The sequence below is a fragment of the Cebus imitator genome, unplaced genomic scaffold (assembly GCF_001604975.1).
Source record: "Cebus imitator isolate Cc_AM_T3 unplaced genomic scaffold, Cebus_imitator-1.0 Scaffold436, whole genome shotgun sequence".
NCBI lineage: Eukaryota > Metazoa > Chordata > Mammalia > Primates > Cebidae > Cebus > Cebus imitator.
Genome location: NW_016107751.1, coordinates 7771 through 79859, shown reverse-complemented (window position 1 = coordinate 79859; position 72089 = coordinate 7771).

The following is a 72089-nucleotide window of genomic DNA, read 5'->3' as shown; positions in this document are numbered from 1 at the left end:
TAAAGTGGTATCTTTGTAGTATAATACAATTTATAGCTAGTCTGTACTTAAAACTTGACAATTTCATTTACATTAATGTAAAAACCCAAATCCTTCAAGTATCTACATAATCTGCCACCTGCACACATCTTAGCACCTCTCTATCGTCACCTCTTTGTCTCTTCCCTTCCCCATCACTCACTCTGCTCTAGACACAGTGGGATTCTTGCTATTCTCTGATTGTATCAGGCATGCTTTACTTTTATCTTAAGCTGTTACTTCTTTCTAGAACATCCTTCTCCAAATAGCCATGGCTAATTTCCTCATCAAGTTAACTGCTCCAGTATCAACTTTCCAGTGAGGTCTATTTGATTATGTTACTTAAAATTCACCCTATTGCTAATCTCAATCACAATGGCTAATAATTAAATATTTAATGTCAGCAATTATATATAAAACTTTTTGATGAAATGAATTGATAGACAATGGCAACATGACAAAACATTAAATTGAAAAAGTTACTTTATCTCAGTTAACTATCTGAGTTATTTAGGACACATATAACACTACATTATATTGTCTGTAGAAGATAAAGGATGGCAAAAGGCTTTATGAACTTACTCTGGGTACAGACACTTGAACCAAACTGACTTAGATGCAGAATTCATGGGTGACAGAAGGGAGTGAGGACAACAAGCCTGGTCACCCACAGGAGGTATAAACTCAAATGCCAGTAGGAACCAGGCTGACAATCTAAATGTGTGTGCTAGCCTGTGGCAAAGAAGAAAGTATGTAACCAGTAAAGAAAATCAAACACATGACCCCTGAGCTACACTTCCTCATGGAATGTGATTCCTGACTTACTTCCATCAGAAAATAGTAGGACAACTGACCTACTGTTTGTTTATGATGTAGTTTTATTATTTGGTAAGATAGTTTTGAAGAGGGAGAGCACTTAGACATCCTTTAATACATCGTTTCCAAAAGAGTTAGTGGTCCTGCTTCTGTGTTTAATGTTTTAACTGAGTCACTTTTAAAATTAGGCTCTACACTTTTATTCTAAAAATAAATTGAAGGCTTGGACTTCATCAGGCATTGCATTTGTGATTCCAAGTCTTTGAGGGCTACAACTGTGATTTTGCTTATGTGCAACCCAGACCCCCTTGCAGAAAAAGATTCTTGGAAGTGACATGGAACTCTTGCCATATGGTTTGCACATGCATTTTCTGCATACATGGCTAATTCAAGGGCATGAGAAAACATACGCAAATGCTATTGGGCATGGAAATTTAGACATTTCTTTGAAATGTTTACCTTTAAATGTTTACCACCTGTAGTATACAGGATTTGATAACATCTCCCAAAACTACAAATCTTCATTGTAACTATGACTGGAAATGATCATCCTCTAAAAAGAGAAAAATCCTCATCCTCTGTACACAGAGTTTATCTCTACTAGGCCACTTTGAATGGGAATATTTGTTCATCCCAATGTTGTTACTATTGTTTGATAGTTGACTTAAACCACCATCAGAAATAAAAATGTCCATCATCCTACAACTCTCAAAGATAACTATAAACAGATAAAATGTTCAAGATAAAGTCTTGTGCAACAAAGATTAAATAAATTCTGTCAATTCTTAGTTTTCTGTGCTAAGCTAATGAATAATCAAAATGTACACATTATTCTGATTTTAGAAATGTAATGCTTTGGTATGCACTTAATCTGAAACAGCACCATCTAAGGAAAACATCTAGCTGTGGAGATTTAAAAAATCCATGACACTGCAGCTATGAATTTAGTAACTTTCATTAAAATTAGCTGATCCAGGTGGGTTAAATAATTTTTTTTCCTCTGTGCCTCTGTTTATACATCTGTGAAATGAGCTTAATAATGCTAACCTTAGAGGCTGTTATATGTATCAAATGAGATAATGTAAATCAACAGGTTTTTAAAACTATGATACATCATCTATTGGCTGGTTTAAAGTGGAGGTAGGTCAACTTGAGGCTGAATCTTGATTCTTCCACTTGCATGCTCTATGAACATGAATAATTTATGCAGTAATTCTGGTGGTGGCGGGAGTGGAGTTATTTCTATAGCATATTACAATCCTATCTCTCACTTCCCAGAATGTTTTCTGTACATTAGATGATTGCTTAATGGTCACTAAAGAGTATGGTGGACAATGGCACATAGTTGAACTGAACTGGCAAGTATCTATGGATAATGAGATTATCCATATGCCAATAATAATTACTAAAATTAGTTTGTATTTTCTGAGGAATTATTCTGTACAAAGAATCTCATAAGTATACAATATAGATCATATGATTTTCATGGTATTCTCACAACCTTTATGAAGTACATAACACTGTGACCTCCACTACAGAATAAAACTGACAATCAGGCAGATTAAGTGACTATAAGACAACACAGAGTAAGTTGAACTAGTAGAGCTAGAAATACAAGGAAGATTTTTTTTTCTCCTCACTTCTCAGTTCATAAAATTTGACTATTAATATATATTGGCAATTGTCACAGCAAAAAAATGATTCACTATATTTTCTTACTATGTGAGATGACTCTGATGACTACTACACTACAGAATCCCTCTACATTTTTTTTCTATGGCCATAATAAATGCTCAGTGACTTTGGCAATATGTGAAGCACGTGTATATATCTCATCTGCCGTGTGTGTGTGTGTGTGTGTGTGTGTGTGTGTGTGTGTGTTTAGTATTTAATTTTAGAATCCACTCTTTACTAAAACTACTAACAAAATTTAAATGAAATTAAATTTTTCAGTATTATGATGTATGCATCGTGGGCCTTACAATATTAATGGAGACCACAGAAATAGAGAATGAGCTCAATGCTTATGAGGGAAAAAATTTAAAGTCAGGACATGGTGAGTGATGGCAAGAACCTGACAGCTGAGCCACTACTACAGACATCATGAATGCATCATAATGCTCTTACCTTGATTCCATACATGACTATAGTATCGTTCTTAACACAGTGTTGTTGCATAAAATGAAAACGTATTTGTCATCCATAGCCTTGACCAGTAATTCTCAACTGTAATTGTGCATTAGAGTGACTTGGAGAATTTCTAAGAAATATCAATGCCCTGGCCTTGCCAGCAGTTCTGATTCATTTGGTCTGAGTGAAATCCAGGAATCTATACATGTTTTAAAATTTGCTGGTGTTCTACTATGCAATCAAATTAAGAAACACTGACTAACGTTGTAGATAGATGCAGTTATCAATATGTTAAAAGGACAGCAAAGATAGGCAAAGTATGAATTGACACAGACCTTTCAGAAAAGAGGACTATTAAAAAATGATTAACCATGAAATTTGAACTCTAAATATTTTAAAATTTGAATATGAAACATCGCTAAAGAATGGAATGGCAGTTAAAATATTTAATGTGCTTAATGGAGGATATGAAGTGGAACCAAAGGCAAGTCTGTCTTTCCAACGAACATTTAGCAATCTGCCAAAGGGGCTGGTGGAGCATTAAGGAGAGGGAGAATAAAGCAGGGTGAGGCCTGCAAGCCAGAGAGACAGAGAGGCCCATGTCAGAGCCATATTTTACTACAAAATACACGTTCTTTTCTTTCCAGCTCATATTCACTTCGTGTAAATGGTAATTACTCTTTTAAAAATTGTATTTTTTATGTTCTATAAAATTCTTCTTAATATTCACAGTCATTTTAGCTTATGTAAAATACAGCAGAATTTTGAACTAACTTAGTTAAATTTTTTTCCTTGACGAGTACCAGCAGAAATAGATAGGACCTGTAGTACATATTTACCCACTGTGATCTGAAACAAGCGATACTTAACATTCCATTCTTATCCCTCATCTATTAAAAGTAAAATTATTGGGCTAGACATTGGTGCCAGTGACAAATTACAAGAGAATCTTCAGGACACTCAATGGTCTTTTGCAGAAACTATAGTCAAACTGCCAGTTTCCACTGACATTCTCCAACAACTTGGCCCTTAAAGACTTGGAGTTGCAAATCAGCAGGTTTCATCTGGAACATCTGTGGACATTTAAGTTCACTGGAAAATTGGCAAAATTATGCTAAGGAATAAAAGACACTTAACAGTGATATCAGTCATCCATCATCTCTCACAATCATTCATTCCAGCAGAGCAACAGATTTAGAAAATTGGCGTTGGGCTCACTCTCTTGTCTCCTTATTCCTGCCAGACTCGCCTTTCCTCTCTTACTCTCAAGTGCCATACAAGGTGTTTTCATGGCATAAATTGCTCACATGAACACTTATCACAACTGATTGATAATGAATGCAAAGCATTGAAAAATGCCTCCAAGTGACCCCTCATCAAACATGCCCCAATGCTGCCCTAAACCAAACTGAGAATGTGAGAGTAAAGCAAATTATATGAGGCAATTAGGAAAAAAGGAAATGGAGAAGGCTTAAGAGAGGCAATTATTTAACTGTACTTGATTTGCCTGAGTTTACCCTGACAGTACATCCAACATTGTACCACTAAACATGCAGGGTTTATGCTAACCCTCTCTCTCTAAATGAAGTAAGTGNAAAAAAAAAAAAAAAAAAAAAAAAAAAAAAAAAAAAAAAAAAAAAAAAAAAAAAAAAAAAGTCATCCTGTGAAAAATCTCACAGATTAAATAAATTGGCTGTGAATAAGCAATTGTAAAAGTCTGAATCTGTAGATTATTTTATTTTTGCTTTTGAAACAGCCTATTTAAGACCAACAGCTCTCAAAGTGTGGCCTGAGACCATTGTAAGCTCCTGAGACTTTTCGGGGAGTGCACAAGGTCAAAATGATATTCATAATAATACTCAGATATTATTTTTCTATCTCACTCTCAGTTTTTCATAAATATATTGTAGATTTTTCCACAGGCTATACCATGTATCCAAATTCATCTGAAAAGGCTACTCAAATAGTTCTCCCACTTTTAATTGCATATTTATGTGAGGCCAGATTTTCTTGGTATACTTTAACCTAAACAATAAATCGCAGCAGATGAAGGCAAAAGCATAATTAAAACTGTAGTTATTTTATATTAGACTAGACATTTTAAAAAATTGCAAAACTCTAAAGCAATGACACTATCCTTGAAATATTTTTATTTTTAAATGTAAATATTTTTTATTGAAATGTTAATATATCAATAAATATTAGGCTTATTATTTTACTCAAACTGATTATTAATTATATGTTTAAAATGTCTCAATTTTAGTTTTTAATTCAGCAAATATAAATTGATATAATCCATATAAACAAGAGTTTTTGAGGCCTTCAAAATAATTTTTAAGGCATCTTGAGAAAAAAAGGTTTAATATTTTCTGTTTAGACTATTCTTATCATCAATTAATCTTATTACATTTTGCATCATTTCTAATTATTTTTTCTTACAAAGATAATTGTGCACCTAGCACCCATATCTTGGTTTCTTATACCACTATTCAATTAAAACAACCAGGATTTGTTGGAGAAATGGCTGGTTCTAGGACTTGTGCTGGAAATACACAAGATAAACCAGGAACATATTGTAGTGCTAAAAAGTAAGGAAGTGCTAAAACAAACAAACAGCAAAAGAAAAAAAAAATCCAAAACCAATCCAATACATGTGGTATGTCAAAAAGATACTAGAGTCAACTGAAAGAGCCTCCAATGGTCATATCTGAAACAATTTGAGCAGCAAAGTAAAAAAAAAAATAATCTTGGATTATGACCCAAGGCATAAAACAAATATCCATGATTCTACATTGGTATAAATATATACTTGACTAAATAAATGGAGAAGAAAAGACAAATTTCCTGTGCAGAATGCAAATAATTTATCTAGACATGCATCTTTCAAGGAGCTAAAACATAACTCCCCATATCTTAAGTGTGAACTTTCCTCCTATGAGTTTGGAAAGGCAGTTGGGGGAAAAGAATCGCTTTACATCAGAGAAACCTGCCTAAGACTACCTCAGCCAATTGACCAGTGTGAACATCAACAATGACAAGTCATGTTCATAGTCTGTACCCTTTATATGATGTGAGGAAAATGACATTTTACCTTTGTCATCTTCCTCCTAAAAACCCGTAACCTCAGATTAATCATAAGAAAAACATCAGACAAATTTCAGCAAAGGGGCATTCTACAAGACATCTAACTAGTACTCTTCAAACTCTCAAGGTCACCAAAAACAAAGTCTGAGAAACTCTCACTCCCAAGAGGAGCCTAAGGAAACATGACAACTGTAATGTGGTATGCTGGATAAGATGCTGAAACGAAAATAGAACATTAGGCCAAAAAAAAAAAAGGAAATCTGAATAAAATACAGCTTTCATTAATAATAAAATATCCATATTGGTTCATTAGTTATGACATATGTACTATATGAATGCGTAAATAATAGGGGATACGGGGTGCAAGGTTTATGGGAACTCTATACTATATGCTTGATTTTATCTTTTAAATATAAAACTGTCTGAAAAAAATATTTATTTTTAAAAATTTAATTATAAATATATTACATTTTGTACAAGTTCTAAGGTTGTAAACAGAAGAAGGAAAATAATAATTGAGGGGACTCTACATCAGTGTTTCTCAAAGTGTTGTCCTAGGAACACCTGCATGAAAATCTTCTGAAGGAGCGCAATAAATCAGATTTCTAGAACCTCTCCTGTCAAGTCCTGCAGAAATAGAACCTGTGGGAAGGAGAGTCCAGGAATCTTCATCTGAAAAAATCTGAATGCCATTGGTTAATGAAGTATTCTACATTGGTCTTAAAATTTGTTTTGACATCTTTATTTACTTCAATAAAAGCAGCCAAAATAATCTGACCAAACAACAAAGAAACAGTAGGTCAAACAAGCAAAAGCCTTCTGAAATAAGTTTAATAAATACATAAGGCTTTATGTATTTTATTTTTAATCAAATCAATCATGATTATTTCCAATAGCATGTCCCAGGGATTGTGAAAATAAATCTCTCAGTACTAACTCAGTAAATAACTGATGCACTGTATAAGTTAGGGGAGTAGAAAGTTACTTGTTACTCATGTACCTGAATAGAATGTCACCCAAAATTGAGTTATATTAATCTTCTTATGCCTAAGAATACACAGTGAATGAGTGTTAATTTCACCTAAATTTGATACAACTTGAAATATATAATGCAGGTAGAGAGCTCTTCATCAAACTTTTAAGAGTCAAGTTAATTTGCCTTCAGCATAGTAGTTGCTTCCTTCTGAAATAAATGAAAATTTAAGAGTAAATAAGATTTCATTGTGCTGAAATGATCAAGGGAATAAAGGAATTACCAGAGTGACTGAGGGAAATAATCAACAGAGAGCCTGACCCTTTCCTTCAACATCATTTGTAGTTATTCTTAGAATTTCAGATAGCATCAATTCTACCATAGAGTGTTTCCCAAGAAAAGTTATGTGTTTAAAAGACAATATCAAGATTGTTTTTCTGGTGCAGTCTGATTCATAGAAATGAGACTACAAGGTTGTGTTTTTATTTTCTATGCTCTGCTCATCTTTGAGAATCTAGAAACCACAAAAAGGAAAGATAAATAAGTTATTCCATTGTCCTTTTTTTGCTTCCTAGAAAATTGTGTTTATTTCTCCTTTTACAGGAATGAAAATAAAGTCTTAAATATTTAAGTAATTTTGATAAAAGTCTAAGGCAATTGTGAGAAGATTAAAATGGCTGAAAATCTCACTCAGAGTTTCAGTTACAATTCTATAACATTTGAATTTTTGATATCTGGAATTCTGATGGACATTAAATAGGAGGAAATGATGTTGAAACTACTATGGCTGCCAAGAATTATGGTGACTTCCATCACTATCCACAGTGAAAAGGGGCAACATGAAACGTGTGTGTGTGTCTGTGTGTCTGTGTGTCTGTGTGTCTGTGTGTGTGAAAATTACAGCTTTATAACTGTTAGATATTGTAAATATTTAGAACAATGTGTTATAAGAGCTAAAAATACCAATGACGTATACGAAATAAGACATATATGAAAATATACATGGTCAATGCCAATCTCATTCTACTACATAAGATATTCATGAAATTTAGCCTTTTTGTAACTAAATTTAATTTGTATTCTAATCACTAACTGGCAGTAACTTAATCAGTCATTTTGGTATCTCTTTTCATATTTTCCCTGAGTTGGCAGCTACATTCTTTGGGACTTATATAGTGACAGATTATGGAGGATTTTAAAAATAATCTCTGTAATATTATGTTGAAATCATCTAGGATGTTTGTGTTCCCAGATAGCCTTCTGTCTGGGCTTCATGCACATCCACCTTGCCTTGAAAACAAGGCATTTGCAGCTTCACTGGCTCTTTGTGCCATGCCACACTGCTCTCTGCCACTCAGAAAAGTATTTTTGCTGCTCCCTGAGCACTGCACGAAACACGGAGATTCTGGAGGAATGCTGCAGGCCTATTTTCCTAGATCCCCACAGTCATTTTTGTATGTGTTATATGCTGGGGTGCAGAGAAATTGAGAAGCCTGTTATTTACTAAGATCTCCTTGAAAAAGAAGGCACAGATCATTCCACTCTCATAGTTCACCAAACCCATTTAGGGATGGAGGATGTTTTACCTCCCCTGGACTTGGTAGTTAATAGCGGAGAAAAGAAGAAGAGACTAATAACTCTTTTTCCCCTTCTCTCGTCTCCCTGCTACTCCTCAATCTGGAATATTCTTTGTATCATCTATGGTAAAGGGAAAAATCTGGCTCTTATTTATCTTGTATTTTTCTAAATATTTTATAGTGTATTTGGACCATGATGTTTGTAACTCAAACATTTTTTTAAAAATTGATTGTTTTCTGCTGAACAAAAACAGCCTTGATCCATTGGCTGCCTCGTGGTCTAACTGCTAGAAATAAAGGCAGATCACAGGGCAATTTGGAAGCACTGGAGGAGAGAGAGGAATGCATAATTTAATATTACAAATATCATTCTGCTATATGTGTGTATATCACAGTAAACAATCATCCATCCTTCTGTACTTGTGGTTCTTACTAGAAACATAACTGATATTCTTGGAAACGTTATAAAATTGAGAGGAAATATTATTAGAGTAGAAAGTTTTTACACAAATACAGATTATCTTTTCATTCAGGCCAGCTTAGTTATGCAACACAGGTATACTCATGCTGGGTAAGACTGAATTGACTGAACAGACACCACTACAAAAACATAGATTGGAATGAAGACATCAGCTTATGCCTATTTTATTTATCAGCTAATATGATCTTGATAAATATGAGAGAACAACTCATATATATTCTATGGGTACTCAAAAATTCTTAGGATGGGTAAAGAATCAGTATAAGGAGACATTTACATGTATATTTTCATTAATAAGTACATAAAATTTAAATCTTATTTTTAAAAATCTACCTTTTTACTAAGAAGCCAGACAATATTCCTTCCCTATCTCCAATTTTATTTCCAATTTTGAATGACACACACATTCCTTCCAGGAAGAAATACACTAAAGCAAGTGATTTTAAGTTATTTATGGTCAGTTGCTCTAAATTATATTTTATGTATACCCATAAAGGGTATCCACAGTGAGCACTCAACCTATATGAAATGGAGCAAAAAATATAGAGCTATGATAAAAAAAGGTAGAGAATCCATGTGTTGTTTGAAATTAATGAGAATTTTATAAAAACATTAAGAACACTCTTTAGATGGGTATAACATCCTACACTATTCTAGCTCTAACATGATAAGTCTCAAACTTCATCAAACTTATAAGAATCATCTATCTCTAACTCTATTTAGCAAAGAAGAGCAATAAATTGAGGAAACCTCTCATCTGGAAGTGTCAAGGTAAGTCAAAATCAAAATAAAGAGAGGTGTGTAGAGATGAAAACCTCTTAGAAAATACTCAGACAAATCCCAAAGACAAAACAAAAAAACAAACAAACAAACAAAACTTATATTCCAGAACACTGTCTCAAGGAAGATTGATATCTTTTTTGTGAAACTAATATTATTCAAAAAATACAAAGCAGTGATTCTTTTTACCCTCTCATATATAGCTTTGTATGTATAAATCTATTGTTTCATAACCTGACTGCTCTCAGTGATTCTCAATGGATGTGTGTGTGCATGTTTGTGAGCATGTACACAGCAAGTGACTCTAGGAACTCTCCTACCTAATTCTGGCCCACCAGGTTGTTCAGTAAGTTTTTTTAAATTTGCTTTAAGAGGCAAAATGATAATTATCTAAGAAATGAAACATTATGAGTCCTATATATTAACCAGTATGAAAAACAAAAAATTTTAAGTGTCCTAAGCCTTATTTTTTAAAGAAAAACCCAACCCTAAATTGTGCATAAGGCAAAAATTAGTCACATGTTTTTCTTCTCATCAAAGAGGGTATTAGGCTCAATGTGCATACTCGAAACATTTTTACAGAAACTCTATAATACCACATTACCCTTTCAAAGCATCAAAGGGAATTTTCACTGATTAACACTCATGAGTTAATGATATTTTGCATGCTACAGTTATTAAATTGCATTTTAGGTAGCCTGTACCAGAGAGGTCCTACTTGTTCACTCTTCACATTCAACCCCCTCATCTAATTGGCCCACTGAGAAAACGCTTCTTTTAACCCTTATCTTTTTTTGCCATTCCCTGCATAATGCTAATGGATATAAATCTGCCTGACAGCAGTTCTGTAAAAGTGTACAACTTGGCCCTAAAGTGTATAGCCTTTTATTGGTTGTCTCCCTTTGTGCTGGAATGACACAAATTGCCTTCTGACAAAAGCAGGATCAATTATTAAACTGCAAACAGTAGACTTATGTGAGAACAATGAGATGTATCTTCACCATAATGCTAGAGTTTATTATACACATCCTGTGACTCCACATATGAACAAAACCCCATATCCCTATTAAAAGCACTTGCCGCTTGTAGTTGGCTATGTAGAGACAGGACTTAGGGGAATGCACCATATATTCTCTTTGAAAGCAAAAGCGCTGACACCTCATTGAGCTGAGGCCAATGAAAGCAGCCTGAGTAAGGACAGACAGAAGGCAGAATAATAAAGAATCCAGAGAGACAGTCAAAATATATTCTGGCCTATAAGCAGCTCTGAAACCTGTAGTAAAATACCTTTTAATTTTATAGAAAAAGTATATATTATTTTTATCAGGTCTGCTTCTGAATTTTGAAGTTGATCAAAGATTCATTAGCTGTCATTGATGAGAAAATGCAAAAGATTCCCAGGCTTTATCCACAATTAAAGCAAAACCAAAAAAATCAACTTTTATTAGAAAACCTGTGAATGTGATTTGATATGTCACTATAGCTACATCTTGGTTATTAAGAATATTTATTTCATACATTTAAAAAATTATACAAATTGAGACATGACTGTATGACCCTAAATGAAAGGGAGATTGATTTACTATGTGGAAAAAAATGCCTAAAGTATGGTACAATTTATTATTTAAAAACAGGTTTGGCATTCCCAGTTAACTTTCTTTGCAGAACTTCTCAAGTCTGTCATAAATGGTCATTCCCTGGAGTCTCGTGTTTATTTATAGGGATTGGCTCTGTGTCCCTACACGAATCTCATTTTGAATTGTAGCACCCCAAATTTCCACATGTTGTGGGAGGGACCTGGTGGGAGATAACTGAATCACAGGGGCCATTTCCCTCATACTGTTCTCATGGTAGTAAGGGGAAACCCCTTTCACTTGTCTCTCATTCTCTCTTGCCTATGGCCATGTAAGATGTACTTTCACCTTACGCCATGATTGTGAGGCCTCCCCAGCCACGTGAAACTGTGAGTTCATTAAACCTCTTTTTCTTTATAAATTACCCAGTCTCGGGTATGTCTTTATCAGCAGAGTGAAAATGGACTACTACATCTACTTACTAACACATTTTGATTTCTTCTTTCTAGTACAGGCTGAAAGAGCTACTCCTCCTGTAAATACTAGAACTATGAACAAAATTGTCATTTTGAGTTAAATCATCAATAAAATCACAATGCTTGCTAATTGGCTTTCATATTTTATAACTGATAATATTATTTTGTGAAAAAAACTATTCAATGTAACTCATTTGAAACTTTTTTTACATCCTGCAAATGAGAATTTTTCTAAAGAAAATAAACTATAGTTGAATAGCCACTCAAGAGTAAAATACGGAAAAGATAACCAATATTTCTCATATAAGATTTTATCCATAAAATTATCTATTTCCATAAAAATTATAACCTTGATAATTAAACCTAGTAGTAGGTCAGTAATTGAAAAGAGCTAATCACAATACTTTAACATATGATAATTATCTTGGTCCATTCAAGAGGCCTAATTTGTGACTATCTGCCATGAAAGTCACATTTAGAAGTGCTTTCAAGTCTTCGGTTTCCTGCTCAGGAAATTTCTGCTAAGAATGCTGGTGCTGTAAGATGGCAGAAGGACTAACATCAACTTGCATGGTGTGCCTTATACTACACTTTCATTTCTCTTGAGTAAATACCAAGGAGTGGGTTGACCAAATCATACGGTAGACGTAGGTTTAACTTTTTTTTTTTTTTTTTTTTTTTTTTTTTGAGATGGAGTCTTGCTCTGTCGCCCAGGCTGGAGTGCAGTGGCACGATCTCAGCTCACTGCAACCTCTGCCTCCCGGGTTCAAGCGAGTTCTTACTTTCCTAAAAACATTCAGCACAAACCCAAAAGAAGAGTCTACTGATTTGAACAAAGCAGGAACTAAAATAAGGAGTATATTTGGGAGGTGATATCAGCAAGCACTGTGAGACAGCAGGAAAGTCGAGGAAAGAGGAAGCCGTAAATATTCTAAAATGGATTTGATCCTACCCTAGTTGGATCTGGGAAGTCCTCTGAGAGTCTGAGGGGACATGCCTCTGAATTCTGCACAAACTAATATTTCCTGGGGTCTAACAGTAGTTTTGATGTTTGAAGAGAAACTCAGAATAGTTGGCTGCCTTCTCAGAGTAGACATTGACTGCTCCCTGCTCATGCTCTACCTTAATGAGCTATTTCTGATCTCTATTATTCCTTCTCTTCCTGTCTTAACTGCCTGTTTAGAGTCCCTGGGTTTGAGTCTTATTCAACTAGCTGACATGAGATATGCAGTACTGGACACTGCTGTTCATTCTTAGGTCATTCTGAGCAACACTAGGTCATTAACCAGGCAGTAGATAATTGAATTGAAGTCACTCTAGCCTCCGTTCAAGGTGGTGAAGATATGGGGGTGCTGATTATATCAACTCTTTCATTAGGAATGTATCATGAAGCATCTGAGTAGAAAACAGGCATTATTAGGTTTCCCAGGACACAATTTTAACTGGCAAGCACCTGGCTCGACTATTCTAATCAAGGAGTTGATGACATTTCTTCAACATATAATCCATGATGGATGATGCGTGGACAGTCCCACATTCTCTGAATGCATTTCACAACTCCTGATACAAAGCCTCATATTCTGTACTCAGAAGGCACTCAATAAATATTGTGGACTGACTCTTAAAATTCCAAGAAAATTATGATATTGTACAAAGCAGGCAAATACTGGGTATAAGTGCCTACCCAAGTGAGTCAGTTGATTCAGCAGGTCATAACTTATGCTGCTGGCTTATATCACCATTCTAGTACAGAATATTATCAATCCAAATTGAAAATCCTACCCTTGTCAGCAGCAACTAGTCTCCTGACAGACTGTGCCTGTGTATTTATGAAGTGCTAAGAACAAGCAATGAAAATCCTTTAGAGACAAAAGAACAGAGAGGAATAGATACCCCAAACCCAAATATAGTTTTAGTTGTTCAAGTCGCTTCAACACATCACTTTATATTGAGCAAAATATTTAAGACCACAGGCAAGAGTGATTCAGGACCCAATGTGGAAAAAAGGAAATTGTTATGAGTAAAACTCTCCCAGGCTACCAAGGTTCTTATTGGTGTTCATTGCAAATCTTGTCAGGGAGCTTTAGGAAGAAAACAAAACTTTCAGCATCTCTCACTCTCCCCTGATATTAGTCCTAAAGATCCACTGATATGTCATAAACACTGAAGAGATAGATAAGGGATTATTAGAAGGGAGCGGGGAGGAAGGAAGAAAAGAGGAAAGGAGGGAGGGAGAGAAAAAGAGAGAGAGAGAGGAAGGAAGGGAGGGAGAGAGGAAGGCAGGAAGCTCATATGTATGATTTTAAAAGCTATTTCTCTCATACTAACTTATTCTCAAAACTCTTTAAGAAAGAATAGAGAGTTACTCTTGAGAGTCCTTTCAAAGGAACTAGATTGACATGTTTAAATGACATAGCTACCAAAGGATGAAATCAAGTCTACACTAGAATTTTTTGCCCATTGCTCTTATCTTACACCAAAAGACACTCTGTGATTCTGTAGGTAACATCTACTTTTGTGATGTAATTTCAACATCCATTACTTGAGCCCAGATCATTTCTGCAAACAACAGTCCTATACATTAAGGTCCTGGCTGAAGTTTTCCCTCTGTATGTCCAGTAGACAGGTCAAACACACAAAATTCACCCCATAACTCTCTGTCTTTCGATTAAATTTGACCTGCTCCTACCTGTTTTCCAATAAATTATTCCTTTTTAAATTTTTTTTCTTTTTTAGGTATATAGTAGGGGTATATATTTATGGGTACATGAGAAGTTTTCCTACAGGCATGGAATGTGTAATAATCAAATCCTGGAAAATGGGGTATCTATCCCCTTGAGCATTTATTCTGTGTTTTAAAACACTCCAATTATTCTTTTTTAGTTATTTTTAAATGCACAACTTTTTAAAAAATGTATAATTTAATTGTTATTGACAATAGGAACCTTGTTGTGCTATCAAATACTAGGTCTTATTCATTTTTTCTAACTTTTTTTTATTCATTAATCATTCCCCACCACCCCTACCCCGCACCCCTCCGCCTATCTTTTACAGCCTCTGGTGACCACCTGTTTTTGCCACTGTTATGCAACACTCAGCATAAGGCCTGGCCCCATATATGGTAGATGCACAATGAATATTTAAAAAAGGAAAATGGAAGGGAGAAAGGGAGAGAGAGAAATGAATAATAGAAAGGAAAGCTAAGAAAAAGGAAAGCCAATAAAAGCAAGCAAGTGGTAACTTTTAAAAGGAAAGGAAGGAAAAGAAAGAACAAGCAGAAAACAGGAAAGACGGAGACAAAGAAAAAAGTATTATCAACTGGTGGCAACAAAAATAAAAAGAAAGCATAAAATGAAAAGAAAATGATCTCTGATGGCAGTCCAGCCAATTCAGTGTTTTTCTATGAATATCAACTAGAAAACCAGGCTGAAACAGGATTATGACTGTCACCAATGAAAAATCCTCATAATGATGTCTCCTTGTAATGTGTGCATTGGTTTATGAACCCAAACTCCTTAAGTCAGCACGATAAATCTGGCTAATGGTCTTTAGAGCAGCCTAAATTTGCCCTTTAGGGTTGTGATTTAGCTGACAGATGTGTAAAAACCCTGGTAGCCAGTTACCTCAATATTGATTATGTATCTGTGAGGCTCATAGACATGTTTTTCCAGCTAAGGTCAGCATTACCTTAAGCCTTGTGTCCTGATGCTGAGTTGTCTGTATTAGAGGGCATGACATAAATTCAGTTTATGGCTTGGCCACTTCCACTTTATACCACTGGTGTTTGTGTAGATGAATATGGAAGACATTGATCTAAAGTTCTCTTCTGGGAAATAAATGTGTGTCAGTGAATTTTGGGTTAAAGCCAAAGCCTGCTGCCATCTCTCCCTTGTACAGAAGCAAAGCCAAGTCCTAAAGGTGTCAGAGGGCATTTCTAAGTGAATCTGGACAACAAAGATGCAGCTGTCAATGAAGCCTGCCCTGATGGCCTTGTTTAAAACTACAAAGTGACACTTTTGCCACATTCCCAATCCCCCTTAACCTGCTCTATATTTTTTTTATTGCACTTAGCACCTCCTAACATATTTCATGATTTATGCTATTTATTGTTTATTCACTTATTCCACTAGAATATAACTGAATGAGGTCAAGAATATCTATTTTTGTATTTTTAATTTTTATGGGTTCAGGATAAGTGTACATATTTATGGGGAACATCAGAAATTTTGGTACAGGTTTACGATGCACAATTATCACATTAGGGTGTATGAGGTATTCATCACTTCAAGCATTTATCCTTTCTTTGTATTACAAATAATCCAATTATACTCTTTTATTTTTAAATATACAATAAATTATTACCAGTTATAGTTATCCTGTTATCCTATCAAATGCTAGATCTTATTTATTTATTCGACTATATTTTTGTACCCATTAACCATCCCCACTTCTCTTCTCCCTGTCCCCGCCCGCTATCCTTCCCAGTGTCTAGTCCGTGATTGTACTCCCTGTTTCCATGAGTTCAGTTTTAATTGCTAGTTCCCACAAATGAAGATAACATGCAAAGTTTGCGTTTCTGTTCCCAGCTTATTTCACTTAAAATAGTGTCCTCCAGTTCCATCCATGTTGTTCTGAATGATAGAATCTCACTCTTTTTTATGGCTGAAAAGTTCTCCATTTTGTATATGTATCTTGTTTCCTCTATCCGTTCATCTACTGATGTACATCACCTATTTTGTTCACTAGTGTATTCAAAGCATTCAGAACAGTGACTGTCACATAATAGGCACTTGATGCATATATTTTGTCAAATGATGAATCAATGAATGAAGATCGGTATTCTGTATTGTGGTGTGCAAGGAGGCAGATACAAAGATATAAACATTAGGATCTTTGCCTTTGAAGAGCTTATGATTTAGTTGGGAAAATAAACACTCAGAAAAGTGGACAAAAAGTCTTGTGAAATAACAAACATTAACAAATAGAATTACATAAATTAATAAATACAGTGGAATTATAAGGGAGGCAGCTAATTGTAGCAGGCATAACACTAGGCTTGGAAAATTGTGTTGAATCTTGGCTCTTCCATGTAGCAACTATGTTACATCACGTATGTCACTTAAATACTCTAAGCATCAGATTTCTTGTTAGTATAAGTAAATAATTGTGGCTTCCTCATAGGATTCTTGTGAGAATAAAGTAAGATAAATGTGAAAGTAACTGGCTAATAATATTTAATCAATGTGTCTATTAAATGAACAGACTTTCTCATATACAGATACGAAAAGGCAAGCAGAGTGGTTAGTTTACTTGCACAAGGTCACACAGTTAGTGTTGGATTAGGAATCCCAAGACTTCTGGTTTTCAGCCCAGTGTTACTGAAAATAGGACATAATGCTGCCTACCGTGTCCCTCAACTTATTCCTCTGAGCAATTCTGTTTCTTATACACAACAAAAATTTATTATTTGTTCTAGAAAAGGAACATCATTTCCCTGAAATGTCCTCATTGGGCTCCAAGATGTCTAAGCTCTGTCTCTTTTTTAATCGGTTTACTTGTGAAGGAGCAATTTGCTTTACGACCTCTTTGCAGAGTCTGAAGGGTTTATGACCATGTGGTGTCAACAAGAAGCTCTAAGATGCTTCAGTTCCATTTGCTAGCTTCAGAGTCTTCGTATTGCAGGAGGCTATTTGTTCCGAAAAGACTGGAGTTTGAACATTAAATCTGAGCACTCCTCATGCTTTTAAGCTTACTGTCAAATGGAACAATTACTTCTCATGGTCTATTCTACAACCAAAGCAGCATTTTCTAAGACAGTATCATCAGTATTAATGTAATATGTTTTTAATAATAAAACATCAACTTTTCCTTTTGCAAGGCTCAAACAGGCTGGGTGAGTCTGTTGTAGTCAGTCTCATAACCTTTTCGTTAGTGGAAATAAAGATTTTCAGGGAGTTGACAAACATACTGGCTCAAGTCTAGAAACTTGCAGTACTGAACGTATAATCATAGAAAGGATATGCTATTTCCTTACTTTCAAATACGTAAGTTGAGGCAGGTGTAAGTAGAGAAGAGAGTAACTAAAGGCTCAGAGGCCTCAAACCTATCCATCATGCAACTAATTAGCACCACATGAATCCTAAATTTTGTAGTGGAATTCCAAAATAATGCTGAGGGGCAGGAAAGGAGTATGGCAAAGATAACGCAAGCAAGAGCTCATTCTAACTACCCCAAGTACAAAAAAGTATAGTTGTTGTTGAGATATCACTGTGTTGGTAATTAAAGAGCAGAATATGAAACACAGTCAAACAACACTTTCAGCCTCTCAGATGACACACTCACTCTTGCCTCTGCCATAATCTGTGAATCTGTTCCATTTTCCTCCCTCGGATGATCTGATTTTTTTCCTCCTTACCAATCAACAGTTATATGAACTTTAAGGTCAAATTCCCAATGTTCACTGACCCAAACATTTGTTGTCTCAATTTTCATGATCCTAAAAAATGACAGAATCTTACTGGTCCTGTCAATCTTTTCTAACTAGGACACCCATATGGCTGGGAACTCTGGGAGAAATGGGGTCACATGAGCAGCAGAGTCTGTAGTAGGGGCAAGTTCTTCAGAAACCTAGAGTTGAAAATGATAATCAGACCTCCAAGAGTAAGAAACATGCTTGCTTATTAATTCTGGAATTAATCCATTTCTCCAGTCACCATACCTTGTTGTAGCCAAAAATACTGCCATTGTTCACCTTTATTACTATATCACCTCTAAACTATTCTCTCTGTGTTCAGATTCTCCTCTTCTAAATCTGTCCCTGCTGCAATCAGAATAATTTTTCTATGTCATTTTCCTGCCCAATACTCTAAAATGGCTCCCTGCTTGCTCCTTAGAGGGACACAAAGTCCAGATTCCTTAACATGCATCATGAAGCCCCATCTGGCCAGGGTCACAGACTCGGGCCTCTTTGTTTCTTGCTCTCTCTCAAAGCCACCCACTGTGCCGTGGCTCAGACAAACTACTTCTCATTTTTTAGGCACATCAGACTATTTCTTGTCTCCAATTCTCTGCATATTCTGTTTATTCTACCTGGCATACTGTCCTCCTTTCTTATATCCATCAAGTTAGAGTTATCTTTAAAATTCAATATGGATGCACATGTCTCAAAGAAACATTTTTTGATCTCACACCTGCCAGGACAGGGATCCCCTGTGTATTCCAGCTCTAGCACATATTACCCTTTATTGTCATGGGCTATTTACTCTTCTATGCCCACACCCCACAGAATACCAGCATCCAGGTGGCAGACCTTTCTTGCAATGCATTGTATCTTTCCACACAGAGCCTGGCACATAGTAGATGCTCAATAAATATTTCTTGACTAAATGAAGGAGAAAACAAAGGCATCTTAAATACTTCTGAAATCACCGCCTAGTACGAGCCTGTAGTCATTCAGCCACTGCTTGATAACTGTCATCTTCTTTCTGCATCATGATTAACAGGATAAAGCAGTCCAAAGAAGTAGCAAAGCAGAGTCTCCATAACTTTAAAAATCAACATGACCTTCTGCTTTTCCCTAAAATATATTTCAAGTGATTGCAAAATATATTACTTTCTGGTTTGCACCCTTAGGCCTGTCCTCTAGCACTGAAATGATTGGAGGTACTTGGAATTGGCCTGCTGACAGGTATTTACATGTACATATTGCAAGAGATATGCCTCTGAGTCCCCACGTCCCCACCGTCCCTCTAACAAAACATAGAAAATTAAAGGCCTTAACTGAGAATGTAACCTCAACCTCCAAAATAAATTGCACACCAAGCACATCCCCACACAACCCCCTAAAGATCATGTTCTGAAAAAACCAACTTTGCACAGATCAGGAAAGAAACGTGATAACTCGTGGCTTTTTTTTAAGTAATTTTCTTTCTCTTTATATCTGTCACGGCTGTTCATAACTTTTTACCAGGCTTAGCTTCTACTATTATTTGAGGGATATTTTGTAGAACCCACTTAAACTTACAAATAGGGTCTTCCTACCCTCTGTGAATCCACAGGTTACCCATCTGGAACATGCCTACGACATTGAAACCTATCTGTGGGATTGTCATGTCTCATTAAAAGCTAGTCAAGAAAGCAAAAAGCTGTTTAACTTTTTAATTGCCCAGAAACACAACCTGATTAACATGAGTAGGCGTTTAGTAGTTTATGAAACAAGGTTCTAACCAGCTTTTAAATCTACTAATCTTCTCTCATGGCTGTGCCCCGGAGTCCCAGAAAAGCAGCCACTTAGCTCTTAGCTCACATCACCTAGTCCCAGGCCCTTGGCCAGTTTTTATATGTGACTTTATGGTCACAGCAATAGCCCACTAGCAGAAGTAACTTGCACTAGTTGAGTATTTAAATGCTATCCATGCTAAAATCAGAGTAAGAATAGTATTTGATTTTTAAGATGAAACTTTTAACTAGAAAATTTTTTTTCTCCTTTCTTAAAAGTTTGAATTAAATCTCTCTTTTATGAAAACTCTGCTCTCCTCATTGGTTGGCATTTCACTGAAGTCTGATAACAGCAGCTTTTACTGAGATGAACATCTCTCTAATGCAGTGCTTCCCTCTATATCTCAGCATCAGTTTTCATATGTACAAAATACATGCTGTAAATGATGACGTGGCAGCTACCTGGTTTGCTCATGATGCCTGGTACTCTTGTCAGGGGCAAAAAGAGCAACAAAGGGGACATCGTCTTCCCCAAGAAGAGGGCTTTGTCCAGGAGTGACCACATTTCAGTCTTGTCTATTTATTAGTTTCAATATTCAAAAACTTAGACCAGATTTCTGTCATGGTGATGAGCCTCTGCAAAATGTTAACTCACACCAATCTCAGTGGAAAGCTACTTTTAAAACAAACAAAACAAAAGAAAGAAAACATACTAATTTTATTTCAGTGTAGCAGAGTTTTGTTTTTGTTTTTCGTTTTTCTCACACCTTCCAGTCGAAGAGTAGTTTCAGGATTCAGTGGGCATAAGAGTTGGTGCTTGGGTAGCTCGCCCACATTTTACAGGCATTCTGGTACTACTCAGATCCATCTTTTACAATGTTAGCCCTGCACATAGAATGTCATTGTGTTATTAATTTAACGTGTTTTTGGAATTTTGATTTCAGCAAGCAAATGGTCTCATACCTCAGTTCTTTCCAAAAAGAGATACCTAGTTCTTCCAAAGTATAATTTTATATGAAACCTTTTAAAAAAGACTCCACATTCCCCACATGTCCTCATTGCCTCTCATCTCTCAACCTTTGACAGGCTACATTCTACTTGCACCATTCTAGTGGATATATTTCCTGAAACCAACAATCTTCTAATGATCGTTTTCTAGACTTTTTCTTGTAAGACCTGTTGAAGGCTCAGCACAGGTCACTATCATTTTATTTTTTATACACTCTACCTTTTTAGCTTCTAAAACTTTGAGACAAGTTTGCTTTTCTTTATCTCACTGACTGCTCTTTCTCTAGTTACTTAAACTTTTTCTTACTCTTGACCCAGGACCGGGTATTATTCAGAATTCTTTTCTTAGCTATGACCTTATTTCTCTCCTCAAAGGAGTAGATTGCTATGACCCAGGTACGACCAAGAGCTTCTGAATATAACACAAAAAGCATATGTGATAACGGGGAAGATCGAAAAGTTAAAATTTATCAAAACTTACAATGTATGTACATCATGGGACACCACCAGGAAAGTGAAGCAACAAATACAGATAGAGACAATACTTGGAAATCACGTATCTGATACGTATTTATATCCAGAAAATGTAAAAAATTCTTACAACTCAACAATTAAAAAAAATCAGCTTTCGAAGGAGCAAAGCATTTCCACAGACATTTATCCAAAGAAGTTATATGAATGGCTAATAGGCACACAAAAACATGCTCAATATCATTAGCTGTAGGGAAATCTTAGTAAACACATGCTGCATCAGCCTCTACATATTACATCACTCTACTTCTGTTGCCTCTGGTTTCCAGTTGGTTAGGTCAATGGGAAGTATTAATAGAAGATATAAGCATAGTAAGAAATATAGACATTGACGTATTTATTCCCCAGCAACCTCCTGTGGGGTTTTGTGCTGAGGGAGAATGTGTTACTCTAACAATGGCACAAGCCTTGCTGGATGATCCTCTCACAGACTTGCAACTACAGTGACAGGCCCTGGTACCCACTTCCTCCACATTCATCTTCAGGCTTGCTTTCTCATTCACTCCCAGGATCACTTCATCATTCCTTCTTGTTTTTTTTGTTTTAATCTTGCCCTAAACCATGTAAATGATCCCTTCATAAATCTTTCTTCCACCCCGTTTTTTGAGTGGACCATCTATTTGGAAGAAGCAGGCTACTAATGTAGCCACCACTCTCCACAGAAGAGTCCCATCTCATCAGATATCTTCTGAGGAGCAAAGCACAAGCCCCCACCACTCCACAATGCCATGGGCACCTATCTTTTCTTTCTGTCTTTGGAAAATTCTTTTTAGCTGGAGTAAATCCTTCTCTCTGTTCAGGTTTTCTTCAGAAGCCCTTTCCTTCTCTGTCTGAACAATACACAGCATAGCGTCCTCATAGACTTGATTTTGAAAAGAAAATTAAGAAAGGAAATTGTCATGTAGTTCTTACATTACCACAAACCTCCCCGTGAGATAAGAGGGCCTAGGAATTGTATTATTTAAGAAAAGGCAAAGAGAAAGAGGAGACAACTTCAATCACTGATAAAAAAATTACCTCTGCCACACTATCATCTATGCCAGCATTTCTCAACTGGGGGCAATTTTGCCTTCTAGGGGATATTTGGCAATCTCTGATGGCATATTTAGTTGTTACACAGGAAAAGTACTAATGCTATCTCATGGATAGAAGCCAGGGATACTGCTAAATATTTTACAATGAACAAGACAGCCCTTATATCAAAGAACTAGTCAACTCAAAATGTTAATACTGCTGAGGTCCCTGAATTATGCTGATTTACATGGTTCTATGAAGAGGTGAGTGGCTATACCTTTAGCTGGCTGACTGCTACGCCTGCATCTATCAGCTGGGCCGAATCCAAATTCCAGGTTTCCACTCACAAGTTTAGAATATGTCTCTAAACATACTTGCCAGATAGAATATGCCTCACTTTATTCTACACATTTTCAGTTAAATGGAATATCTTTGTGGTTCCTTTACTTACCCTTCCAAATAATTATATCTATGATTTCCTAATTCTCCTGTCTTAAACTGTTCTATTACTGTTTGCTGAACTAGTAGCCTCTCCTCCCCATCCTCAGGTGTCCAAACTAGGTCAATACATCACCAGGTCAAAAATCTTTTCCCATCTCGAGCCCCCATTACTCCATATGTTTCTATCTTAGTCATAGGAACAAGATCTCCCACATAAAAATCTAGAACTTTCCATCATGTTTATCTTTTCCTTAATGTTTACTAACATTTTATTTTTAATAGTGAAAAACTGAATGCAATCTAAATGAGAACACATAAGACAGTGATTGCATAAAGTACATCCAATGAATTTATCATGCAGTTAGCAAAATAGTAGTTAATACTCTACTTTATAAATGAGAACATGCGGTATTTGGTTTTCTGTTCCTGCATTAGTTTGCATAAAATAATGGCCTCCAGCTCCATCCATGTTGCTGCAAAGGACAAAATCTTAACTTTCTTTTGGCTGCATAGTATTTCATGGTGCATATATATCACATTTTCTTTATCCAGTCTACCACTGATAGACATTTAGGTTGATTCCATTTCTTTTATATTAGGAATAGTGTTGCAATGAACATACGCATGCATGTTCCATTTTGTAGTGGGAGGATGAAAAGGATCAGGAAAAATAACTAATGTGTACCAAACTAATATCTGGGTGATCAAATAATCTGTACAACTAACCTCCATAACAGTTTACCTGAATAACAAACCTGCACATGTACCCTTTAACTTGAAATAAAAGTTTTTTTTTTGTTTGTTTGTTTGTTTTTTGAGACGGAGTTTCGCCCTTGTTACCCAGGCTGGAGTGCAATGGCGCGATCTCGGCTCACCACAACCTCCGCCTCCTGGGTTCAGGCAATTCTCCTGCCTCAGCCTCCTGAGTAGCTGGGATTACAGGCACGCGCCACCATGCCCAGCTAATTTTTTGTAATTTTAGTAGAGACGGGGTTTCACCATGTTGACCAGGATGGTCTTGATATCTTGACCTCGTGATCCACCCGCCTCGGCCTCCCAAAGTGCTGGGATTACAGGCGTGAGCCACCGCGACCGGCCTAAAAGTTTTTTTTTAAAAAAAGAAGGGAGCCTGAAAGAGAGTAGAGCTTTCTCCCTGTAATTGTGGATCTATTTTCAGGCATATACTTTATTTGCAGGCATATCATGAAGTATAAACTTAGTTAATTTTTTAAAAAGTGACCATAAAAATGTTTCTTACAAAATCTAGAACTTTCTGTGGTGATTTTGAGCTGATGAGAAAATTGCCAGACAAATACTGATCAGCTTCCACTGCCCATGATGTCTAAGCACACTGTGAGTACACACCAGGACCCTGGGCTAAAATGCCTCAACATCATTTCTTTCCATTCTGTTATTTGAATTTTAGAGCATAAAACTTTACAAAATAAAGTGATCCCTCACTAAAGCCCAGCAATTGAGTGCACCTGTGGTAGGTTGTTCTTGCTGACTATTGTTTTTAAAAACCACAATAATCCTCTGGTTTTTCTTTCACTTGATCCTTTTATGGGTTTTGTATTGTAGGATAGCTGCATATTACATGAAATTTAATCAAGCAGCTACTTTTTTTTGTAATTAAATGGAAATCTGGGCCTCTGCTTTGTCAGTAACCTTTGACTGACCCTGGATCTCTATAACCAGGTATATAAAAAATTAAAGATTTTATGTCAGAAGCTAAGAAAAGTGGCTATTCGTCTCCCAGCTCCATTCTTTGCTGCCTGGTCATAGAGTTCTGGTTTCTTTCTCATTGCAAATTGGGTAAATGCCCTTCCAACGTTTTGTGTCCCATTTCCATAAATTCAAAATTTAGTTTTGACTATATGGTAAACTTGCACGTGTTTTTCTGGGTGCTAGATAGACCTATTCTTAGCTTGTCTAATCTCACTTTTTAACTTTAGTTTTAGATATTGGTAACTTTATTTTCAAAAGTACCTTCTCAAAGGTAAACCTAGACTGTTGTTTTCAGAGTTAGTAGTAATGAAGTATCTAATATATTTCACAAGAAGTATTCCCTTAGATTTTTATAGGGTATCCCTCTTAGAATTCAACATACTTTGTTTCTGTACATCTCCTGGAGTTCTTTGGTGTATTAGTCGGAGTTCTCCATTGACACAGAACCAATAGGACACACACACAAACACACACACATGTATAAAAAAGATTTATAAGGAGTTGACTGACATGATTGTGGAGGCTGAGAAGTCTCATGCTCTGTTGTCTGCAAGTTGGAAGTCCAGGGAGCCAGCAGTGTAGCTCCAGGTTAAGTACAGGAGAATGATGTCCCAACTCAAAAGCAGGCAGAGAGAGTAAGTTCTCCCTTACCCCACATTTTGTTCTATTTGGGCCTCCAATGGATTGGATGATGCCACTCACATTATGGAAGATAATCTGCCTTACTTTTTCTACCAATTCATGGGCTAATCTCATCCAGAAACAGCCTCACAGACATTCTCAGAATAATGTTCAACCAAATATCTGGGCATCTCATCTCCCAATCAATTTGACACACAAAATTAATCATCAAAATTTGGTAGCTCTTGTCTCTAAAACTCAAGAAAATACAAGAGCTAGAGTCCTATTGATCTAGTCATATTTACTCTTAGAGCAAAGCTAGAAGCTGTGTGTTCCTTACAAAGGATGCTCGTATTTTTCTAATTTCATACCCAGAACACCTCACAGTGCCTAAAAAATAGTAAGAAATGAGTAAATGTTGAATTCTTCACTCTGTGCTATGGGAAGTTCAAGTGAATATTTGTTTATATAACTTTAACAAACTGAGAAAATCTACATTACCTTCTCTTAGCCCTGCAGCTCTACAAAAACCAGCATCTACATCAAATGGGTAGAAATTCTATATAGAAGGAAACCTAGATACCAGCAATCTCGCCAATATTTATATTTCTTGTAGTACCCATTTAGATATGCCCAGAGCAAAATATGTTTCACATTGGGCCTTCAATAGATGCCGCTCTAAGCTAGACATGATCTCTTTCATTTCCCATTTTCCAATTTACTTGTTAGTTGAATAGAAAGTCAGTATTACAGAATCATAGGGTTTCATTTTCTTATTCTTTTCCTTTGACATGAAAACTGATATCTCAGAGTGAATTCAAAGATGCAAAAAGACCACATTTCTAAAAGAAAAGACAAATGAACACAGAACTAATATCAGGGTGCAAGTTCACTTCTATTATGTAGAACTGATTTTCTGATAATCTCCAAAAAACACCACATTTGCTGTATCAATAAATAAATGCAGAAATGAGCCTTGGGTTTATCTTGGCTCCAGAGAGGCTTTGTTGGTATGTCAGAGCCAAGTGAGTTGTCTACAGAAAGCCTTCCATCAAACCTGCCTTAAGTATTAAGTCTAAGGAAGGAACCCCAAAGAACTGCAAAAGATGGATAAGCAATATATAATATTAATAAGTGGCCCAAACTGGACAAGTTAAATCTTCCAAATGCTGCCCCCAGTAACTCTAAACTGGCTGTTGATTCCTTTACAGCCCAACTAGGAAGCCATGTGGTTAGTCTAGCCCACAAAAAGTTATATCATCAACTGCTGGGATCCTATTAACAACATATCTTTACTTGATATAAAAGTCATAACATTTATTGGCAGAAAATAATGCATTGTTTATGTTAAAAAATATACTTATACAAATATTCAACTCATATACTTATACAAATATTCAACTCATAATTCTACAAATTGTCACCATTTGGGGTAAGATTTCTTTTAGCTATAAAATGGAAGTTATACCATACCTATGAACGAATATTCTCTCTTCATATCCAGTTTTCAGAAATGATCCATTGAAGAAATATGATTATTTCTCCAGTTCAGTTTTTCTGCTTGACCTCATATGGCTGTCAGGCTTACAACAGCTGACAAGACAATTAAGCCAAAGGCAGCCAAAAACAAAGAAAATAACAGGGAATTTTAAATGCTTAGACAAAAAAAGCAAACTTTCAGACTCACCATGCATTGTCAAGTTGTCCCAAATGCTTTCTTGTAGGCTCAGGAAGATGTTGATTACCTGAGCACCAGCTCTGTCAACCCCAATGGGAAGCTGCAATGCCGTAATGGTAACAGAGAAGCTATTGTCAGTGGGCTACTTTAATTTAATTGCTCAGTTAAAAATTATGAGAAAGAAAATATGACCATCATAAAGTGTTACATTAAATCCAAGGAAATTAGAATTCAGCATGATAAAAATAACAGACTACTGAGCCTGAAGAAATACCAAGTTGAAAAACCCCCACACTTCAGCGATCTCTTCTGTTCTCTTCCGTCTTCTTATTGGGATAATCTTATCCATTCTGAAGGCTGTATGAATCTACATGCAAAGGATGCTCAAGTTTAAATTTCAAAGCTAAAATCTTCTTTTCCTGTACTCTAGACTTATTTTGCTTTCTTAGCATCTTTATTTGTATTCATAATAAGAATCTTAGAACTTATATGGTCAAAACTACTTGATTCCTCAACATTTTCAATACTTTTTCTTACTAAATTTCTCCATTTCAGTTATTTTACATCTGCCTAGATGATTATGCAAAAACCCGAGTCATTCTTCATTCCTCTCTTGTAATGAAATCAATTTATGGTTGGGCAAGGTGGCTTACGCCTGTAATCCCAACACTTCGAGAGGCTGAGCTGGAAGGATCACTTACTTGGGCCAGGAGTTTGAGACCAGCCCGGACAACACAGGAGGAGCCAGTCTGCACCAAAAAAAATAAAAATAAATTAGCCAGGCATGGTGGCACATGCCTGTAGTTTCAGCTACTCTGGAGGCTAAAGCAGGGGGTGTTGCTTGAGCCCAGAAGTTTGAGGCTACAATTAACTACAATTGCACCACTGCCCTCCAGCCTGGGCAACAAAATGAGATCCTGTTTCTAAAAAAGAAAAAAAGAAAAGAAAAAAGAAATCCATCAGGAAATATTAAGAACTCTACCTCTAAACTAGATCTCAAAGCTCACATTACATTTTTATCATACTTTTTCCCATTACCATCCTGGACTGCTGCCAACAGAACCTTTCTCCTAGACTCTTTCAATATCCTCTAATTAAAAGCCATTTTCTACCCCTGCCCTTCTATAGCCTAGTACCCACATAAAAATTATACTGATACTTTCCACTAGAAAGTAAGTTTCCCAGTCTTGTCCCCCAAAGGATAATTGTATCAACTAGGAAATAACACTTTGTAATGTAGAAACCAACCTCTCTTATTGACCTGTAAAAGTAAAACTACTGAACTTAATGGTGTAGAATGGGAGAATGTAATTCACTTACAATAAAGGTAATATGGAAAGTCATGAGGTGCCTTTGCTTCTCTTCTTCCTCAATCATCAGAGGCTCTGCCTAAAATCAAGTTCTCGTTTTTCTGCATGTGGCTTCCTCTTCTCAATAATTCTCATTATGTCATTTTCTCTTGGCCCACTAGCTGCTAATTATTACCTGTGGAAGTCACCCCAAGCTGTTGAAGGGGATCTGAATGGGCCCATAGTGCAGCCAGTTTGGAGATCTTCTGTGCTCATTCATTCGGGCCAGGTCTGTGTCTACTGCTCTCTGCTCCCCTCGACCTCTCCTTTACCTCCAGTTCTCATTTTCTGAAGAATATAACCTGTATAAATATGACATGGATTCCACAAAGAGTAGTTTTAGGATGGAATCCCAAGCATGAAGTGTGGTTTCCATATGGCCAGGTGGAAGAACACTGAAAACACATAAGTGAATACAGAGGAAGTCTCTAGTTCATGGTTCTCACATTTCAGTAAACTTCAGAATCACCTTACTAAGACACATTGCTAGACCACACCCCCAGGGTTTTTTAATTCAGTAGTTCTAGAGTAGTCAGAAGTTTTGCCATTCTAACAAGTTCCTAGGTTGTGCTGCTCATTCTCGGAAATCTCACTTTGAGAACTCCAGTTCTAGGCTCCACACTGAAAAGTGGTTGCAAGTGGAAGGAATTCTGTTGTCTTTACCTGAACTTGTTCTTTCCCATCAGAGACTTCCTATAGAGAGTTTAATCTGTGTCACACTTGCAGCCCCTCTGCACCACTGGAAATTGACGGTCAACAGAAGCAACTCTGGACTCTGAAAGGAGAGAAGTTAAAAGATGAGGAACACTGCAAATAAGAAAACTTGTATGCCTGCCCCTAGGAGAAGTATATCAGATTCATGGGGTAACCTATTTTAGTAAATTTGGCAGTGATTCTTGGTCTTTATATCCAAGAATCCTCAGTCAACTAATATGGGGTGGGTCTGTGTATCAGTATTTTTTAAATTTCACAGGTATTTTTAATACATCCATGATTGAGAACCACTATAGTCTACTGAGATTTGATCTCCTATCTCTGCTAGACTTCTTCCTTTTTGGCCACATTAGTTTATCAAGTTAGTTATATGCATGTCACCTGAAAGGTATAGAAATCTCAACCTAAGAAAGTGACTTTCAACCAGCTGTGATTTTTGCTCCCAAGAGGATATTTGGCAATGTCTATATATATTTTTAATAATCACAACTTGGAAGTTCTCCTGAAATCTAGTGGGTGGAGGCCAAAGAATGCTGCTGAACTCCATACAATGCATAAGAGAGTTCCCTGCAACAAGGAATTATCCAATCTGAACTATCCATAGTGCTAAAGTGGAAAAACCCTGGGCTAAGCACAGGGCATGTGATTCCCGTTTCACCAAGAAGGGTTTGTTCTTAACAATATGCATTTGCTTCAGCAAATTCTGATGGAAACAATCCTGGATCTTTTGATTTTTGGTCATGAGAGAGGGATGAGAAGACACTGAGATCAATCCAAAGAAAGTTTGATAAAGCAAACAAATAAAAAAAATTACTCTTCTCATGATTAAGCCTACAATCAAGACCTAAGGGTGGAACATCAGTAAAATTTTTAAATGTTTCACTTAGTCCTGGTTTTCTGCAATTTTTAAACTTCATTTAAAAATTCCATTTGATAAAACAATTTTAGCGTTTAATAGGAAGGCATAGTTAGTTATAAAACCATGTAGTATACTCTCTCGGGAGATTGGAAAAGCTTGACATGGTTTTAAAAGGTCAAAATGGTTTACAATATATTTATGGCACACTGTTTGGGATTAAGAGTGTCATTTCTCAGTCATTTGGTTAAGTTGATATGTAAAGACCTAATATGAAAAGCAGAAACCTTATTTGGGTTTTACTTTATTGATGTCATTGATTCTTCCATCACTGTTTCTCGTCAAGCTGTTCCTGCTAATTATCGCTGGCGCTAAACCACATTCTACATTTTCTCTCAAGATTGGAATGTTTTTTCTCAAGTGAATAAAGAAGGAAGGATCTATCTAAAGTAATAATGCATTTTATTACCTTTCTGTTTGTTTTTTTAATTACCATTGACACTGGAAGCATTTTGTTATTCCTATTGTTTTTATATAATAAAATTAAATTACATGAGAAAATAAAGCCAAGATACATAGTTCATTAAATGTAGGAGCTGATTTCAAATGAACAACAGGGAAACAATTGACATCATTTTCACCAAATTAGGCTGGGAAGAAAATGCTTTACATGCAAATAATATTGAATGTAATGAATATGAGAATGTGGAGCAGTAGATTCCCTGCATAAGCATACATTCTGTTGTTTACTTGAAAAGAATGAGTCATGACAATATGATTGTAAAATAAGCAGATATTTCGAAAAAGCAAATAGTTGGGGAACTGACAGGAGAGAGGAAACCAAGAACTAATATTTACTGAGTAGATTCTAAGCACCCAGAAAAATGCAAAGTACACTTGACATAGGAAATCTAATTTACAGCAAAACAATGGCTGGATACTGTCAACAAGACAACAAATAGATTTAAAATATATCAATTAGAAACTTCCAAGTATGCCTTGGTCCTAATAAGTCATTGGCAAGGCAACATATCTGATTTTTCTAAGATCTTTACAGTTCACAAATTCTAAAACCCACCCAATCTCATCTCCTAATTAACCCATGAGCTGAGCAAGAAAGACACTATTATTCTAATTCTAGGGATGAGAAGCTTGACACCCATTAGTGTTGAGCAACTATCTCAGGATCAACCAGCTAGTAAGTTGCAGAATCTGGAGACAGAAAGTATCTTCTTTCTGCCACACCATGCTGCCTATGCAGATACTGTTATGGCCTGAATTAATATTGCTATATTTTGCTATTTTTCTACATTTTGCTATGGAAAGAGTTCTAGAATGATTATGTAAATCTACCTCTCAATAATTCTTTCTGGGCTAGAACTAGAAAATAAGTAGCTATTACCTATGCTTCCTACTGAAATAATTTGGCAGAGATGAATCGTAATTATTTATGCTGGAGTTTGACTTGACATGGCTTTACCTGAGTGATAGAAGATTTGGCCCCATCTCCTGCATGCACTTCCTCCCAATCCACTATATCGTTTCTCTCTTCTCAGGCTCAGGCTCCTGCTTTTTTCCCCTTGTTCCATTCTCCTCGTCTACCCTATTTTTCTTTTTTCAGTATTATGCGTAAGGATGAAAGTGTGAATTGGTATAATATTTTTATTTGGAGTAGATATTTACTAGCATGTGTCAAGAGTTTTAAAATGGTCATATTCTTAGATGCAGAACTCCACTTCATTTAATGTATCCTAAGGGAGTGATTATAACTGGATGTAAAAACAAGACTCTCATGTCAGTTTTCATGGAAGTCCAAAGGCAGCAGGTGCCAACCAGTCCCTCGTTATGCAGAGAGGGGCTGGGCCACCCAAGTGGGACTGACAAAAGGGATCTGGGAAAACTGCTTTTACATCCTTACCTATAAAATAGGAAGGCTGTGAGCAGAAAAGCTTGGCAAAAGCATTGATCTAAAGCATGTTTTCAATGGCTGTGGCCTTCTGCCTTCCTGATGCCATGGTGGAGGAGAGGGTGGGCATCAAAGCATCCATGTGGTAAGCTTGAGGATGGATGGGAACTCAGGCAGAGCAGACTGTTTTCTAACTCAGCCTACAACAACATGACTAGACAGAGGAATAGAGTAAAATCCAACCAGCTCCCTTTTCTTGCCATTTGCCTGAAACCAGCTGTAAACTACTGCATAATTTCTAATTATTAGACTATAATCACACTTATTAATTTATAATAACTGGTATCTTATTTGTCAGATACAATACATGGCTGGGGGCTTTCTGTTATCCAAGAGTGAGGGAATTATCTATCTATTTAAGCTGCCCTGGATTTCAACTGGTAATAATTTAAATTTTCTTCACTAGTCTCTCCTGTGTTTTTTACATTTTCTATATAAATTCTTGCTTTATAAATGGAAGAAATAGAAATAAATTAAGAAAATAATCACCATCTCAAACGAGAAAATAACAAACTGGAGAAAATGATTTAGTTATGTGTTCCACAATTTTTTCTTTCGAAGACCTTTTTATTAGCTTGATTGCTTATATAAATATACAAAACATACAGTCATCAAATTTGCTAATTACACACAGTAGCAGGGATTGTGAAGCAAATAATTATCGCATCAAATCTGAGGTCAGCGTTATTACTGACATTTTATAGACGAGAAAACTGTATTTCAATAAGCCACGTGTGCCTAAACTCCTGTAGCCACTAAGTAGGGTCGAAATTCCAAATCTTGTCTGTTGGTTGGAAGTTTGGTTTAAGGAGGATTTACACATGAGGTGAAAAACAGAACTCACTAACATGAAGATCCTTTCCAAATCTGTCATGTTAATATTTCATTTTATTAAATTGAAAACAAAAACAAGCAAACTCACTTTTGTAAAAGAAATAAAGAACAGTTGAAAAGAAATTGCTAAGCTTGCCGTATTGACATAATTTGCTTAATTCTTTCAAAAAACCCAAATCTAAGTCTCTACAAGACAGAAATTGCTATGAAAGTATGTAAAGACATATAAGAAAGAAAATAAAGGCTATGAAATAAAAAGATACATTGTCCAAAAAAAAAAAGAATGACAGAAGTTTTGTCAATTGCATGTGTGTAAAATTTAATCATGTGTTGATAACGGTAGCCATTCTGTTTATCTAATTTGATATACATGTACTATTTCCCAGCTTCATGAAAGACATAGCTTTTTGATAAACCTTTTATTGAATAGAAGCTGCAAAAAAGTAATTAGAAATCATTTTTATTGTACACGATTAATTTGAGAATGTAAATTTAAGTGGAAATCTCTGATATAGTCATAGTACCTCTAAAGACCACCCCAAGGGCAAGTTTTAGTTTGACTGCAAATCCTATTTGCTAGGCCATGTAAATTAAATTAGAACAACATCTCTTTTAAGTAATAACCCTTTACATAGTTATGATAGGCTCAGAATATCATGGTCACATAGAAAGAATATATTCATAGGCGAGAGAAATTCAAAATTCATAACTAATCTAAAATATGCAAATAAATATTTTCTCCTATTGAATAATGCAGCTAGGTGGAAGGGTTAACACCCTACTCTGTGAGAAGCAACACTTTATTAGGAAGTTGTTACTATCCCAAAATAAAGCGAGATGCAAGATGTTAAGTCTAGCATGTTGGTTCAACAAAACAGTCACAGAATTATTTGCAAAATGCTGCCTAAGTTTAGTACATGTATTTTTTCAACAAGTATATACTACTGACAGAAGTATGGACAGAGTTAATATATATTTTACTAACTTGGGACTGTAAATCCAAGTTTTATAAAAGACTTTCATAGACAGTATGGAAGGTTGGAGATGTACAGTTTCTTCATTTTATAATGATAACATAGTTTAATGCCTATTTACTACCCCACCAATGAGAATGTAATGGGTTAAGCTGAGATCATGTTTTGAACATTGTTTTAAGCTACTCTTCCCTAATTTAGTAGTATTAGTGGTAAGCTATCAAACAGCAGTTTCTTCCATCCAGAAGTTCTTCTCCTATTAGCAGAGTATCCGTTACATACTTATAAGCTATAAGTAACTGAAGACCTAATTCAAAGTTACTTAAACATTAAGGAAATATACTGGATCATTTAACTCAAAGTCCAAAAGTAGAGTGGCTCAGGTTTACCATAATCCAAAAGCCCCTGTTCAATTTCTCTGTGATACTTGGCTGCACCATCCTCTTGATTTGGGCTCATCCTGAGGGTGACTGACGACCGTGGAAGTTCTAGCTCTGATCCGCAGTCATCTCTGTTTCCAGAGGCACAAAGCGTGTCTTGTCCAAAAATATTCTTTTTGGTCCATTGCAGTTTCCCTCAAAAAGTCTCCAGCTCACTTTTTCTCATTGATCTGAATTGGGTCACATGTCCGCTTATAAATTAAATCCTGTTTCTAGTGGCATGCCATGAACAACCAGCTTAGTCCTGGGTTCCTCAAGTAATCTCTGTTTCAAAAGTACCTAAGATTAGGGTTAACGTTCAGTCAAGCAAGTCCATCCCTAGTGTTCAGAATGGATTCACGTATGGGGGATGTGTAGACACAAGAAGGGAAATCACAGAACTGTAAGAAAGAGGAAAGAAAAATGGGGTGGATGATCAAAAATACCCTTACAGCTCATTATTTTCCCTAACCGAAAGGATGATCTGAATAACTGGGAGAATACTCTTTATTCCAATGTAAAGAAAGCATTTAGGCCTCTTATTCTAAAATTAATTTTGCTTCTAGAGAATGGTGTGTATACTATTAAATAGCATGGTTTGGCACAATCCTACCCAGTCTTCCTGAAAAACAAGAAAACATGAATAACACGCAATCTTAAATGTGAAAAGTAAGGCCAGACGGAAAAAATGCCTTAGAACCCTAGGAAGGCCATGCATTAGTTCTGGACCATTGGTTTAAAGGTAGACTATAATTTAGCAATGCAGATTTTAGGCTGTACAATCTTTTATTAAAATAGCAAATAATTCATGTTTACCTGATCAAGGAGCCAAATTTCACATGGTAAATGAGAGTTAAATACTGTATGACAATATGTGTGCAAGTAGCAGAAAATAAAGTAAGAATCTAATACAAAAAGAATTTCATTCTGTTCGCTGGGGAGAGAGGTCAAAAAGTATAAAACAAACCAAAAGAAAGGCTAAAAATGTTGACATCTCTTTTCTAACATCCTTTTCAAAGCACCATAAAGATAGACATAAAATCCTCTCAATCTACAAAGTACTTTTTAGAGAGCCTAACCTCCATTTTTACAACCCAGTCTTAAGAATAAACGTGTTGGAAATGTAGCATTTACAACATAGCTTGAAATGCTTTATTTCATTTTATTGTATTAACGTTGTTAAATAAACCAACCTAAAAATGTGTATTTAAAAACTTCCTTTTAAATATAATTTTCAGCAAATAAATTCACAGACAGAAGAAAATATTCAAGAAAATAGTGTTCTCATCAGAGTGAAGAAATAGTAGAGAAATGCTGGTGGCAATCCAGCATGAACAGAATGGTTAGGCTTTCCATCTACCTCCTGCCGGCCTAAAGCATTAAACAGCACCAAGGCACCTGTTAGATTCTCAGTTGTCCACAACTTTCTTACTGTATAGTAGAGGAATTTCTGGAAATAATTCAGAAAAGTAACATTTAATTAAACCATATTTTCTTATTAATGACCATGGCATATTTTGAAATGTGTTCATTTAGGAAAACAGAATGTTTGGCTTCATTAAATAGTAAGAACTATAAACAGTAAATCAAAGAACTTTCCAAAATAGCACATTAAAGAAAATATGGGCCAAGTGCAGTGGCTCATGCCTGTAATCCCACCATTTTGGGATGCCAAGATGGGAAGATTGCTTGAGACCAGAAGTTCAAGACCATCCTGGGTAGCATAGCAAAACTCCCATCTCCACACACACATACACACACATGCACGCACACACACACATCAAATAACCAAGTGTGACAATGTGCTCCTGTAGTCCTAGCTATTCAGAAGGGTGAGGCAGGAGAATCTCTTGAGACCAGGAGTTCAAGGCTACAGTGAGCTATGATTGTGCCACTGCATTCCAGCCTAAGCAACAGAGCAAACCCTGTCTCTAACAAAAAATAAGGAAAATATTATAACTTTACATACTTAAACACAAATACTTTAAAATAGTATTTTAAAAATAAAGCAAATGTAATTCTAAGCCATAATGTATTAAACCAAAAAAATACGTTATCTAAAAAGAGATCCATAATACAAAAATATCTTTATTCCTTTGTTTGGTCTACAGCTATCAGAAAGGAAAGGCTATTCATAATAATTACAAATCTCAGAATGTTGAGTACATATTATATTTTCAATTTAGGTTTCTGTAAATAAACTATGCTTTGAAGTCCCAGATAAAAGAAAGTGAATCTTTATAAATTCAAGGTCATCCTATCTCTCTTTTTTTCCTAGGAGATTGAATCTAAGTTTTGAGGAGCTTACTACATAGTATGAAGGCCTTTGAGAAGAGGCGTCTTCTCCTCCTTATCCACCCCACTGCTGCACCTGAGATGACCTTGTTCCCATCAGGGCGTTTGCCCTTAATCCATGTCGCTCACAGGGCCTCCTCCTTAATCCCTCTCAAGGTTCCCCAGCTCTCGGTGGCAAGTCCGCAGCATTCTCAGCTCTGTAAAAACATTCTTCACTCTGAACTGCAGGGAAAAAACTGCCTGGCTTCCTCAGGTCCATCAATCTACCAACTCATTATAGACAATACTTTTTAAAAAATGACTTTTTTACTGTGGTAAATTATGTTAACATAAAACTTAACCATTTTAACCATGTGTAAGTGTATAATTTAGCAGCATTAACTACATTCACATTGTTGTGCAACCGTCGCCACCATCCAACTCCAGAACTTCGTCATCATTCCAAATTAAAACTCTATCCATTAAACAATAACTCCCCATGACCTCCTCCCCCAAGACCCTGGTGACCATCATTCTACTCTCTGTCTACATCAAAAACGATTCTTATGCTATCTCATTGTGTTAGTCGGTTACTGTAAATCCTAGTTTACCAGGGATAGTCCTGGGTGACATCCAGACGTTCATCAGATTTAACACTTGATCAGACAATTTTCACCCTTAAAGTACCCTGGTTTTGATGATTAAAGGATACAGTCACCCGACTAGAGGACTGTTGGTTGTATTTGGTTAGTGAGTTCCACCTGGGTAGGGAAGCTAGGGATCCTTTCTCGCCTCAGGTATCTAAACTCTCCAGGGCTTTTATCTTCCCAAAGAAGATGATGACGAGACGTGTGGAGGAGACGGGTTTGTGGATTCTCTCAGATTACACATTTTATTTTACTTTTTTGTCCCTTCCTCAGTCCACAGAGATTTATTTATGAAGATTTAAAGACTATTTTATTGAATGAAGATTGTGAGCTTGGCTCACTATCATCTCTAGTAGATAACTTAGGATGAAAGCCTGTGCCATAGGCTTTTGAAATTCAAATACTTATTTCTTCTGTGAGCCACAAAACACATATTTTGAAACTCAAAATCAAAAACTGACTCTTTTATTCCTGCAGTATTACCTGTGTCCTAAGGCAATAATTGCTAGAGTCTAGCAATCCAAATGCAGAAATTACCATAAGGTAATAAGAAACACTAGCAAAAGTAATGCAATCTGCATTCCAGAACATCGCCCACCACACTTAAAAGTGTACTCTTGCGATTGTTTTCTGGAGAAATTAAACCTGCGTGTCACGTTTCTTCATTGTGTATGGACTGTTGGTGACCGTCATTACCCATTGAGTATTCTCTATTGAGAATAAGGAAGTTTCTGTCAGGCAATGAACACAGACAGCTGCTGCTGATAAACTATGTAGGGTCATGCCACGCTTGGGGCAATTCAAGGGCAGATTGCCAGCTCTTCACGAAAAACAATGTCGGGAGGCAAGATTTGGCAGAATCAGAAACACTGCACATCAGAATCCAGTTGCTGAGTCCAAGTTGAGGGTACAGGCTAAAGTAAGATTGCTAAATTAAAGGAAGGAAACAGGGTCAAGAGAGTTGAGGAGTTACAAACTAGGATAAAGTCCTGGTTTGTAAAGTGGAGAATGTAATTTGAACGGATGGAAATTCAGCTGAAAGAGGGAGTTAGGAGGTTACAGTAAAGAAAGAGGGCCTAGAGAGGAAGGAGAGAAGCCACAGAGTGTAGGTAACAAACTTCTACTATGTATTCTCCAAAGTAGAAACTGATATATCTAGAGTAATAAGCCTTACTGATGTCACTGCCACTTCCAGTGGTAGTTTTTCCCATTATTTCAGAACGAGTCAGAAAAACTATAAGTACCAAGTTGCACCTGGTCATTTCTCTGACTTATTGGACCTGACTATGAGGTTTGCCCCTGTTTGACTATTCATTTTCATCCACCACTCATATACACACAATTCCAGACTATTAGAAAGGAAATATTATAAAATAATTATTCCTATAAGTTTCTTTTTTCTTGTTTCCTTTTTTGTTTGTTTACATTTCCACAGAATGTTTTACTTTTAATGAGACTCCATCACCTTACATTAAAGTGTTTGACTTATTATACCCATGTTTGTGCTCTCCGTTATATTAAAAAAAAAATCTCCCACTAATGCAAATTAGTCCATTAAATTCACATTTAGTTGACATTCTATTCCAGAAATCCAAAGGGCAAAATACACATCTTACATTCTAAATTGCTTAGCTCTCTGTATGAAGGCACTCACAGAAAATCATTAGACACATTATAAATACATTGACCCTTCAGTAAGAAAAAAAACACCCCCAAGCCCTACCCCACTTAGTCATATTCTGTATTGTTTGGATTTGTGCTAGTATCCTATTTTTCAAAGCCTACAAGTCTCTCTCCAATAACTTGCAAACCTGACTGAAAATGCTTTGCACATTCTACCATGTAAATTGTGCAAGATGGCGTTTTCTCCAACTGTATTATTTGCCCACTGATATTATTTGCCAAATTGAACACTTTTAAACATGCTTTATATCATGCCTGGTTTCCCTTTCCAGGAAAGGTCTCAGTTCTGTGTGTGTAGGGCAGATTCTAAGTAAGAACATTAGGTATTTATGTCTCAGGTTCCTTCCTTCCAATATTAAGTGCTGATTTGCCCTTTACTGACAGCCAAATGCTGAAATCATAGCCATGTTCCACACATTGGAAAGACACATTCAGAGAGAATTGTGAAGTTTTTCTGAAGATGGTATCTTCTATACACAGTTACATAAGTGATAGAGATGAAACTGAGAAAAAGAAATTTAAAAAGCATTTGTAATCGAAATCGTTTGACACTCCTTCACCCCAACAAAACAAAACAAAAATGCAAATATTCTTTGTATTTTCTTTTTGTTGTTTTTGTTTGTTTGTTTTTGAGACAAGATGTTCTCTGTCACCCAGGCTGGAGTGCAGTGGCAAAATAATGGCTCACTGAAGCCTAAAAGTTCTGGGTTCAAGTTATGCTCCTTCCTCACCCTCCTGAATAGCTTGGACTACAGCAATGTGCCACTATGCCCAGCTCTGTGTGTGTGTTTTGGGGGGTGGCTGTAGAAGTCAGGTCTCACTATGTTGTCCAAGCTGCTCTTGAACTTCTGGCCTCATGTAATCTCCTGTCTTGGCCTCCCAAAATGCAGGGGTTAAAGGTGTGAACAACTGCACCTGGTCTTATTCTTTGTATTTCTAAGTGTGCAAGTTTTATTTCCAGATTGATAATTCCTAAGTTTTCCTCTTTCCATTTAAAAATGTTGGAATAAAAAGATCCATTGGGAATGGCTAGAAAATCAGTTCTTGGTAGAAACATAACTATAGCATGTATTGAAACTTAAATTTTTCCGCTATGGCATAAAATGAGTGTCATTAAGAATATTAAAGTACTGAAAGTTGTGCACAAATCCTAGAACACTGAGAATTACTTGAAATGACTAAAATAAAGGACAAGAAGAATTTTGTAGAATAATTCTGCCACTGATGTCTTACATTATAAAAACACACCTGACTAAAATCACACTCCTGGGTCCTATCTGCTCCCAGTTGCATACTGAACATTTTGGTGATAAAGGAAAAGACAAGCCTGGCTGCTTTCCTCACTGCCTCTGAAACAGGCTATGCACACGGTACCCTCTTCATTCTGTGCATGTTTTATTAAGACCTAGAATGCTGTCTCTGCCCTTCTAGCACAGCCTACCAACCTTGTGGGGTATGAATTCAGTCCTTCTCTGCTAGGCCTTTCCTGGCTCTATCAGCCCATAACATTCGTCCTTCCTCTAAATATGCTTATTATTTATACTGAAAAAATGCAGAAATTATAAAAGATTTAAGTCACTCATGATTCCACTACTTAGAGACACTGAGTAAAATATAGAGTATAACGGTAAAAGTGCCACAGGTAAAAAACAATACAGTAGGTAAGGGGGGTACAGAGCATGGGGTAGGAGAATGAGTATATATTGCATTGTCAGGTGGGGCGATGGGAAAGGACTTTGGAGGGAGGGGCTTGGAAAATGACCCAAAGGACTTAATCCTAGAGTGAAACAAGAGTCCCTGATAGAGACAACATGCCTGACACACACACAGAATAGAAAAAAGAACAGTGTGGCTAGAGAAAAGAATCGAGGAAGAGAGAATGTATGAACATAAGAAAGGTAAACGGTGGAGATGAGGAGTAAATGGTGTACAGCCTCATAGACAGTTGTTAGGACTTCAACTTTTATTTGACTAGAAAACAACTGGATAGTACTGAGCAGAAAAGGGACAGGATCTGACAACTCCATCTCACATTTTCACTGGGCCACAATGACTGCTAAAGAAAGCAAGGGTAAAAGGAGCGATACCAGTTAGGAAGTTACTGAAATATTCCAGGTAAGAGGTTATGGAGGCTTTGATGAGGATGATGGCAGTGGAGGCGGTGAGAAGTAACTTGTCTCAGTCTATTTGGGCTGCTATAATAAAAATACTATAAACTAGATGGCTTGTTAAAAAACAGAAATTTATTTTCACAGTTGTAGAGACTAGAAATTCCAAGTTTATGGCACTAATAGATCCAGTGTCAGGTGAGGGCCCATTTCCTAGACAGCCATCTTTTAGTTACAACCTCACATTGCAGAAAGGATAAGGCATCTCTCTCAGGTCTCATTTACAAGGGCACTCATCTCATTCATAAGAACTTCACTCATGGCTGTAAGAATTAGGCCATGAGCCTAATTACTTCCCAAAACTCCACCTCCTAATAACCTTGTGGGTTAGGATTTCAACATAAGAATTTGCAGGGGAAACAGACATCACAAACATAGCATAGCTATATCCTGGATATATTTTGAAGAAAGAGCTAATGATTTATTGGCTATGGGAGGTAAGGGAAAGAGAACCACTGAGGCTGATATTCAAGATTTGGGGTCTGGAAAAACAGAAGAATGAACTTGCCATCAACCGAGGTGGAAAGACCATGGAAAAAAACACTTTCTTGGGGGAGAGGGGATTAGGAGACAGTTCGGGACAAGTCAAATTTGAGATGACTTTTATACATCTCAAAATGGGAGCCATTGTTCCAAGCCTCATTGAAAAGTGGAGCTGTGCTGGTCCTAAAAAAGAGAAAGATTTAGGAGAAAAAAAGAGACAAATAAGACAATATTTACATGTAGAAGGAATATGAGCAAGACAAAGATCTCTCTCTTTCTCTCTCTCTTTAAAAATAAAAAATATTATGTAGATTTGAGGTTTACTACATGTTATGGGAAACATACATAGTAAAAAGGTTACTTTAGTGAATAAAACTAACATGCATCACATCACAGCTACCTATTTTTGTGTGTGGCAAGAGCAGCTAAAATCTACTCATTTGGCATTAATCTCATATACAGTACAAGCTTATTATCTATCGTCCTTATTTTGGACAGTCGATATCTAAACTTATTTATTCTATAGCTCTGTTAATTTGTATCCTCTGACACACATCTCTCCATTTCGTTTCTCCTTAACTAGTGTTTCGTTCTCCTTCTCTGTAAATTTGAATTACTTTTTTATATTCTGCATATAAATTAGATTATTAAATATTTTTCTTGTTGTGTCTGGGTTAATTCATACAGCAAAATGTCCTCCAGGCTCATCCATGTTGTGATAAATGGCAAAATGTTCTCCTTTTTTAGGAATGAATAAGATTCCATTCATGTATTATATACAATATATATATATATATTCATTTCAGTATATATCATGAAAAAGTGGTGTGTGCATATCTATGTATCTACACATACACAAACACACACACATACATACATATACATGCCACATTTTATTTTCCTTATCTATTTGTCCATTAGTGAACACCAAGTTTGTTTCTATATCTTGGCTATTGTAAATAGTGCTGCAATTAACACAACAGTGCCATGTCTTTCTGAGGTAGTGATTTAATTTCCTTCTGGTATATGCCCAGATTAGAAATTGGTGGAAATCCCAATTCCTATTCTGGGCATATAACTCCAATTGGTTCATTTGGAAGTTACATTTTTAATTTCTTCAGAAACCTCCATACTGTTATCCATGATGGCTGTATCTATCTATATTCCCACCAACAGTGTACAAGAGTTTCCTTTACTCCAAACCCTGGCCACCATTTTGTTATCTTTTGGCTTTTTAATAATAGCCATATTAATTTGGTGTGAGGTGATATTTTATATTGGTTTTGATTTACATTTCCTTTATAATTAATGATGTTGAGTACCTTTTCATATACTTGTTGACCAGTTCTATGTCTTCTTTGGAGAAATTTCTGCTCAGACCCTTTGCCCATTTTTAATGTTACTTGTTTTTCCATGATTGAGTTGTGTAAATTCTTTATAAATTTTGAATATTAACCCCTTATCGGATATACAGTTTGCAAATATTTTTCCCACCCATAGGCTCCTCTTTCATTTTGCTGACTTTCTTTGCTGTACAGAAGCCTTTCAGGTTGGTATAGTCCCATTTATCTATTTTTGCATCTGTGGCCTGAGCTTTTTGTATGATATTCAAAAATGCATTGCCAGGACTGATGTCCAGGAGCTTTTCCCTCATGTTCTTTTCTAGTAGTTTCATAGCTCTTGATCTTGTATTTAGGTTCTTTTATCCATTTTTAGTTGATTTTTGTGTATGATTTAAGATAAGGGTTTAATTTGGAAATTGAGTTTTTCCAGGACTGTTTATTGAAAAAACTCTACTTTCCCCATTGTATTTTCTTGGTGCCCTTGTCAAATATTACCTGACTATTTATGTTTAGATTTATTCCTGGGCTCCTTATTTTGTTCCACTATCCTATGTGTATGTTGTTATGCTGATGCCATACTGTTTTGATTACTATAACTTCATAATACAATTTTAAATCAGAAAGTATGATGCTTCTTGCTTTGTTTTTCTTTCTCAGAGCTGTTTTGGCTATTCAAGGTCTTTTATGGTTCCATAAGTATTCTAGAATGGTTTTTCCTATTTCTGTGAAAAATGCCATTAAGATTTTGACAGAGGTTGTATTGAATCTGTCTATTGCTTTGGGTAGTATGAACATCTTAACAACATTAATTCATCTGATTCATGAGCATGAGACACCTTTATATTTACTTGTGTCATCTTCAATTTATTTCATCAATTTTTTATACTTTTCAGTATACAAGTCTTTCACTTCCTTGGTTAAATTTATTCCTGGGGGTTTGGTTTTTTAAAATGCTATTGCAAATGGGATTTCATTCCTAATTTCTTTTTCAGTTAGGTCATTATTTGTGTATAAAGATGCTACTAATTTTTTAAGTTATATTTTTTAAATTATAATTTTTGAATTGATGCATAATGGAAGTACATAGTTCCAGAATACATGTGAAAATTTAACGCATTCATGTAATTTGTGAAGATCAAATCAGATTGATTGGGATCTCCATTACCTTAAATATTTGTGTTTCTTTAGGCTAGAAGCATTAGAATTATTCTCTTTCAACTATTTTGAACTATACCGTAGATTATTATAAACTACAGTTATGTATGTTGATTTTGTATCCTGAAAGTTTACTGAATTCGTTTATTAGTTCTAATAGATTTTTTGGTGGGATCTTTGGAGATTTTTAGATATAGAATCATGCCATCTGTAAATGCAGATAATTTTAGTCTTCCTTTCTGATTTGAATTCTTTTTTTCTTTTATATTGTCTGATTGGTCTTACTAGTACTTCTAGCACTATGTTGAATAGAAGTTGTAAGAGTGAACATCTTTATATAAGACCTTGATGGAAAAGCTTTTAGTTTCTTCTTGTGAAATTATGTTACCAGTGGAGTTTTCATAAAAGGCATTTATTATGTTGAGAAATGTTCCTACTATACCTAAACTATTTAGAGTTTTTATGAAGAAAATATATTAGACTTTGTCAAATGCCTTCTCCTTCTCAACTGAGATAGTCATTTGGTTTTTATCTTTTATTTTGTTAATGAGATATAGTGTATTAATTGATTTGTATATGTTAAATCAGCCTTCCATGCCAGGAATAAATCCCACTTGCCATGATATATAGTCTTTCTGATGTGTTGTTGGATTTCATTTGCCAATATTTCATTGAGGATTTTTGCATCAGTGTTCATCAGAGAAATTGGCCTGTTGTTTTCTTTCCTTGTGATACCTTTGTCTGGCTTAAGTATCTGGTTAATTTTACCTCATAAAATGTGTTTGGAAATATTTTTTTGAGCTCTAATTTTTTGAAAAGTTTAAGAACTACTGATATTAATTCTTTGAATGTTGGTAGAATTCAGCTAAGAAGCTATCTTGTCCAGGGCTTCTCTTTGTTGACAGGCTTTTGATTACTTATTCAATATTTTATTTGTTATTGTTCGGTTCAAGCTTTCAATTTCCTGAGTCAATCTCAGGAGGTTGTATTTTTCTAGGAATTTATCTATTTCCTTTAGGTTACCAATTTGCTGGAACATAATTGTTCATAATAGATCCTTATGACCCTTTTTTATTTCTGAGGCGTCTGTTACAATTTCTTCACTCTCAGTTTTTACCTTATTTATTTGAGTCTTTTCTCTCTCTCTTTTTTTTTTCTTAGACTAGATAAAGGATTGTCAGTTTCATTCTTTTTGTTTAACAAAAACCACTCTTAGTTTTACTGATGCCATCTATGGTTTTTGTTCTCTATTAGATTTATTTCTGTCCCCATGTTAAATCCCCCTTCTGCTAATTTGGGGTTTAGTTTGTTCTTTTTCTAATTCAATGAGGTATAATGTTAGACTATTTACATAAGTCTTTTTTCTTTTTTTCATGCAGGCACTTATTGCTATAAACTTCCCTCTTAGAAGTTTGCTTTTGCTGCATTACATAAGTTGTGGTATATTATATTTCCATTGTTACTTGTCTCAAGATATTTTTAAATTTTTTATTGTTATTGATCCCTAATTTCATACCATTGTGATCTGAAATTATATTAGATATGGTTTTGATTTTTTTAAATGTATTAAGACTTGTCTTGTGACCTAACATATGCTATATTCTAGAGAATATTCCCTGCACACTGGAGAAAATTGTGTATTCTGCTGCTGTTGGATAAAAAGCTCCATACATAGCTGGTAGGTCCATTTGGTTAAAAATGTAATTCAAATTCAATGTTTACTTACTAATTTTCTGTTTGGCTAATCAATCAATTGTTGGAATTGGGAGATTTCCAAAATCACAGGGTACTGGTACAAAAACAGACACACAGAAGAATGGAACAGAACAGAAAGCCCAGAAATAAGGCCAGGCACCTACAACCATCTAGTATTCGACAAAGTTGACAAAAACAAGTAATAGGGAAAAGACTCACTATTAAATAAATGATTCTATGATAATTGACTGACCATATGCAGAAGATTCAGACGGGACCTCTTCCTTACACCATACACAAAAATTAACTCAAGATGAATTAATGAATTAAATGTAAAACCCAAAATTGTAAAAACTGGAAGAAAACATAAGCAATACCACTCTGTATATAAGTGAAGACTTCAATGACAAAGATATAAAAAGCAATTGCAACAAAAGCCAAAACTGACAAATGGGATCTAATTAAACGAAAGAGCTTCTGCACAGGAAAAGAAACTATCAGGAGTAAACAGGCAAACTACAGAATGAGGGAAAATGTTTGCAAACTATGCATCTGATAAAGTTCTAATATACAGCAACTATAAGGAACTTAAATTTATAAGAAAAAAAACCACACTATTAAAAAGTGGGCAAAGAACATAAACAGATACTTCTAATAGAAGACATACCTGTGACCAACAATCATATGAAAAAACAAATGCTCAACATTACCAATCATTAGAGAAATGCAAATCAAAACCACAATTAGATACCATCTCACACCACTCAGAATTGTTATTATTAAACAGACAAAAAGTAACAGATCTAGCAAGGTTCCAGAGAAAAGAGAACACCCTACACTGTTGATGGGAATGTAAATTAGTTCAACCATTGTGGAAAGCAGTGCGATGATTCCTTAAAAAGCTAAAAACAGAACTACCTTTTGACCCAGTAATCCCACTGATAGATATATATCCAAAATAATATAAGTCCTTCTATCACAAGGGGTTGTGTAGGTTTATGTTCATTGCATCACTATTCGCAATAGGAAAGATAAGGAGTCAACCTCAATGCCCAAAAACAGCAGACTGGATAAAGAAAATCTGGCACATACATACCATGGAATGCTATGCAGTTGTAAAAAACAAAACAAAACAAGATTATGCCCTTTCCAAGAACAGGGATGGAGCTGGAGGCCCTCATCCTTAACAAACTAACTCAGGAACAGAAAATCAGATACCACATGTTCTCACTTATAAGAGGGAGCTAAATGATGAGAACACATGGACACAAGAGAGAGAAAAACAATAGACATTAGGGCCTACCTGATGGTGAAGGGTGTGTAGAGGGAGAAGTTCAGGAAAAAATAACTAGGGTACTAGGCTTAATTCTTGAGTGATGAAATAATCTTTACAACAAACCCCCATGGCATGAGTTTACCTATATCACAAATGTTATATAGGTAATATTTATTCCTACACGTGTACCCTGAACCTAAAATAAAAGTTTATTAAAAGAAACACAGTTATATAAATAAAATGTGAAAATACACACACACACACACAACATACAAAAAGAAAGTTGGGTATCACAGTCCCCTATTATTGTATTGCTATTTCTCCCTTCATATCCATTAACATGATTTTAGTCTTCTTAATGTATTAAGTCTTGTCTTGTGGCCTAACACATGCTGTATCCTAGAGAATATTCCATGTGCACTGGATAAAAATGTGTATTTCTATGCTATTGAATTGAAAGTTTATTTGCTTTATGTACTTAGGTACTCCAACATTGTATATATACTCATCATGTTTATGTCCTCATTGTGAATTGACCCCTTTATCGTTAAATAATTATCTTGTGTACAACAGTTTTTGACTTAAAGTATAGGTATGTCTGCTTTCTTTTGCTTACCATTTGAATGAAACAACTTCTTCCATCTTTTCATTTTTAGCCTATATGTGTCTTTAAAGCTTAAGTGGGTTTCTTGTAGATTCTCTCTCTCTGTCTCTGTCTCTCTCTCTCTCTCTCTCCCCCCCCACTCCCCTCTCTCATATCTCTCTCTCTGGTGTCTTCTATACTGAATGAAGGAATTATAAGTGAATATGTGTAATCTGTGTAGAAAAAGCATAAATCTATATTGGGTAGAAACTGGGAAGAGATTCGATTCTATAACTCTTCTGCTAGTGCTCACTGATTTCCTTATTCTTTTTCCCGAGGCTCTAGCTTTCTCCTGGTGTCTGTTTCCTCAGGCCTCATTTCTAAGCCAGTCAGTCATGATTAGCCTAGCCAGGTCATGTGGCACAGAGCAAAATGACCTATGTTTTAGAAGGCCTTGTGAAGGTGGATGTGAGCCTGGAGGCATTTTTAAACTTCCCGAATGGGGGTAGTGAAATTGCCAAGTTCTAACACCACATGCTGATCTAAATCCTTAGCATCATAGAGATGAGATTCGGTAGCTGTGTGTCCAGATTTCCTTGGTCTCTACTAGTCTTTGCCATAGAGAAAAATTATATTAACAGCCTGCCAATATTCAGGTAAAATGAACTGTTACTACACATTTCAGCTATGGTTTCCATAATTTCATCCTTGGTTCCTTTAAAACTCTTGGGAGAATGCCAACCTGTCCCAAACATCTATGAACATCTAACTTATTAATTTTTCTATGCTATTAAAAATGTAGAACATATTGTCTAGTACAGGTCATTTTAATTTCAGTTTCAAATAATTTGCTTTACAATATGCCCATAATGGTTATTATTTCCCCATAACTTATGAAATTTGCACTATAACCCCAAAATATTTGTGAAAAATGTTACTTTCAACTTGTAAATATTAAATGAAAACCTAACTATAGCAACAGTCCCCAGAGGTTCTAAAACTAAAAATAACCTTTATGGCATCTGGTGAAGTCTATTCTTATGCTCTCTGGTTTTATGCTGCAAGATTGGACTTTCTAAGATACAGATAACAATTCCTGTGATGGAGAGTTCTGAATGTCCGGTCCAAAGAGACCAAGTAACAAAGTGTAGTACAAGATGTTATGTGCGTGAGCTCCATATTCATGCCCCCTGGGAAAAAACTTCTGCTCAGCCACTTGCTAATTGTGTGACATTGAGCAAATTATTTCATCTCACTGAATTTCAACATCTTCACCTACCAGTTGGATATAAATATTACAAACCCTTGTAATTCAAAGGATAAATGCTTGAGGGGACAGATACCCCATTCATCATGGTGTACTTATTTCACATTACATACCTCTGTCAAAATATCTCATGTACCCCATAAATATGTACATCTAATATGTACCCACAAAAATTTTAAAAAATCAAAAATAAAAGCTATGAGGATTAAACAAGATGAACTGTGAATGGTGCTTGGCCAGGTGACAAATATCCAGAATGCATTTAATAAATAATAACTGTTAATATTATTACTAAAGGAGTCTTCAATTTGAGATTCACTGCAGCATTCATGGTTATTGGTTTTCCAGTTTTCAGCCTGACCAAATTGCATTATGTTATCAGCAGTGAGAAAAACAAATTAGATTGATCTGATAATCAGAATACTAGGCAAATAATCTTATTTATCTTATTGAATTACCTTTGATTCAAAAGCATGTTTCAACTATGGGCTATTTATAACTAAATAATAAAGGTTCCTAATGTGATATAAAGTCTAGACCTCTAGGATTCAATCTGAAATTTATTTTCTTTATTGAATTATGGCTTCAAAAAACCCATTCTTACCCTACAAATAAACAAACAAAAATTTTTTATTTGGAAGAATAATATGGCTATGACAGCCAGATAATTATTCTGAAGAAGAAAGAACTATCAATGCTGACAAAAACTATTTATTTATGATTGTTTATGATTCTGTAGGACACTGTCTACAACCTAAAGCCAACACTTAGACCTTAGAGCAACAGTACACAACTTGTGGAATTTGATCATACTTGCAAATGCAATATGTATTTTCATCCAATAACAGCTTCACTGCTCCCTGATTCTCTGCCCACCTCTTTAGCCATTCCATTTCCAATTCTATTTTTTTTATTATTCTACTTTGGGTTCTGGGGTACATGTGCAGATCTTGCAAGATTGTTGCATAGGTACACACATGCCATGATGCTTTGCTGCCTTCACCCCCCACGTCACTCACATCAGACATCCCAATGTTATCCCTTCCCAAACTCCCTACACCCTGCTATCCCTCTTCTAGCCCCCCACCTCCCAACAGACCTGAGTGTGTGATGTTCCCCTCCTTGTGTCCAGGTGTTCTCAATATTCAACAGCTGCCTCTGAATGATAACATGTGGTGTTTGGTTTTCTGTTCTTGTGTCAGTTTGCTGAGAATGATGGTTTCCAGATTCATCCATGTCCCTACAAAGGACATGAACTTATTCCCCTTATGGCTGCATAGTATTCCATGGTGTATATGTACCACATTTTCTTTATCCAGTCTATCATTGATGGGCATTTGGGTTGATTTCAGGTCTTTGCTATTGCAAACAGTGCTGCAATGAACATATGTATGCATGTGTCTTTATAATACAATGATTAATAATCCTTTGGTTATATACCCAGTAATGAGATTGCCGGGTCAAATGGAATTTCTATTTCTAGATCCTTGAGGAATTGCCATACTGTCTTCCACAATGGCTGAACTAATTTATACTCCAATCAACAACTGTGTAAAAGTGTTCCCATTTCTCCACATCCCCTCCAGCATCTGTTGTCTCCAGATTTCTTAATGATCACCATTCTAACTGGCATGAGATGATATATCAGTGTGGTTTTGATTTGCATTTCTCTAATGACCAGTGACAATGAGGATTTTTTCATGTTTGCTGGCCTCCTAAATGTCTTCTTTTGAGAAGTGTCTGTTCATATCCTTCACCCACTTTTGCATGGGTTTGTTTTTTATTGTAAATCTGCTATAGTTCTTTGTAGATTCTGGATATTAGCCCTTTTTCAGATAGGTAGATTGCAAAAATTTTTTTCATTCTATTTTTGCTGGTTCACTCTAATGATGGTTTCTTTTGCTGTGCAGAAAATCTTAAGTTTAATTAGATCCCATTTGTCTATTTTGGCTTTTGTTGCCATTGCTTTTTGTGTTTTAGCCATGAAGTCCTTGCCTATGCCTATGTCCTAAATGGTTTTGCCTACGTTTTCTTCTATGTATTTTATGGTGTTATGTCTTATGTTTAAATCTTTAATCCATCTGGAGTTAATTTTAGTGTAAGGCGTAAGGAAGAGGTCCAGTTTCAGCTTTCTGCACATAGCCAGTTTTCGCAACACCATTTATTAAACAGGGAATCCTTTCCCCATTGCTTGTTTTTCTCATGTTTGCCAAAGATCAGATGGTTGTAGATGTGTGGCGTTACTTCTGAGGCCTCTGTTCTGTTCCATTGGTCTATGTCTCTGTTTTGGTACCAGTACCACGCTGTTTTGATTACTGTAGCCTTGTAGTATAGTTTGGAGTCAGGTAGCGTGAAGCCTCCAGCTTTGTTCTTTTTGCTTAGGATTATCTTGGCTATAAGGGTTCTCTTTTGGTTCCATATGAAGTTTAAAGTGGTTTTTTACAGTTCTGTGAAGAAGGTCAATAGTAGCTTAGTGGGGAGAATGTTGAATATATAAATTACTTCTAGCAATATGACCAGTTTCACAATATTAATTCTTCCTAATCGTGATTATGGAATGTTTTTCCATCTGTTTTTGTCCTCTCTTATTTCCTTGAGCAGTGGTTTATAGTTCTTCTTTAGAGGTCCTTCACATCCTTTGTTAGTTGTATTCCTAGGTATTTTATTAACTTTGTAGCAATTGTGAATGGGAGTTTGCTCATGATTTGGCTCTCTGTTTGTCTGTTATTGGTGTAAAAGAATGCTTGTTATTTCTGTACATTGATTTTGTATCCTGAGACTTTGCTGAAGTTGCTTATCAGCTTAAGGAGATTTTGGGCTTGGATGATGGGGTCTTCTAAATATGCAATCATGTCATCTGCAAATAGAGACAACTTGACTTCCTCTTTTCCTAATTGAATACCCTTTATTTCTTTTTCTCGCCTGATTGCTCTGGCTAGAACTTCCAATACTATATTGAATAGGAATGGTGAGAGAGGGCATTCTTGTCTAGCGTCAGTTTTCAAAGGGAATGCTTCTAGTTTTTGCCCAACCAGTATGATGCTGGCTGTGGATTTGTCATAAATAGCTTTTATTATTTTGAAATACATTTCATCAATACCTAGTTTATTGAGAGTTTTTAGCATAAAGCGCTATTGAATTTTGTCGAAGGCCTTCTCTGCATCTATTGAGATGATCATGAGGTTTTTGGTTTTGATTCTGTTTATGTGATGGATTACATATATAGATTTGCATATGTTGAACCAGCCTTGCATCCCCAGGATGAAGCCTACTTGATGGTGATGGATAAGCTTTTTGATGTGCCGTTGCATTCAGTTTGCCATTACTTTATTGAAGATTTTTGCACAATGTTCTTCATGGATATTGGCCTGAAGTTTTCTTTTTTAGTTGTGTCTCTCCAAGGTTTTGGTATCAGGATGATCTTGGTTTCATAAAATGAGTTAGGGAGGATTCCCTCTTTTTGTATGATTTGGAATAGTTTCAGAAGAAATGCTACCAGCTCCTCTTTGCCGGTCTGGTAGAATTTGGCTGTGAACCTATCTGGGCCTGGACATTTTTTAGTTGGTAAGCTATTAATTTCTGCCTTAACTTAAGACCTTTTTATTGGTCTATTCAGGAATTCAACTTCTTCCTGATTTAGTCTTGGGAGGGTGTAAGTGTCCAGGATTTTATCAATTTCTTTCAGATTTACTGGTTTATGTTCATAGAATTGTTTGTAGTAATCTCTGATAGTAGTTTGTATTTCTGTGGAGCTGGTGGTGATATCTGTTTATCATTTTGTATTGTATCTATTCAATTCTTCTCTCTTTTCTTTTTTTATTACTTTGGTGAGTGGTCTATTTTGTTGATTTTTTCAAAAAAACAACTTCTGGATTTATTGATTTTTTGAAGGGTTTTTTGTGTGTGTGTCTCTATCTCCTTCATTTCTGCTCTGATCTTAGTAATTTCTTGTCTTCTGCTGGCTTTTGAGTTTTTTTAATTTTGCTCCTCTAGCTCTTTCAATTTTGATGATAGGGTGTCAGTTTTAGATCTTTCCTCACTTCTCATATGGACATTTATTGCTATAAATTTCCCTCTAGACACTCCTTTAAATGTGTCCCAGAGATTCTGGTATGTTGTGTCTTCATTCTCATTGGTTTCAAATAACATCTTTATTTCTGCCTTCCGTTTATTGTTTATCCAGTCATCATTCTGGAGCATGTTGTTCAGTTTCCATGTTGTTGTACAGTTTTGAGTGAGTTTCTTAATTCTGAGTTCTAATTTGATTGCAGTGTTATCTAAGAGACGGTTTGCTATGATTTCCATTCTTTTGTATTTGCTAAGGAGTGATTTACTTCCAATTATATGGTCAATTTTAGAGTAAGTGTGATGTGATGCTGAGAAGAATGTAGATCTGTGGATTTGGGGTGGAGAGTTCTGTAGATGTCTATTAGGTCCACTTGGTTCAGATCTGCATTCAGGTCCCAGATATCCTTGTTGATTTTCTGTCTCGTTGATCTGTCTAATATTGACAGTGGAGTGTTTAAGTCTCCCACTATTACTATCTGGGAGTCTAAGTCTCTTTGTAGGTCATTAAGAACTTGCTTTATGTATCTGTGTGCTCTTGTATTATGTGCATATATATTTAGGACAGTTACCTCTTCTTGTTGCTTTGGTCCTTTTACCATTATGTAATGACCTTCTTTGTCTCTTTTGATCTTTGTTGGTTTAAAGTCTGTTTTATCAGAGACTAGGACTGCAACCCCTACTTTTTTATTTGCTCTCAATTTGCTTGGTAAGTCTTCTTCCATCCCTTTATTTTGAGTCTATGTGTGTCTTTGCAGATGAGATGGGTCTCCTGAATACAGCACACTGATGGATCTTGACTTTTTATCCAGTTTTCTAGTCTGTGTCTTTTGATTGGTGCATTTAGGCCATTTACATTTAATGTTAATATGGTTAAGTGTGAATTTGATCCTGCCATTTTGTTACTGGCTAGTTGTTTTGCCTGTTAGTTGATCAAGTTTCTTCATTGTGTCAATGGTCTTTACAATTTGGTATGTCTTTTCAGTGGCTGGTACTGGTTGTTCCTTTTGATGTTTAGTGCTTCTTTCAGGAGCTGTTGTAAGGCAGGTCTGGTGTTGACAAAAACTCTCAGCAATTGCTTGTCCATAAAGGAATTTATTTCTCCTTCACTTATGAAGCTTAATTTGGATGGATATGAAATTCTGGGTTGAAAGTTCTTTTCTTTAAAGATGTTGAATATTGACTCCTCCCACTCCCACTTTCTTCTGGCTTGTAGGGTTTCTGCCGAGAGATCTGCTGTGAGTCTGATGGACTTCCCTTGGTGGGTGACCTGATCTTTCTCTCTGGCTGTCCTTCACATTTTTTCCTTCATTTCAACCTGGTGAATTTGACGATTATGTGCCTTAGGGTTGCTCTTTTTGGGGAATATCTTTGTGGTGTTCTCTGTATTTCCTGTATTTGAATATTGGCTTGCCTTGCTAAGTTGGGGAAGTGCTCCTGGATAATATCCTGAAGAATGTTTCCCTGCTTGGATTCATTTTCCCTGTCACATACAGGTACACTGATCAAGCGTACATTAGGTCTTTTCACATAATCTCATATTTCTTGGAGGCTTTGTTCATTTCTTTTCACTCTTTTTTCTCTAATCTTGCATTCTCATTTTATTTCATTGAGTTGTTCTTCAATCTCTATTATCCTTTCTTCTGCTTAATCAATTCGGCTATTGAAACTTGTGTATGCTTTGCAAAGTACTTGTGCTGTGTTTTTCAGATCCATCTAAGCTGGTTAGTCCAGCATTTCATCTAACCTTTCTTCAAGGTTTTTAGTTTCTTTGCTTTGGGTTAGAACATGTTCCTTCAGCTCAGAAAAGTTTATTATTACCCACCATCTGAAACCTGCTTCTGTCAATTCCTCAAACTCATTCTCCATCCTGTTTTGTTCCCTTGCTGATGAGAAGTTGTGATCCCTTGGAGGAGTAGAGGTGTTCTGGTCTTTGATGATTTCATCCTTTTTTCGCTGGTTTCTTCCCATCTTCGTGAATTTATCTACATTTGATCTTTGAAGTTGGTGATTTCAGATGTTGTCTCTGAATAGACGTCATTTCTGTTGATGTTGAAACTATTTCTTCTTCTTTTTTTAGTTTTTCTTCTAACAGTCAGACCTCTCTGCTGTAGGATTGCTGGAGGTCCACTCCAGAAATTGCTTGCGTGGGAATTACCCACAGGGGCTGTGGAACAGCAAGGATTGTTGCCTGATCTTTCCTCTGGTAGCTTCATCCCTGAAGGGTACCCGCCAGGTGTCAGCCAGAGTTCTCCTGTATGTGGCATCTTTTTGGTTATACAGGGGTCAGGGAGTCACTTGAGTAGGCAGTCTGTCCCTTGTCTGCCTGCAGAGGTGCTGCTGGGCTGCCACATGCTCAGTCCAGCTGCTGTGTAAGCTTCCTCTGGCTTTTGTTTAAGCAGGTAAGATCAGCTATGGCAGACACCCTTCCCCCCACTGAGCTCGGTGGTCCCAGGTTGAGCTCAAACTGAAGTGCTGGCTGTGAAACTCAAGTAAGAGGGCTTTGATTTGCTGGTCTTTGTAGGGGTGGGACCTGCAAAGCCATTTCACCTGTCTCCCTGCTTTCAGCTCCTCCTCTTTCTGGGGAGTGGGAAGTTCCATCCTGCACCTGTTTTCGGTGCTAGTCAAAATATCCATCCAGATCTGTGCCAACAACCTGCAGTGCCCGCCAGAGCTGCAGCTCAGATCTGTGCTGGTAACTCATGGTGCTTTTCAGCCTGGTGGGGATCTCCTTGTCCGTGGGTGCATAGGCCATGGGAGAAGTGCGGTATCTGAACCAGAGTACCAGAGGGGAAGAGTCCCTGATCCTCAGGCCAGTTGCATTTGCTGGGTGAGGCAGTGCCCCACCCTGCCTCAGTTTGCCCTCCTTGGGCTACACTCACCATCCAACCAGTCCCATTGGAATGAACCTGGCACGTTGGTTGGAAATGCAGAGATTGCTCACCTTTTGTGTCACTCTCACTGGGAACTGTGCTCTGGAGCTGTTTCTGTTCCGCCATCTTGGCAGAAATCCCCCATTTCCAATTCTTTAACAGCTTTTCTTTTGAGCACCTCTTCAGTGCTGAAATATTGTTGTCTTTTAGACTTCAGCCATTGATTGTCTTTTATTTTTGCTGTACTCAGTTACTCTAGAGGATGTTGTAAATGTCATAGTTTTAAATAACATCACTATACTTATGATTTATCAATGAAGGTATCCATATCATTTCTTATCTGTAGTATTGCAATATACTCCTAAGTAGTCCTAGCCACCTTCCTTCGCATTGTCAATTCTGCCACATAAATGACTTTAATTATATTTAAATGTAATAATGTCACTTCATTGCTTATAAATATTGCCAATTCTAGTCTATTATTTGTAATTTTTAAATAAATATATTAGAAAAATTTTCAAACATACACAAAACTAGAGAGAATAAGAAAAACACTCATGTGCCCATAGCTCTAATTCTGTAATTATCAACATTTTGTCATGTTTACCTGCCCTTCTTTTATTTTTCAATTTCTTATTACTAAAGTATTTTTAAGAAAATCCCTAAATACTCCAAAACACATTTCTTTAAAAAGTTTTTTTTTCAGATGTTTGGGTTTTTAAATGTGATTTTGAAAAATGTGTGTATATATGTGAATTAATCAAGTTTGTCTAGTTGAAACTATCTGGTTACTGTATTTAAGATTATTTAAATTATTTAAAATTTTCTATCTTTTAAAAAAATAAAATCCAACCTAAGTCATGCATATTCTCAAAATCTAGCTTCTATTAAATGTATGTCCTCACCTCCTAATATTCCTCCTATTCTATACCATATTCCCAAATATTTGCTATTTATCATATTATCTTTCACCTATAAAGCTTTTCACAAAAGCTTCTTTTGCCTAAAATGGCCTGGCCTTTTTTCTGCTCCCTATTCCATTATTCGTTGTTCATACACTATCTTTCAAACTGTGCCATAGCACATTGCACACCATAATATTTGGTGGGAATATATCAGTAAAAAGTCCAAAAGGATTAAAACTATGAGACACTACTACACACCTATTAGAATAGCTAAAATCCAAAACACTGACATCAAATGCTGGTTAGGATGTGGAGCAACAGGAGCTCTCATTCATGAGTGGTAGAAATGAAAAATCATGCAGTGTCTTTGGAAAACAATTTTCACATTTCTTACAAAACTAAACATCTTATTATATAATCAAGGAATCATGTGCCTTGGTATTTAACCAAATGAGTTAAAAACTTACGTTTACAAATATTCCTAAACATGAATGTGTACAATAGCTTCATTCATAATTGCCAAAACTTGAAACCAAACAAAATATTCTTCAGTAAGTGAATAAATAAACTGTGGTACATCCAGAAAATAACATATAATTAAATAATAAAAGGAAGGAAGATATCTAACTACAAAAAAAGGAGGAACTTTAAAAACACATTACTAAGTGATAGAAGCCAATGCACAAAGACTACACACTATATGATTCCAATTATATGACATTCTAGAAAAGTCAAAACTATGGAAATAGTAAAGACATTATTTTGCCAAGGGTTGGGGTGGAGGGGGGGGAAGTGGGAGGGGCACAGAAGATTCTTAAGGCAGTGAAAGTATTCTGTATGATTCTATAATGATGGATATATGCAACATAAAGAATGAACCCTAATGCAAACCATTGACTTTGGGTAATAATGATGTATCAATGTTGGCTCACAGATTTTGAAAAATTTACCTGATGTAAGATATTTATAGTAAGTGAGGCTGTGCATGTGTGGGTACAGGAGGTGATGGGAAATCACTGTACTTTCCCTCAATTTTGCTGTGAACCTAAAACTGTTCTAAAAAATAAATTCTATATATTTTTAAAGTTCAAAACATCAATATGTTGTTAGAATTCACAAAATGTTTCATAATATTTCATGAACATTTTATAACATTCATATCAAAATGCATGAAGTCCTGAACTGATAACACTAGACAATGCACTTATAGAGCTCAGAGATGACATCATTCTATTATCTTTGATTCTTCAAGGCCCAGCACATTTCCTGGGGCATGGTTCATATGCAACAGATATTAAGCAAATACAGAATCCTGAGACAAACTCTATAACATAATCAAATTTCTGTAAAATAAATATGAAAAAAAAACAAATACTGTTCATTTGCAATGGCTTTGCCCTGCTCCTAGATTTTAATAATGTTATACTGACATAATCAAATGTGTAAAACAAGGTTACAAACTGGATAGTAAAATTGCAAAAAGAGATGACAAATTCAGTTTTCACATTGACACTTTCTGTTGATAACCTTATCCATCAACATATTCCTTGGAAATATGTTGGCTATCATGTAGATACAGTTCAGATGTCTTAAATATATTGTTATGTACCCAAAACCTTACGATTTTCTTGTGGGAGTGGATGCTGTTTTTTAATGAAGAAACTGAGTCTCTGTGAGCATAATTGAGTTGTCCAGAATCATTCATATCAGTAGTAAGCAAACATTCAAGCAATCATTTTCATTCTCCTTTGGTTTTCTATTTGCTAAGCAATACAGCCTCACACTTACAGTGAGGCAAATTTACACATAAATGGCAAATTTGAAATGCACAGTAATTAAGTGTTTTACTTTAGGTCAGAGCAGAAGACCGTAAGATTGGCATGTAAACTTGAAGGGTCTGACATGAGCACTTCTCTGTAAGCATCAACAATTGCATAGGTCAATATCACAGATAAAATCACTTCCATATTAACCATGGTGTGGTTTCCAAATGGAACAGAAGAAAGCAGTTCTTTACAAGAAAGATATCTAATATCCATTAGCAGCTCTGTGAAAAACTTTTTAAAGTTACAGCTAGTGCTCGACTTAATGACCACAATTTGTTCCGACAGACCGGTCACAACATGATTTGGTCGTAAGTTGAGTAGGCTATATGTACAGTACTGTGAAATGATAACTTCGTATCACGTGCAATCACATTCACTTTCTTTCCTCCTTCATACTGCTTAATTACCTTCATTTTCATGTCGAGATCAATGGCCTTTCTTTCCTTCTTGGCAGGCTGAGGCATAGACAAAGACAATTTCCTCTTGGTAGACATCTTGGGAGGGGTTTGATGAAAAATATCCAAGACACAAAACACAAATTGCTGTACCGAGTCTGGGATAACAGTTGAAATGGTGCACGCAGAGATGGCAGTGCTGCCAGAAGCTGGTCCGCACTGTTTTACACCCAGCTGGGCAACGTTTGCACTGCCAGATGCGGAGCAGTCATGGCTAGTGATTGTGGTCGTAAAGTCGAATGGTCGTAAGTTGCATAGGTCGTAAGTCGATCAATACCTGTATATATTTCCACTGTAATTTATCTTCTTGCATGTAAATGAATAGCAATAGAAAGAATTTCTATTGAAGAAGAAAACAATTCAAAGAGCCAAAAAGTCTCTGCCTACGAATAAACAGAAGAGAGAAACAACAGGATAGGGAAGACAGTAGTTTTCTTCTTCCCAAAACTATACTCAAAAAAGATTGACTTCAGTTTTAGAGATTTTAAGGCCAGGATTCATATATAGCTTTCTATGAATCCTGAGAGTAAGGAAGCCTGGACCTGGGTGCAAAGAGCCAACCCATGTAATACAGAAATGAACCTTCATCACCTACAGCCAAGCACAGAGCCCTCAAGAACTCTTGGAGAATAGCACAGTATTTCTTTGGATCTTCAAGTGTTCTGGTCTCAGAATTATTTTTGCCAGACTTTTGATATTTAAGGTTAGTAATAAATAAGCATGATTCTTATTCCTACTACCAGTCTTCAACATAAGCCTACCCTCCACCGCCCTACTTCCCTCTTTACTGTACTATATTATATCCTTATGCTTTCACAACTACTGATCCTACTTTTGATTCTTGTCACCATATCTGTGGCATTTCTTTCCATTTTTATAGTCTTATCTTCTCAACATTGTACCTTCCATACTCCTATATACATTCCTCCACAAAATTCTTGTCCTTTTCAAATCTGTTTTTGTTACCCATTCCCAGAGCTACACAGAGGATTAATACATAACCCAGGTCAATTCAACAATTCTTCAAATACTCCAAACTCTGGTCACAGTGCCCTATGATTTAGCCCTCTCAAGTCTCTTATTCCATCTCTTCTGGTATTTAACTTCAGAAAGGAATCCAAGACATTGAATTTTCCATTTATAAACCATTTGCTTTTTATCTTTCTTTACCTTGAATGGACACTAGAGATAAATCTTCTGAGCCATAACACACTATTATTAGTCCCATTTAATCCATAATTATTTTTTCTTCCATTTTCCTACCTGGTAAAACCCTAACCCTGAACCAATGCTTCAAACATTCCTCTCTGCTCTCATACCAAGAGGTTGAGCACTTGAGAAAATCATGCAATAGTGCATATTTGTGTCACTACAAACTCATCCTCCAACCACAGTAAACTCAGTTCTCTCTTCTAATATCTTCAGTCATTATCACAAATCCCTTCCATTCCCATTAAACTCCATAATCATCAACTCTTTCTCTGCACACTGACAAAATATAATCTTGCATCCTATTAAGGTCATCTGGTAAAATTTCTGTTAAGTCACTATTAATTCCTATGATGCCCATAGTCACAACCATCAATTTATCAACTTTGCAGCCTTAAAGAGAAACATTCTCCTATTGCACAAATTCAACCCTCTATCTATACCTTCAATTGATCTCCTCTTGCTTGTCACTAATTTTTGCCTTGAGATCTTTATCTCTAAATTCTTCTCCTCATTGTCACTTCTTGAAGCCTAAAAACATGCCTAAGCCTCTTCCAGGCCACATGGAGCTAGACTGGACACTGCCAACCTCTCTCCTTTCTAAGCACCTAAACTTCACAGAGGAGTAAATTCTGTTTGCTAGCTCCGCTTCCTTAGAGACCACTCAATAACACAGGAATCCGCCATCTGCCACCAACATTTTACTCAAATTTCTCTTGCAAAAGTCACCAAGGATCACATGAAATCAAATAAATACTTACTTTCTAGGGTCTTGTAGATGCATTCAACACTGTTGATCATCATCTTTCTTGGATCTCTCTTCAGTGTTCTCTTTAATACTGTTTCCTGGTGTTTTCTCTCTCTTTCTCTCTCTCTCATCTTTATCTCTATTTCATTCTCTATCTATCTCTCCCCTGGGGTTTTCCTCCATTCTCTTTCTGGACAAAAGCAACTTATCTACTCTCAGGGTTTTAGTACCACTGTATACTGTTGCCTTCTAAGCCTATCTTTACAACACAGATCTCTTCCAAGCATCAGACTCACACATGCAACTTTTGGTTAAACATTTCTAGGTAGATATTCTCTAACTCATCATGCCTAAAACTAAACCTACCTCTTTCCCAAAATTGTTTACCTCCACCTGAATTTTCTTTGGCTTGATCTGTAGGTTATCCTTCATATTTACTACCCTCTCCACATTCTCTCCTAATGTATATTCATTATATCCAATAGTGAATCCTTTTGAAATTACTTTCCACATGTTATTTATCTGCATCCCTCATCTATATTTCAACTACCACTGCCCTATTTCAAGCACATATCATCTCTGCACAGATAATTGCAATGACTACCTAACTAGTTTTCTGATTCCAATCAGATTTGCCTTAAATCTCCTAATACCTATAAAGGTGAGCAATCTTTCTGAAAAGCAGAATTTACTGTGTAACTTCCCTGATTAAAGCCCTTCAGTTGTTTATATACCAACAGTAAAAGTCTCCTAGCATAGCATATAAGGACACAGAAGATACTGCATGTTGATTTAAGTTCCCTATAGATTCTGAACATTAAGCCTTGGTCAGATGCATAGTTTGTGAATATCTCCCATTCTGTTGGTTGTCTGTTTTCTCTGTTGATAGTTTATTTTGCTGCACAGGGCTTATGAGTTTAATTAGGTACCATTTGTCTAATTTTGTTTTAATTGCAATTGCTTTTGGGGATGTATCCAAAAATTATTTGCCAGTGTTAAGAAGAGTATTTCTTAGGTTTTATTCCAGGATTTTTGAAGTTTGAGGCTTTATATTTAAATCTTTAATCCATTTTGAGTTAATTTTGTATATGGTGAAATGCAGAGGTCAGCTTGAATCTTTTACACATTTCTAGCTAGTTATTCTAGTGCCATTTATTGAACAGGGAGCCCTTTTCCCATAGCTTGTTTTTGTTGGCCTTGTTGAAGATCAGATGGTTGTAGGTGTGTGGTTTATTTCTGACTTTCCTATTCTGTTTCATTGGTCTATGTGTCTATTTTTGTATCAGTACCAAGCTGTTTTGGATAGTGTGGCTTAACTCTATTAAAAACTGGGCAAAGTACATGAACAGACATTAAAAAAAAAAGACATATAAGTGGCAAATAAGCATATGAAAAAATGCTCAGCATCAGTACTCATTGGAGAAATGCAAATCATAACCATAATGAGATACCATCTGACATTAGTCAGAATGGCTATTAATAAAAAGTCAGAAAACAAGATACTGACTAGGCTGTGAAGAAAATGGAACACTTATGCACTGCTGATGGAAATGTAAATTAGTCCATCCACTGTGGAAAACAGTCTGGAGATATCTTAAATAACCTAAAACAGTGCTACAGTTTGACCCAGCTCTCATATTACTAGATATATGCCCCAAAGAAAATAAATCTTCCTACCAAAAAGACATCTGCACTCGTATGTTCATCACTGCATTATTCACGATAGCAAAAACACAGAATCAACCCAGATATCCATCAATGGTAGACTGGATAAAGAAAATGTGGGCACCATGGAATACTACCCAGCCACAACAAAAAGAAATCATATCCTTTGCAGCAACGTTGATGAAGCTGGAGGCCTTCATCCTGAACCAATTAACACGGGAACAGAAAACCAAAGACCACGTGATTTCACTTATAAATGGGAGCTAAACACTGAGCACACTTGGACATATAGACATATAAATGAATAGACACTATGGACTACTAGAGGGTGGAGGGAGATGGATGTGGGCTGAAAAGCTATATATCAGGTACTATGCTCACCATCTGGCTGACAGGATCTGCACTCCAAACCACAGCTTCATACAATATTCCTGTGTAACGAATCTGCATGTGTACCCCCTGTATCTAAAATAAAAGTTGAAACTTAAAAAAAAAAAGACTGCATGATTAAACTCCTGCTTAACTCTTCTATACATTCTTCCTTCATTTTCATCAATCATCATGATGCTGAAGTAATACCAAACTTCTTGCCATTGCTCACCGTGTCCTTTGTTCCTTCTGCGCCTCTGCCCTGGATATTCCCACATCTGGAAGGCCTGCTTTGTCAGGCTAATTTCAAGCTGAGGCACACTCCCTTCGTGAATCTTTCCTTGAACTCCCTTATCTGAGTCAGATACAACTCAGTTGAACCTCCCACACCATCTCTACACTGGAACTAATTCTGTAAGTTGGGAAGTTTCCTAGGGGAAATGTCCACTCACAAGTAACCCTTCCCATCTACCAAAAGATGCTTCAAAATAATATTCCCTCTGGTAAAAAAGTGAGTTGGAAATACTATTATGAGCCTTAATTATAAAGTAGGGAGCAATATGTCTTTGTTTAGGGGTATATAAATGAAAAAATATGCCGAAGTTACTCTCTATAACAAAATGACGGCAGTGAGAGCATCAGCTACGTATAATCTGAAGTTAAAACATATGTTCAGAAATGAGATTGTACACAAAATAAAAATTATTTGTGGTACTACATAAAATTCATGTATCAATATAGTGCCTTATAGTACAGGAAAGCATAGATGACCCTTGTAGGATGGGGCTGCTGCCCAGATATGAACTGATATCCCAGATTCCTAACAAATAAGTCCTTTTATTTTAGCTCTACCTAGTTTTGTAGACAAAATTAGAACAAGCTGCCAAGGAAGTTCTGCACAAATGACTTCAAATTGTTCTGCAAAGAATCAACCTGTTACCCCACTATCCAAGGAGGCTCCAGCTGGCTAAAGACATTTTCACTCCCACATGAGACCTCTGCTGGTGCAGGCAAGAACCCCTCTCTCCTACAGTGAGTCCCTCTCCTCCCTACCTTCTGTTTCTTCTGTCTACATTTAAAAGTTGCTATAAAACACATTAGACACCCACAGCTGCTGGCTCCCTTTTTATTTGTGGCTCTGTTTCTATCTTGCGTTTTAGTAAAATAACCCACATATTTCCTTTTACAAGCTAGACTACAGAGTCATTTCTGAGTGCTGGAAACAAAATGTAGTGGCAAGCAGAGGATTTGGTGAAAGGGGATGTTAGGTAGCAATCCCAGCATAAACTCCAAGTACTCCAGAATCAGTTAATTTAGCAAGCAACTGTTTTAAAATGCAAATGCTCTCCAGGGATATTAAACATATCCATTACTTTTCATAGCACCTACAGCTCTTAGAAATATTTGTTTGTTTGCCTACTTATCATCTTATTCCTGCCTATTTCCACTAAAAATCAGGTTCTAAGGTTTCAACAACCTCATCTGTCTTTTTTTTTTACAACTGTACCCATAATACAAATATTCAGTACATATTTTTAAGTGACTGAATGAATCCTTATGTGGAATGCCTCTAAGCTTCATGTAGGAGAGTCTTGGTGTTACTAAAGAGTTAGAGACAGAGGGTAAGAGTTGATTTTAGAGTATAGAACATGTTACAGGAGGGTATCCACAGTTGACACTGTGTAGTGGTGAGGATCCTGGTAGGCAAGGATGCTGGTGGTTTTTCCATTAGATTGCATGATTCTTGTGTGCAGACAGTCATCTAGAAACTTGATCTAAAATAAAGGTGAGTGTTATGAATAAACTGGAAAGCTTTTCTGGACAGCATTTTACTGACCAAAAAAGCACTGTAAAGTAATTGGTGTACATGTGTGTATGTGAGCGTGTGTGTGGGTACCACATACTTTGTCCACTTTGCAATATTTTCTGAGACCTTGCTCTATAATTGGTGTGCATGTGTGTATGTGTGTGTATGTGTGTATGTGTGCGTGTGTGTGGGTACCACATACTCTGTCTATTTTGCAATATTTTCTGAGACCTTGTTGCTGTCTGTGTAAAACTAAAAGTCATCTTAGTGCCATGGTACTAGACTGTTATTGTTTGAAAGAGCAAACACACATATTAAGGAATAATACAGAAAGATAATAAAAATGGAGACTCTTGATATGTGCTAATATCATGATCTAAGATACTCAGTACATTTCAAACCTCTACATGTGGAAGTCCAGAAAACAAAAAGCAGAGTTTGCTAAGAAGGTCGGTGTCTTAAAATCAACTGCTTGAAAATAACCTTTAGTTGGGAAGAATTGCAATTCAAAAAAGGATAGAGGCTTAGTGTAAAAATTTGCACCTGGAGTTACTGGTAAAGCCAAACTTTGCAGGGTTTAAATCATGTGGTAATGCTGCAGCCAAACAACTATGGGTCCAAGAAATTAAATTGCAACCCTGTATTGGTTCTACAAGGTGATAACTAATGTAACAGCTGTTTCTTCCTTAAGACTGTTAATATGAAGATAGAATGTTTTCATTTTCTCGTTTTGAATATTGATTTTTGTTCACCTTACTAGTCAGGCATAACAAACTCATTTGCTGTTTGATGTATTTTGTACTATTGTAAATATATCTACTTCAATAAATTATATAGTTTTGATTAAATCTCCCAGGTACCACATAATGAGACCGTTTAAGTAGCTTGCCAGCATCTTCCACTCTTTGCCCATTAAATATATGACATTACAACAGGAAGCAAACACCACTAGCCCCCATAACACCCTTCTGTTTTGAACATTTAGAATGACTGTACCATGTGTGTAAGTGCTCATTTCACTGTGGCCAAAATAGAATGGACATTTCTCAGGGACATTTCCAGTTATACAAATTAACAGATGAATTGTTTAATATAAAGTGAATAAAATGCCCTAAGATTATGGCTATAAAATAAAAGAAAATTTCTCCTGTGATTTAATCATATTAAAAACACAGTCAAGAATTAAGAAAAAGCTGGAAAATTCCTTAGATTTTAGAAAAATTGAAAAGTTTAACTAAATCATCTGTATTTATGTAGAATATCACTGTGATTTATTTAAATATCCTATGGTTGCTACTGTTGAGTTATACAATGTTGCTTCCTCTTCCTTCTCCTGAAAATAGAATCCATTTCTCTGACTATACACAAATAGCTCAGCCTTGGCAAAACCTTTCTAAACCTTGGGCCACGGCACTGGGGCCTAGTGATTGGGACAAAACCTGAGCATGGGACCTGAAGCAGGCCAATTAGAGTCCTTCCCTAGGGTTCAAAGCTTTATTAAAGACATTCTTCTTGATGAGGGGTTACAAACATATATTCCTACTGATACCAGCATCCATGTTTCTCACCACATGGATAATCCTGAAAATGCCTTTGCCTACAGACCAGCGAAGATATGGGACTAATGGTGAGTAGCTAATGTCATATAAATTCCTTACCCTGACCAGAATAATGCACGTATCCAGCTGCACAATACCCCATTTCTCATCCACCATTCTCCCAATTTGTTTTAGCTGCTTTTAATTGGGCTCCACTTTACACAAAAGGGACCCTAACTAAAATATCTTTCATATAGTTTGGATATTTGTGTCCCTACTCAAATCTCATGTTGAACTGTAATCCCCAATGCTGAAGGGGGCGCCTGGTATGAGGTATTTGAATTATAAGGGTGGCTTCCTCCTGGTTTGGTGCTGTCTTCATGATAGTGAGTTTGCATGAGATCCAGTTATTTAAAAGTGTGTGGCATCCCCCCGGCCCCAACTCTGATACTTCTTTCACCATGTGAAGTGCCTCCTCCTGCTTTGCCTTCTGCCATGAGTAAAAACTCCCTGAGGCCTCCCTAGAAGCTAAGCATATGCCAGCACCATGCTTACTATAAAGCCTGAAGAAAAATGAGCCAATTAAATCTCCATTCTTTATATATTACCCAGTCTCAGGAATTTCTTTATAGAAACATAAGAATGGCCTAATACAAACTTCCTTTAAAGCACTCCATTAAGGATACATTAATAGAAGTTATTTTTCTTCTTATAAGAGGCATTCAGGTTATGAAATACAGTGGAGTCAAGGGCTTTGACGAGACACAGACATGAGTTCAAACCATAGCTCTTCCATTTATAAGCAGTGTGACCTTGACAATTTCCTTATTTTCCCTTAGCTCCTGTTTCCTCCTCCATAACATGAAGATAATAGCACTGACCATGTAAGATTTCAGTGATATTTAAATAATGCGTGTGTTCATAGCCCACAATAACTAAGTGGTAGCTATTACTATATTTTCCATTTTACAGATAAAAACACAGAAAGTCAAAGATTTCAAGTAACATATTAAGATGACCAAAAATTAAATTGCATGGTCAGAAATGGAATCCAAATCTATTTCTCTTCAAAATTCCTAGTCCTTCAAGTACACCAGGTTGCCACAGAGGATAAAAAAGAAATGAGAGGAAGAACAAGAGATAAAAAAAAATTCTTTTCTAACCAAGAAGCCACACCTAATTTACTTCTTTAGAATTAAAGCACATCTGGTACACATCACTTATGATATAAGGGACTTATTCTGAAAAATACCTTACATTTGGGTAAATGCTGCAAGTAAGATGAGTATCATCTACAGGAAAAAAGATTAAAGTTGGAGCCAGAACCTCAATAAAGCCAAGGACAAACAAATACATGTAACTCATCTAGTGTTTCCATGCTTAACTATTCATATAAACAAACCGATTTCTGTACACATCTGGCACTAAAATGTGTACCATGCCTCATCTCTACTTTCACATCTTAAATGTGATTACTGAGAATCCATTGCAATACTGAAGCCTTCAAAAGAAGACCTCCAGGATCATAAAAAATGTCACGAAGGACCAGAAAGACTGGCGTGACTCTGAAGCCACTGAATGGTGGCTTCAGTGGGTGCTCTACAACTTCAACCCCAAGTCTTTTACTTGTGAAGTTAACAAATAAGATGTCAAATCATTTCCAAAAGTCATTTAAACAGTTACAGTTCTACATGAATTATTAACCTTAATGAGATTTACTCTCTCAGCCCTTCTTGTCTTCTTGTCTCCTGCTGCTGCCTCTATCATAAGACCATATATATATTGTTCCACTACACAAACATTCAGAAACCAGATAGTGAGAAAGAGTCTCATCAGTGGCTCAATAAATACAAGAGCATCACAATGAAACAGAACTGTACAAAGTGAAACTATCAGTTGGTGAAGACAACATGGCTGCTGGTCATCATTTTACCACCAACAAAGAACCAGCAAGTAATTGAATTGTTGTCTTATTCCTTAACTAAACCAGAGTGTAAAAAGTCATTATTAGAAGTCATTAACTTATGAAATAATATAATAAATAAGATTTCAGTATTTTGATTCTATACAACTCTGAGGATTAGAATATTTATCATAGCAAAAAGGAAGACATACAGCATGGAAATGACTTTATTGGCATTATAAAGGAATATTTTTCAAGTGAGGTCTCCTTTTGATAAAACAGAGTCCAGTCCTTCAACAGAAAAGCTCTTGGTACGGCACTAAATAGGGAAGAGTGGATGCAGGCATATCTCCATCTAATACCCCTGAGTGGCCTTATCGTTTTACAATTTTTACTTTGATTACTATTGCTTCTATCACTGTTGGCTTCCAATGGGATGCTGCTCTACATTTTATAAGTCTAGCTTTTCATTAGTTTCCATTATCCCAGCAAAAGTGGTCAGAATTGTCAAAATGAACATTATTAAATATTAAGGAAGAAAAAATACAGTAAATAAAAAAAAAAAAAGCATTTGTCACAGAATTCAGAATGGGACATTTTCCTTGTTTCTCACATTTCAGCCAAAGTTTCAAAACTAAAAGCAATAAAAGATGTTTCTACATTCTAAAGGAAGACCACAAGAAACTACCAGAAACTAACTCCATATCTCCAACAGAAGAACATCTCTTCTTTCCTTATCTTTGTTATGAGGTGGCCAAACTTGTTCTCCACTTTCACTTTCATCCGGGGGATTATTTTTAAAAAGTGTCATGTTAGCCAGGTATGGTGATGCACAACTAAAGTCCTAGCTACTTGAGAGGCTGGGGCAGGAAGATTGCTCAAGGCTGCAGTGATCACACCACTGAACTCTGGCTTGGGTGATGAAGCAAGGCTCCATCTCTAAATTAAAAATTAAGATTTTTTTTTAAAAAAAGAAGTGTCATGTCTTGTTCTTTCAAGTTGCTGTGCACTGGTTGCTTCCTAACTCTTTCCCCGCAAATGAAAGCAGTAACAACAAGAAAAAATGCTATGACTTTTAGAGGTGCCCATATGAATAAATAGATGTCTCAGTCCCCTGGTGGACACTTTCTCAACTGTGACAATCACTAGGCTCAATCTAGTGCCTTCTTCCAACTGGCATAGGAGAAATAGTCATGTTTCTTCCAGAATTTAGGGATACATTAGAACCAACAGACAAGAATATATTTATTTTGAGAGGCTAAGGCAGGTGCATTATCTGAGGTCAAAAGTTCGAGACCAGCTGGGCTAACAAAGTGAAACCTCACTTCTACTAAAATTACAAAAATTAGCCAGGTGTAGTGGCACACACCTGTAGTCCCAGCTACTTGGGAGGCTGAGGCAGGAGAATTGCTTGAACTCAGGAGGTGGAGGTTGCAGTGAGCCGAGAACATGCCACCACACTTCAGCCTGGGCGACTGAGTGAGTGACATTGTCTCAAAAAAGAAACAAAAACAGAAATACATTTATATCACATTTATTTCATGAATAATTCTGGCTGCAGGAGAATGTCTGGATCACTACACATTTTCAGGACAGGAAGAAAGACAGTAGTAGAACAAGTCCTCGTGGTGTGGCAAAGGTGTACACATTTCCTGAAAATAAAGTGGATACCACAGAAACCAACAAATCTGAGCCTTTTTTTAAGATGAGGTTTCATTACACTCTGTCACCCAGGCTGGAGTGCAGTGGTTTAAGTATAGCTCACTGTAGCCTGGAACTCCTGGGCTCAAGCAATCCCCCTGCCTCAGCCTCCTGAGTAGCTGGGACTTCAGGCGCATGCCACCAAGCCCAGTTAATTAAAAAAAGAAAAAGAAAAAAAGAACTTTCTTATAGACAGGGTCTCGCTATTTTGCCCATGATGATCTCAAGTTCCTGGACTCAAGTGATTCTCCCACCTCAGCCTCCCAAAAGCACTGGGATTACAGGCATGAGCTGCCATGCCAGACCTAAATTTGAGCCATTTTGAAGGTACTCCACTCAAGAAGGAAGTCTTCTAACTGAAGCTTGCCAGCAGTGGGAGACTGTAGGACCTTCACGAAATGTACCACCAAGAGAGCATGTCACCCAAGCTAGAAGACTGTGCCATCAGTGCATGTGGAGCATCAGTTACCTGATGTAAGGGATCTGAAGAACACACATGGGTCTACAACAGAACCAAAGATCTAATGTCAGCCTCACCAAAGGTCACAGAGTAGGGAGAAATTATAAGAGCATCAGCTTAGGAAAAAACTTCTGCACACATTTTATTTAACCCCTCTTCCCAATGCTAAAACGCGAGAGAATCTGGAACACATAAAAACAAAGAGTAAAGGAAAAGTCTATACCGTCTACTCTCTGGAAGGTCCCCAATTCCTGGATGAACAAAAGGTACAACCTATCTAGAATACTCTTTTAGGTATTCTACATTGTAGCTAGCATTGAAAACAAGACAAATTCATGCCATTGACCTGGACTCAGAAAAACATTCAGTTCAAGCGTATTGTCTTAATAAAGTTAAAATTTCCTAGTGAGGCATTTAAAGTTCTCAACTATCTAGTCTCATTTGCTCTCCTTTCTTATCTCCTCTCACTCACCTTGAAGACTGACCCGTAAGTCTTATCTGAAAAGTACTCTTTATTTTCTTTGCCTTTTACAACACAGTGCCATGTCACATCTCCATCCATGCGCTCGTCGTTTTGTCTTCTCATCCTCACCTGTTCCACCTTTCCATTCCCTAGAGCCCCAGGTCAAACATCTCACCCATAGCAAGCCTCACCCAAATCCCAATGGCAGAATCAATTATACTCTGGTCTGTCCCCCAGTGCACCTTCTTCAGACTGCTATGAATTACAGTATTTATTCCACTGGAGTTCTGCGAGTTACTTTAATGAAAGCCTCCCCTGCTAGACCACAAGAAGTGAAACTTATCTCCTTTATCTGTGTATTCCTGACTCAGCGCAGTCTCTGTCACATAGAAGATGTGTGCTGCACATTTACTAAATGCAGGAATGAATAAATTACTACAGACAAAATTACTAGGTTCACAAATTCCATGTTCTCTTTGAGGCTAAAGATGCCTAGTGCTACTATTTTCATTATTGCCATGCTGGTATTAAACACACACATGCACACACACAAACTTACAATCAGCCTTTATTTTTATTTTACAAATAAGAAAAGTAGTCTACGGAAGTCTATAGGTTCCGTAGTCTATAGGTCTATGAAAGTCTATACGGAAGTCTATAGGAGGTTGAAGCCACATAATGATCCATATAGATAGCAACACTAGAACCCAGTTCTCATGGCCGGTAAACATAATCAAGCTTTTAGACTTCTCTACAGCTTTCTTCCAGAATGTGAGTATATGAGAGAATAAATTATGTAAATATGGTTTGTGGATGTATTTTCAGTGCCTACAAAGTGTGTGACACATAAATTCAGTAAATATTTATCCAATACATGAAGAAATAAATGAATGCAAACACTGCACCTAGTAAATCACCTAAGAAAGATACCAAATTAAAACAATTCAACAAATCAATCACATTTTTATCCACAAAAATAAAATCACTGGGCCAGATGTGGTAGCTCACACCTATAATCCCAGTACTTTGGGAGGCCAAGGCAGGTGGATCACAAGATCAGGAGTCCAAGATCAGCCTGGCCAACATTGTGAAACCTAATCTCTACTAAAAATACAAAACATCAGCTAGGCGTGGTGGTGGACGCCTGTAATCCCAGCTACTCTGGAGGCTCAGGCAGGAGAATCACTTGAATCCGGGAGGCAGGGGATGCAGTGAGCCAAGATTGTGTCACTGCACTCCAGCCTGGGTGACAGTGTGAGACATAGTCTC